This window comes from Hemitrygon akajei, chromosome 12, assembly GCF_048418815.1.
Source record: "Hemitrygon akajei chromosome 12, sHemAka1.3, whole genome shotgun sequence".
Taxonomy (NCBI): domain Eukaryota; kingdom Metazoa; phylum Chordata; class Chondrichthyes; order Myliobatiformes; family Dasyatidae; genus Hemitrygon; species Hemitrygon akajei.
Window position 1 is genome coordinate 43,808,992 of NC_133135.1, and position 57,358 is coordinate 43,866,349.

The following is a 57,358-nucleotide window of genomic DNA, read 5'->3' on the forward strand; positions in this document are numbered from 1 at the left end:
GGGGTGTTTATATCTCCAAATATCGACAAGGCCTTATTCTAATAAAAAAGAGTTCATACAAGCTGCCGCTTTATAAAGGAAGTGACGGATTGGTTGAAGACCTGTCAATCGCCGGATTTAAACAACAATTGAAGTCAATTAAAGTGACCACCCATGATCAGCTTATATTCATTGAGATTCGGAAACTCTGAAAAAAGTTTCTTAAAAAAAATCAGAATTATCTACATTAGGTGCGTATACACGGGTTAGGGTTAGCCCTGTTCTCCATTTTGCAGCTCCATATATATAAAAAAAGCAAAAATCCCACGAAAAATAGCCATAATAAAAGGCACGAACAGAATTGAACTACTATAATGTTGTGTCTAACATTAAATAAAACATAATCAACAACGGCCATCTTAGAATCAGCTAAAGTAGCTTAAACACATATTCAAAAGAAGGAATAAATCCGAGCAAATAATGTTACAAACAATATTCTTTCTCTCGAAAACGAAAAGTAAATTAGTATATGTATATAAGAGACCTAAAACTATAAGTATTGAAACAAATAAAAGAAATAAAAAGATTAATACAAAACAGGTCCTACACGGACCACTAAAATACAATACTATAAAGGTTCCCTACAAAACAGATATATATATATAGTAATTATTAATAAGGTAAAAAAAAATCTAAATCGACCATGTCCCATACCAGAGAATGAAAAGGTATAGCATGTACTTAAAAGCTCCAAAAGCAACTCATACAGCAGATACTTCAAAATTGCCTTTTGAATAATCGGTGTAACTTTAATGTTTTATTCAGTAGGCTTAACTTTAAGGTTTTTAATATACTCCCATCCCTTCTGAGGAGAGTAAATTCTCAATGGTTGAGATTTTTCAGGAAAAATTATCAGCTTTGCTGGAAAGCGAAGGGAGGGATTTAAATCTAATTTATACATTTCACTTATAACTTCTCGATATTTCTTTCTTTCGGCAAAGATTTCGGGAGGATAGTCTTGAACTATACGAATCTGTGTTGAATTAAAAAGTAATTTCCGTTTCTTTCTAGCTTCTCGAAGAATAGCTTCTTTAGTCGTGTAATAATGCAAAGAAAGTATTGAGGACGTAATTCGGCAGAACGCCGAGAGAATGGAATTCTGTGAGCTCTGTCAATTAAGGGGCTAGTTTCGAGGGTCTCATTGAAAAGTGAATACAGCATATCTGAAAAGAATTTTAACAGATCGCCAGCTTTCAGGCAGTCCCAGAATACGCAGATTCCTCCGACGCCCTCTACTATCTAAATCAACCATTCTTTTCTTCGTTTTAGATAGTTCCGAGGTTATTTCATTGATTTTCTTTTCCATCGAAGATATCTTCATTCCTTGATCTTTAATAGTTTGCTTGAATAAATCATGCTCACTCTCGATGCGGGTTGTAGTCTGCTGAAGTGTTTGAAGTTGAGAGTCCAAGTTTTTCAGCGAGTCTTGAATCGTAGAAATAGCTTTTTCGAGCTTCCCGTTTGAACCGGTCAGCTTATCAATTTTAGTATTAAGCGATCCGAATTCCGACTTCATGTCTTGTATTGAAGAAAATATTCCCGCTAGTGTAACAGGTTCCTCCGTTTTCTTGGTTTGTTCCGTTTGGTCTATTTCATTGCAAGTCTTGCCGCTTCTCAATTCAATACCAGAACGACTTTTTTCGGCCATTGTAATTAAGTCGTGAAATCCTTCAGTAGAAATAATAAATCCTTCAGCAGAAGTAGTAAGTCATCAGAACTAAAAGGGATCTGTTAGTGGGATATAAAATATATTAAAAGAGATGGAGCCGCTAAAAATGCGACCTACTCCATATGCTGCAGAGTGGAGAATCCCAAGGATTAGCAGGATGAGAATCTCACCATAAATGCTGGTTTACTACCGGAGGTCCTCCTGGCTAAGGAGCCAATTTTCCTGTCAAAAACCAGAGCGGGCGTAAAAATAATTCAGATAGAGAAATCTGCAATATTTGTGCCTCACAGGGACATTAAGATAAATAATGTCTTCCTGATTTCCTTCAATTCGGGCTTTTTTTTTGCTTAAGTAAGACAGCTCAGTAAAATCCATGACATATGATTGGCTTTATACTCAAACTGGAGGCAGACAGCTTTACTAGTCAAAGCACACAAATGTTACTAAATGTTGTCAAAATGCAAATGAGGCAGTTATCAGAATCTAATGGGAATTGACTACAATTCTGCTGTGATATTAATATTAACCTTTTCTCAATATAGGAACTTAATAACAAGCACAACTACTTGCAAGTCTGCAGTCTTTTGGAACATTTTAATCAATTACCCAGGGTTTTGAGGAATAATTAAATTGTTCATATTTATTCAATTCAATTGGATAAAATGTGTCTTGAAGATCAAATAGTCGTGATTATGAATTAACCAAGGTTCTTCTGGAGAGGTAATTGTCCTTCTTTAGAGCTAATCTGCAAGGAGTGAAGGAAGAAGTACTGTATACACATTTAGACAGAAAATATCTCATCTTTCCTATTTTGCCTCCATTTTCATTTCTGAGCTAATCCATTAATTCATCTGTTCAGCTTCAACTCAATTAACAGATTTTTGTGGGATAAGTGATTTTAAAGTACTTAAACACAGTCTTCATTAAACCAGTGCAGAACAAGATATTATTGATCACTGAGATTGCCCTTAAAAATCCAGACACACCCAGAATCACTAGATTAAGATGTTGGTGCTTTCAAGTGTTCTTCAGGTTGAAAAATATGGGAGTGGTGTGATAGATCTTTCCTTTCTTTTATTCCAAGATTCCAAAATAACACACTCCTGAACATTAGTAATTATTGACTTTGAAGGAAATCATGAGAGGAAGAATGAGCAGAGAACACCTAGAGCAGACAATCTTATGGAATAGCAAGGAGAAAGAAAATTCTTAGTAGTAGGCTGTTTAATGGGATGAATGAACAATTCTGCTGCCTGAAACTCATTAAGATACAGTTGATTAGGTATCTGCACATTAATAAGGATTTACACAATAGAATCTTCCAAGTATTCCAGGCACAACTAAAGCTTCAGTGAAGTGCAAGACCCACATAAGCTGTGGCTGCCGTGGTTACCACAAAAATGAACTTGTATCTATTTGACTCCATTCATGTGGAAGCTGGAGATATTAACAATATCTCATAGTTCACCATCCACTACTGAATAAGAAGGGCCACAAAGGTTCTCGAGCAAATAGTGCTATCAGCATTTTATTCTTCTTTGCGGGCGTAGGATTCCATTTGCCACACTGCACTGACCACACCAACTTTATGAATGTCACTACATAAGCACCACGTCAACTCCATCTTATACAGGAGCCACCACAGACAGCAAATCATGCAGATCGATACAAATTGTCCTGCAAAGAATCTCAATCATTACTCTCCAAGGCCAAATGGGATCGTGGATAGCTTCAGAGATGAAAAGGCTTTATTACTATTTGTAACACTTGCATCCTGCCATATCACATCCTTGCCAGTATATTTCTACTGTCACTCTTCCTTCACTTAGCCCAGGGTAAAACAGCAACAGAACAGAACTGACAAGGGAGGACACACCTGAATCAATAATAATGAAGAACTCCTGACAAGAAGCAACAGCCAGAGGCCCAGCCTATGAGGGAGATCACTATAGATCCTGTGCAGCCAATAATCCTACAAAGGCATAGGAGGACTAATTAGAGGTTGCTGTATTGCATGTGGAGACACTGGAGATGGCCCATTATTCTTTATTGGAGTTATCAGGAAAATGAAATAGTACAATGCCTTTTCTTCAGAACAGAAGTGACTGAGGGGTAAATTCTGAAAATGCTTGACAGGTTATGTGAGGAGGGGGGAAAATACTTCCTTTTCTGGGATAAGCAAAGATAGTTATGCACACACAAGAATAATCACTAGTTACACAATGCCTTCTTAATATGAGAACATTCATTTTGCAGAACACACACCCACAGGGAAAGACAGACAGAATTGGTGGTTCTAAAGAGGCAATGACAGGTATCGAGGTGCTTTTTTGAAATTTATCCAAGAGTAAGTCATTGAATGTATTTAAGGCAGAGATTGATATGTTCTTGATTGGAAAAGGGTTTAAGAGTTACAGAGAGAAGATGGGAGAATGGAGTTGAAATTTTTAAATATGACTGAATGGTAGAGCACTCTATGGGCCAAATGGCCTAATACTGTTCCTATATATCTTATGGTTGAAGGATGCGGTTTCAGGTGATGCCAAGGCTGTAATGAACTAGGGGAACACAGGAAACGGATGTAGATTAACTCCTCCAGTCTATTCTGCTATTCAATTAGATCCTGGCAGACCTGTATCCATAGATTAATCTCAGTATGTTAGTTTGTTTTAACTTTAATGGCTTTCTGGGGAAGGGCTTCCAGACATCCATGGATGAAATAGATTTGTAAAGCTATACAACAGTTTTATGGACATATCTTCTTTTTAGAATCTTCTAACAAGGAAATATTTATTTTTCTCAAATCTGTCTTCTAGTCATCCATATTAAATTTTGCAGATAGAAGGGAATGCAAATATAATTATGTAACCTGAGCTGATAATATTACCCTCTTATTCCTCGTCTTATCCTGCATTTTCTCTAAACTCGGTAAATTCTTCCAAAAATCCATTGCCTAGAATTAAATGAGGTTCTGTAAGTGGGAACCAACTATATATCTGTCAAATAACTTTCATTTCATTGCCTTTCACATTTGAAGATGGTGATTTATAAATAGGAGGATATTGAAATAATTTTGATTGTAAGTATTACTAATAATCAACTACTGTAACTATAATGCGGATTATTTTCTTTGCTAACAATTTTACTATTGTTTAGCCTAGATACTTTATAGCATTCAGTTTGCCTTCTGGTGTTCATTTTATGAACCATGGCTAATTTTATAACTATATCGTAAACATTATTTGAACACGTATGACAGAAATCAATGGTGTTAGAGACAGTACTATAACTTATCAGTCATATTCCACAAAGTGGCTGGACTTTGACCACCAGAAAGTAAAATACTCATTATACATGTAGTGATTTACATGATCCAAATTAGATTCAGTAGATTTACCTCACTTTAGTTTCATATTGGTGATAACATGAGGATAGCAGTGAAATTCAGCAGCACTTAGAGGATCTATTTTTCTTTATTGCCTACATCCTATCATCCCTACTCTTTTCTGCCCTTTTATGAGCCAGTGTTCCACTTGCCATATGGTATCTACACGATTATTAAATGTTAATAACTATGATTTGTTAAGGTATGTATTTTTTAGAAAACCATATTGATTAAGCTGTCACACAGTAAGCCTAAGTCAAGCTCACTGAATCAAGTCTCTAATGTACTAAATTCACAATCCACTCATAAGTATTTATACGACCATTGTGTAAGACAACAAAATATATTTAATATCTTAAGTTTATACACTTGTTTCTACAGTTTTATAAATTTTATTTGCCTAAATTCCCACCATCCAGTATTCCTTGGCTCCTTATATAATTAATGATATTTTTAATTGCAAGTGTAATACCAAACAGGAAAAAAATCCTTTTAGTATTATACATTATGACCTTTCCATTAGTATTAAAAGATTTGAAGTACTGCTTGTTTGTGCCATGAGTTGTTGCACAGAAAAATAATATTCTCCTTATAACAGCAGTAACCGAACCAACTTGCCAGAAAGCTGCCTGCATATTTTTGATGTCAATAGGTTTAACGCAGATGGAATAAATCTCCATTAAACAAAGATTATTTTGTGGCATATAGGAGGGAATTTGAAAATCTGACTGAGTGGTGCCACAACAACTTCTCGTTCACTGTTAGCAAAACCAAAGAGTTGATTATTGACTACAGAAGGATGAAACTGGAGGCCCAAAAGCCAGTCCTCATTCGGGGACTGGAGGTGGAGAGGGTCAGAAATTTTAAATTCCTTGTCAGTATAACAGAGGATCTATCTTGGGACCAGCATGTAAGTGCTATTACAAAGAAGGCACAACAGTGCCTCTACATTCTAAATTTGCACAGATTCAGTATGCTATCTAAAACTTTGACAGACCTCTATAGATATGAGGTTGACAGTATACTGACTGGCTGCATCATGACCTGGTATGTGTTAGAGCAATTTTTGGGTTCAGGACATATAGCAATACAAAATACTGACGTCAGCAACTGAATCCAAATATGCATTGGTGATTGTTTTAAATGCAGATTAGAGCAGCAAAATACAGGCCACATAACTGATTGTCTACATATGCATAAATCAAATCAACATGGATATGACAGTAATTAACGCTTATTTTGGATGTGATGGTAGGAAGGTCCATGCTTTTGAAACTGTTACATATAGTTCAAAGGAAGCATTGCAAATATGGATTAGATTGAATTGTCCTGAATTTTCTTTGATCTTTAGCACATAAAAAGTTGCACAGTGTTGGGTCAATCAGCCCTTGCTTCAAAAGGGTCTCTTTTTTTCTTTTCTCTCTTCCTCTCATGACTCCAAAGGCTGTCAGCTTATTTGTGATATTTTGTCAAATAAAGAGACTGCTTCAAATAAAGACTTTTCAGAAAGGACAGGGAGGGAGGCAAAAGAGGTGAGGGTGTGGCACTGTTGATGAGAGATAGTGTCACAACTGCAGAAAAGGAAGGATTGTCTACTGAGTATCTGTGGGTAGAAGTTAGGAACAAGAAGGGATCAATAATTCTACTGGGTGTTTTTTATAGACCACCCAATAGTAACAGGAACATCGAGGAGCAGATAGTGAGAAAGATTCTGGAAGGTGTAATAATAACAGGGTTGTCGTGATGGGGGATTTTAATCTCCCAACTATCAATTGGCATCTCTCTAGAGCAAAGGGTTTAGATGGGATGGAGATTGTTAGGTGTGTTCAAGAAGGTTTCTTGACACAATATGTAGATAAGCCTACAAGAGGAGAAGCTGTACTTGATCTGGTATTGGGAAATGAACCTGGTCAGGTGTCAGGTCTCTCAGTGGAAGAGCATTTTGGAGATAGTGATCACAATTCTATCCCCTTTACCATAGTATTGGAGAGGGATAGGAACAGACAAGTTAGGAAAGTGTTTAATTGGAGTAAGGGGAAATATGAAGCTATCAAGCAGGAGCTTGAAAATGTACGGAAGAAATGTGGCAGATGTTCAGGGGATATTTGTGTGGAGTTCTGCATAGGTATGTTCCAATGAGATGGAGATGATGGCAGGGCATAGGAACCATTGTTTACAAAGGCTGTTGTAAATCTAGTCAAGAAGAAAAGAAAAGCTTACGAAAGGTTCAAAAAACTAGGTAATAATAGAGATCTAGAAGAATATAAGACTAGCAGAAAGGAGCTTAAGAATGAAATTAGGAGAGCCAGAAGGGGCCATGAGAAGGCCTTGGTGGACAGGATTAAGGAAAACCCCAAGGTATTCTACAAGTATGTGAAGAGCAAGAGGATAAGGCATGAAAGAATAGTACCTATCAAGTGTGACAGTGGGAAAGTGTCTATGGAACCAAAGGAAATAGCAAGGGTACTTAATGAATACTTCAGTATTCACTATGGAAAAGGATCTTGGTGATCGTAGTGATGACTTGCAATGGACTGAAAAGCTTGAGCATGTAGATATTAAGAAAGAGGATGTGCTGGAGCTTTTGGAAAGCATCAAGTTGGATAAGTCGCCAGGACTGGATAAGGTGTACCCTAGGCTACTATGGGAGGTGAGAGAGGAGATTACTGAGCCTCTGGCAATGATCTTTGCATCATCAGTGATTCCGGAGGATTGGAGGGTTGTGGATGTTGTTCCCTTATTTAAGAAAGAGAGTAGAGGTAGCCCAGGAAATTGCAGATCAGTGAGTCTTACTTCAGTGGTTGGTAAGTTGATGGAGAAGATCCTGAGAGGTATGAATTATGAACATTTGGAGAGGTATAATATGATTAGGAATAGTCAGCATGGCTTTGTCAAAGGCAGATCATGCTGTATGAGCTTGATTGAATTTTTGAGGATGTGACTAAACACATTGATGAAGGAAGAGCAATAGATGTAGTGTATATGGATTTCAGCAAGGCATTTGATAAGGTACCCCATGCAGGTCTTATTGAGAAAGTAAGGAGGCATGGGATCCAAGGGGACATTGCTTTGTGGATCCAGAACTGGCTTACCCACAGAAGGCAAAGTGTAGTTGTAGATGGGTCATATTCTGCATGGAGGTCAGTGACCGGTGGAGTGCCTCAGGGATCTGTTCTGGGACCCCTTCTCTTTGTGATTTTTATAAAAGGCCTGGATGGGTAGGTGGAGGGATGGGTTAGTAAATTTGCTGATGACACAAAGTTTGGGGGAGTTGTGGATAGTGTGGAGGGCTGTCAGAGGTTACAGCGGGACATTGAAAGTATGCAAAACTGGCTGAGAAGTGGCAGATGGAGTTCAACCCAGATAAGTGTGAGGTGGTTCATTTTGGTAGGTCAAATATGATGGCAGAATATAGTATTAATGGTAAGACTCTTGGCATTGTGGAGGATTCGAGGGATCTTGGGGTCTGAGTCCATAGGACACTCAAAGCTGCTACGCAGGTTGACTGTGTGGTTAAGAAGGCATATGGTGCATTGGCCTTCATCAACTGTGGGATTGAGTTTAGGAGCCGAGAGGTAATGTTGCAGCTATATAGGACCCTGGTTGGACCTCACTTGGGGTACTGTGCTCAGTTCTGGTGGCCTCACTACAGGAAGGATGTGGAAACTATAGAAAGGGTGCAAAGGAGATTTACAAGGATGTTGCCTGGATTGGGGAGCATGCCTTATGAGAATAGGTTGAGTGAACTCGGCCTTTTTTCCTTGGAGCGACGGAGGATGAGAGATGACCTGATAGATGATGAGAGGCATTGATTGTGTGGATAGTCAGAGGCTTTTTCCCAGGATTGAAATGGCTAGCACGAGAGGGCACAGTTTTAAGGTGCTTGGAAGTAGGTACAGAGGAGATGTCAGGGGTAAGTTTTTTATGCAGAGAATGTGAGTGGGTGGAATGGGCTTCCAGCGAAGGTGGTGGAGGCAGATGCGATCGGGTCTTTTAAGAGACTCCTGGATAGGTACATGGAGCTTAGACAGCTAAGGGCAACCATAGGTAATTTCTAAGGTAAGGACATGTTTGGCACAGCATTGTGGGCCGAAGGCTCTGTATTGTGCTGTACGCTTTCTGTGTTTCTATGTCTACCAATACTTCATTCGTGCAACATCAGTGTGGAAATGCCAATGCACAAGAACAGAAAAACCAACAAAAAGTGATGGATACTGTCCAGTCCATCGCGGGTACAGTCCTCCCCACCACTGAGCACATCTAGAAAAAGTGCTACCAGAAGAAAGCACCATCCTTCATGAAGGACCCCCAGCATCCAGATTGTGGTTTCTGTTCGCTGCTGCCAGTACAGCACCCTTGGGTCCCTCATCACCAGGTTCAGGAATAGTTATTCCCCATCAAACATCAGGCTCCTGAACCAGCATGGATAACTTCACTCATCTCAGTTCTGAACTGATTCCACAATGTATGGACTCACTTTCAAAGACTCTCCAACTAATGTTCTCAGTATTTTTTAATTACTTACTTACTTCTGTGTATTAGCATAGTTGGTCTTCTTTTGCACATTGGTTGTCTGTCCATCTTTGTGTGTAGATTTTCATTAATTCTATTGGATTTCTTTGTTCTACTGTGAATGCCCACAAGAAAATGAATCTCAATACAGTATATGGTGGCATATATGTACTTTGATAATAAATTTACTTTGAGCTATACCCAGTGATTTGTGATTACAATGTGCACTATTCTATTGATGTGGTAAATCTTAAAGATTATTAATTGTATTTCAGTATTGCCACACTCAGTTTTTTAGGAACAGCTTCTTCCCCTCCGCCATCAGGTTTCAGAATGGTTCCTGAATCCTTCATTATTTGTCTTTTATATTATTTATTTTTAACTTACAGAAATTTTTATGCCTACCTTTAGACAACAAATTTCACAACATATATCACTGATAATGATTGACCACACAATGTGAAAATGAATTACAGTTGAAAGAATGCTTAAATAACAGAATTATTTCAAACTACCATCAAGTATTTTCTTTTGAAGATGGCTTTGGTTCCTTCTAGTAGCTTGCTTCATACAAAGCCTTTAAGCAGCACATTTTAGAGAATGCTAATTGTTAATATTTCAAGATATATCTATCAGCTACATCCTGAAATATTAACAATTAGCATTTAAAGCAAAAATTTATCCTCTTCAATCTAGTCAATTTATGCCCTCACAATGTGTAACTGATCAAAGGAGATGAGAACTGATTTCTAATTTGTAAGAACATTACTGAAATGGAAAGGCACGTGACTAAAATCACAAATGCATAAACTTGGTAACGAGATGTATCTCTTTTCCCAGAGCAGAAGTTTACTTTTGATAGGATTTCTGGTGGTTAGGTGGCAAATTCAGTAAATTGATGTGGATCGTGACTTGTTAACCCAGATACTTTAAGTGCCGCTCCTTGAAGTGAAGCTTAGGCAAATTGTTCTCCAGTAAACTGGTCAAAACTCAAACTACGGATAATGAAGGTTAGGCACACAACTAAACAAAGTGCACATAGCAGCCTACTACTTTGATGTGGTAAAATCACCGGCCTATCTCTACCACTGCATGGCAGGAACAGAAAAGACAAACCTCAATGTACATAGCACACCAACATCACAAATGTTTTGTAGATCTATCTCTACAACATGTATGTATTGCTGTACTGCACAACATGACTTGGGTCAAAATTTGTCAGTCTTTTCTTCCTATAGATAATTCTGAAACAACTGAGTTCCTCCAGCAGATAGCTTGTTGCTCTGGATTCCAGCACGTGCATGCTCATGTGTCTCTCTGGTCAATGACGGCATTCCCATGTGGGAAATTGAACAACGTCTGCAATAGGCAACCTTTCCATTTCACTATAGTACATCGCTCAGCAGCATGTCTGGTAATTACTAAAAATTGTTTGGAGGAGCAACACTTCATATTCTGTCTGGGTAGCCTCCAACCTGATGGCATGAACATAGACTTCTCCAACGTTCAGTAATTTCACACCCCACCTCTCCTTTCCCCACTCTGGGCACCGCTCCTTACTTCTTCTCTTCTCCTCATCTGCCTATCACCTCCCTCTGGTGCCCCTCTCATAGCCCTCCCTCCTCTATCAGAATCATTCTTCTCCAGCCCCTGACCTTTTTCCACCCATCCCCTCCTAGCTTCTCACTTCCCCCCTCCCCCCTCTTCCACCCACCTGGCTTCACCTATCACCTTAGAGCTTGTACTCCTTCCCCTACTCCACACGCGCCTTCTTATTCATGCTTCTTCCCCCTTCCTTTCCAGTTCTGAAGAGTCTCGCCCCAAAATGTTGACTGTTTACTGTTTATTCATTTCCATAGATGCTGCCTGGCCTGCTGAGTTCCTCCAGCATTTTGTGTGTGTTACTCTGGCTTTCCAGCATCTGCAAAATCTCTTGTGTTTATGTGAGCATAAAAGCCTTTCATTTCATAAGCAGTGGGATATAGGTCACTGCAAAAATACAGGAAACACTCAACAGAGCAGGCAGCACCTGTGAAAAGAGAAACTGGGATAATACTTCAGGGCAAAGAAGTGCATTAGAATTGAGCAAGAGAGGGGAAAGGGGTTAGTTTTGAAAAGAAGATGGAGGTGAGAAATGGAAGGACAAGGGGGATGCCATGGTTGGTAAAGGAATGGATTATTACTGAGTCATTTAAGGGTGATAAAAGAAATGTGGTGTGTTGCAGATACCAGATCATGGTATGCTAATGAGGAAGGGGAAAAAGAATGACATCACAGTCAAATCACTAAGAGCAGCAAGCAGAACTGGCCAGACTCTCACCTCTGGTCCCAACATCCTGACTTTTCAATCTGGCCCTGCATTTAAATCATCCAGACATCGGTTCAGGTCATTCCTCACTCTAGGACCTGGGCCCTGTCACTTCGATATTCTGTGGGCCTGGTCCCTGCAAGCATGTTTCGGCCTGTGCCCAACCTGTTCCAAATCACCCTGGCACTTAGATCGATCAAACCTCCAGTCTTTCCTCACTCAACACATACAAAGTGCTGGTGGAACGCAGCAGGCCAGGCAGCATTTATAGGAAGAAGTACAGTCGATGTTTCGGGCCCAGACCCTTTGTCAGGACTAACTGAAAGAAAAGTTATTAAAAGATTCTCTTACTATCTTTTCTTTCAGTTAGTCCTGACGAAGGGTCTTGGCCCGAAACATCGACTGTACTTCTTCCTATAGATGTTGCCTGGCCTGCTATGTTCCACCAGCATTTTGTGTGTGTTGCTTGAATTTCCAGCATCTGCAGATTTCCTCGTGTTTGAGTCTTTCCTCGTTCTCAGTTTAGGTGGATGGGACTCTGCTCGCCTGTTGCTGCCTCGACTTTGTCTCGACTCTGCCTCACCCCCCACTCGCTTTGACCCTGCTTCTCCTCTCCATTGTTCGCGGTGTTCATTTAGGCCCAGTTCTCCTCTCCATTCTTTCCTGTATCCCTGCAGCTTATTCACTTTCACACACATCCATCAGCTTCCCTCTGATTCTTAACCACACTGAGGAGTAACTTTTAGTAACAAATTGACATGCTTTTAGCCCCTTTGGAGTTTGGCAACACAACTCCCTTTGAGCTGGTGTTTAAAATAACAATTGATTTATTAGAAGCTGGAGACCAGTCAAAGCCGATTACCTGAGCATGAATTTGGTAGAACTTTTACATTCTGTTGGTGAGATTACCAGCAAAGTTACATTTTGAAAACATAATGGTGGTGACAGGAAGACGTAATTAAGTAACAGACTAGGTCCTGATTACAGAATGAAATGACAGGGAATTCAATTTCCTTTTACAACATTGGGTGCACATTATAACATAATTAGTGATGTTCCTGAAGCTTGGGTGTCTTCACTACTGCATTCCATGTCTCTACATGTGTCTGCAGTCCCCTTTGGTATAATACAGTCCACATCCCTATTTACTAGTTATCAGCCCTTGCTAAATTCAAAAGAGTCACAAATCAAATCAACACAGAACATGCATGGTGAGCTTAGTCACTTTTGTAATGCCAGAAAGTATTATGCAACAGCGATCCCAAAGGAGGTCAACCATACCCAGCTACACTGCTTGTCTAGCTTGTGCCACCATCATTTCAACACCTTCCAACAGCTATGAGCCTTTCCCTCAGAGCATTCAGGCCCCTTATCCTCCTCCCCATTTCAAAGCCACTTTCCTGGCTCGTTTCCTGTGCATGAAGTTCTTTACCAGGAAGAAAGTCAAAGAGCAGTGATTATTTTGTTACTTATAAAGAGCCTGGCTGACCTGACCAGACTCCAGTATATAACATTGGGTCAGCTGTGTTCAAAGCAGAGATCCAAGTTCTAGAAACATAGAAAACCTACAGCACAATACAGGCCCTTTGGCCCACAAAGCTGTTCCGAACATGTCCTCACCTGAGAAACTACCTAGGGTTACACATAACCCTCTATTTTTCTGAGCACCATATACCTGGTCTCTTAAAAGACCCTATCGTATCCGCCTCCACCATCGTTGCCGGCAGCCCATTCCACGCACTCACCACTCTCTGCATAAAAAACTTAACCCTGACATCTCCTCTGTGCCTACTTCTAAGCACCTTAAAACTGTGCCCTCTCGTGTTAGCCATTTCAGCCCTGGGAAAAAGCCTCTGACTATCCACACGATCAATGCCTCTCATCATCTTGTACACCTCTATCAGGTCACTGCTCATCCTCTGTCACTCCATCACATGCAGTGGTGGAGATAGACTGGTGATTTCACCATATCGAAGTCGTAGGCTGCTATGTGCACATTGTTCTTTTGTGTGCCCAACCTTCATTGTCCGTAGTGAGATTTTTGACCAGTTTACTGAGAGAACACAATTCTGTCTAAGGTGTTTGCCTGCCTTGAAGGCTCTGTTATAAGAGTTACTACTGATCTCGTAGGTTTGTTAGGAGAATTCTGAAGTTTTCAAAGAATGTGTGAAAATCATTTTTTTGGGAATTTAAAGAAAACATTTATTAAAGGTATGCAAGTCACATTTGGAGAGGAATTAAAATGGGATCAGTTTCAATAAGGTATACAGAGCAGATGATGCTGGCTGACTTCAGCCAAGAAGCTATCCTGGTAGCCTTCTCGCCTGCTGTTAGTTTCATTAATATATTCAGGGCAGGACAATGACCAAACTTTGCCCTCTCCAGCCAGCCTGCTATGTAACATACCCTTTCCACGGGATCAAAGCACATCTACAAGCTTAAAGTAACCTTCCTGCTTGACAGGAACCACATTAATAAACATCTTGTAGAGGACTGCCCCCTTAGGGAGGTGAGAGATTACTTTTACAGCCTCTGAGCTACGAGGAGGAGGGATGTAGACCTCTTTTGTAAAACACACAGTGCCATCTTCAAGAGCAACAAGAGTTTTGTTTTGACCCATTGCTACATTTGCTCCTGGGTGCCAGCGAATCAGGTGCTGAGTTGCCAGAACGTTACCTGTATGAACAAAATCCCCATCTGCCTTCTTCCATCCATAATGTCAACCTGGGCTGTTGTCCCCCAGATTTTTTGAACTGCCTCCTTCCTTTTTGGATGCATATCTCATGGCAGTAACTGTGGTCTGTGGAAAAGTCAAAAATCCGACTGGAGCGCAAGTCGCCACCCGGCTCCAGGACACGAGGGCCGCCATCATCCTGGCCCGCTCCGCAGTCAGGCACACAGAAAACACAGTTTCAATAGTGCATCCTCTTTAATGATCCTCCAACATGGGCCAGTGGGCTGACGGCACTCCCAGAATGTGTGAAAATCTAATGGAAATTGACATTTTGAAAAATGTAATCATTTAATAAGCAGTCCCTGGGAGAATGGTTGGCACAGTTTATAAAAACACATCACCGGATCTCTGGAAGCATTGTACTTTACATTTCATTTTCAAGTGTGAAGAAAAAAACTAATGTAGAAAATTACATGGAATAGCCTAGTATTGTGTTAAATTAAGCTTTTAAATTGAACTATCACGTGACTCTCAGTTGAGGCTTTTAGATGCAATGCGAAGTAGAATGCACTCGTTCTATTTTCTAATCCTCTTATTACAATTTCCTTTCCTCTTCATATCAGTACGGTAGTCCATGTTTTCACCTGCTGACCCACGAGTCACCACAGCATTTTACAATCACAGCAACACATGAGAAATTGGAGCAGGTTATTGGCCCTATAAGCATGTTTTGCCTTTCATTACAATTAAGGCAGAACTTCAATTGATTCTGGAGGGGGGTACTGATACAAGATAACTGTAGGAAGATGGGAAGTAAACTGAAAAGCAGGATATAAGCAGTAATGGAATTACTCTTAGAATAACTAAGAATTACTTAGGATACTATATATATAGGAGAGTAGAAGTAGGAAGATTTATCCAATATATGTGGCTCAAGAGAGTGTAAGAGGAGGGAATTGAAATTGCTGGGACATTGGGAGCAGTGGTAAAGATGGGACCCAAATAAACTGGAAGGGCTACTTTAGAGAAACATTTCTGTGGGATAGGAGAGAGGGTAAGTGTTTGTAGGGGCAGTCGACTGGAGAGGTTTAAAACAGAATGAAAGGCAACGACAACTTGAGCAGGAAGCAGAGGGGGTGGAAAGAAAAACAGAACAGGAAGAAGCAAAAGTAGAAGGCAGAACAAACAAGAATGAGAATCAAGTGAGGCCAGAGTGCAAAAGGCTAAAAATCTTCAAATGATAAGCCTAAAAATATTGTGACTTAATGCATAAAGCAATCACAATAAGGTAGATGCCTTAAATGCCTCAGTAGAGGAATAGTTATCATATTGTTGTTGCAGAGAAATGGCTGCATTGTGATCAAGAATGGAAACTGAACATCCAGAGATACTAACGTATTTAGTATTTAGGGAAGAGAGGAAAAGGGGGGAAGGAAGGAGGTGAACACAAGAGATTCTGCAGATGTTGGAAATCCAAAGCAACACACACTCGCACAAAATGCTGGAGGAACTCAGCAAATTAGGTAGAATCTATGCAAATGAACACTCAATGTTTCTTCAGGGAGAGGTGTTGTGATTAGTAAAGGAGGTAATCAAAGCAATGGCAAGGATGGATATTAGCTCAGAAAATCATAACTCTTTATGGATGGAGTTAAGAAACATTAAGGTACAGAAAACAATGGTGGGAGGGGTGTAATCTATGAGCCCCCAACTGGTAATGCTGATGTAGGGAACAGAATTAAACAGGAAATTAGAGATACATACAAGAATATATATTCAACTACAATTATAGGTGACTTGCATCTACATATAGGTTGTCGCAACCAAACTGGCAACAATACTGTGGAAGAGGAATTCTTGGAATGTGTACATGATTTTTTTTTAAAAACCAATAGTTCAAGAAAGCAACTAGAGAACAGGCTGATCTCGGGTGGGGTACCAGACAATGATAGAGAAATAATGATCAATTTTGCTGTTGTTGGCAGAATCTCAGACGATGATAAGAAGGCACACAGGAGTGAGATAGATCAGCTGGTTGACTGGTGTCACAACATCAGACTTACACTCAAGGAATTGATTGTGGACTTCAGGAAGGGGAAGTCACTTACCAGTCCTCAAATTATCTTGAAGGGCTGAGCAGTTCCAAGATCCTGAGTATCAACATTTCTGAAGATCTATCCTGTGCCCAAGATATTGAACACAAGACAGCAGCTATATTTCATTCAGAGTTTGAGGAGATTTGGTAGGTCACCAAAGACAAACAAATTTTTATCGATGTACCGTGGAGAGAATTCTATTTGCATCACTGCCTGGTATGGGGTGAGGGGCACCACACAGGATCAGAAAAAGCAACAGAGGGTTGCAAACATAGTCAGCTGCATCATGGGCACGCTTCCCCATCATCACGGACATATTTGCCATGGTAGCACAACAGTTAGAGCGACGCAGTTACGGCTCAGGATGGAGTTTGGAGTTTAATCCCGTTGTCCTCTGTAAGGAGTTTGTATCTCCTCTCTGTGGAATGCATGGGTTTTCTCCAGGTACTCCAGATACTTCCCACAGTCCAAAGATAGACCGGTTAGTAGGTTAATTGGTCATTGTAAATTGTCCCAATTAGGCTAGGTTGTTGGGGATTGCTGGATGACATGGCGCAAAGGACCAGAAGGGCCTATTACGTGCTGTCTCTCAAAATAAAAAAAATATTCAAAAGGCAATGCCTCAAAAAGGCAGCATCCATCATTAACAACCATCACCCAGGACAGGCCTTCTTCTCAGTGCTACCATCAGAGAGGAGGTACAGGAGCTTGAAGGTACATGGAGCTTAGCAAAATAGAGGGCTATGGCTGACCCTAGGTAATTTTTAAAGTAAGTACATGTTTGGCACAGCATTGTGGGCCGAAGGGACTGCATTGTGCTGCAGGTTTTCTATGTTTCTATTTTAGGAACAACTTCTTCCCCTCCACATTAGATTTCTTAACAAACAATGAACCAACTCATGAACACTACTGCACTATTTTTGCTCTTTTATACTACCTATTTAATTTTTAAATTGATAGTAACCCTTATTCTGATTCCAAGATAACTTTGAGCACAAGTTAAAATAAGCAAATTGAGATGGTCACCCCGAAAGCTTTACCGTGTAACAGATTATCTTGTTAGATTTTACCAATCAAGTTTACATAGCTGTCAGAGACATAACCAAAAAAAACAATTATCCATTCAATGATATACATAATGAAGTAGATTTATTAATTATAACACAAGCAAAGACAGTGCAATATAATATCAAGCTTTTACAGGAGTGTTAAAACAAGCAACACATTTTAACAAGGTCAGAAGCATTACAGCATTTCACTAATACTAAATTAACATTGAAGTGAAGAGAAACATCTGTTAATAATAATTTCACATAAGATTCCATTTATTCACTGCTTTCCTGGGCTTCTTACTTTTTAGTGAACCAAAATGTAAAATAATGTTCAGTTAGTAGGCTTGTATCTCATCACCTCACTCAGACTCCCCGATGTTATAATGGACATCAACCAGCAAGTCACTACTCTCACTTAGCACATTTAAATAATCTAATTCCATAGCTTTGACTATTCAATTGTGTTTAACATTATCTTGTAGTGCAAGTTTGATCATTTGACACTGTAATTGCTAGTTTCCTTTGTACTGATACAATTGTACTTTGTCTTTACCCAGAATCCCTTTTTCTCTACAGATGCTGCTCCTCCAGCATTCCCTTTTCGTTCCAGATTCTCTGTGTCTTTATTAAAGTCTAGCTGGCGTTCATGACACCACAAAATGATTACCATTCGAGCCATCAATTAGAATTGTAAATCTGGTGTCCAATATTCCATCAGAACTCATCCCCTCTCTCCCTTTTAGTGACAATCCTTGGCAATGATATAGCCACATCATCCAAGCACACCCAGTACCAGCACTTCATTTTGTAGTTCACTTCTTTAAAAGTTAAAGCAAGATTATTAAAATAATCTTATTATAGGCAGTAAATAAATGTTAAATAAATGTTGGCTTGATGTATGAAAATGTAGTGCATGTTGTCCCTGTCATTTACAGCAGTAGCCCCTTGCCCTTGTTCAGAATCCTCTTTCAAATTCAAATGTGAGTGCATATTTATGCTTTATATATTGGAAACTATCATTAGCAGATCACAAGTTCAATTAACTTGATCATTATTTATTCAAATTGTTTTTGCAAATAGTCCAGCCATTGTAAGTTCATGCTGTAATTACTCTTCCTTTGATCTCATTCTAGCATTAGGCTGACAGTTTCTCACCAGTCTCCACTAATTCACTCACAAGTTTGCACTGGTAAATCTCTTTATCTACTTTAATAATATATTTGCAGCTTCCAGTTTAACTAATCCTAATTGATGTTGTTATTTCCCTCTGACTATTTTGACTCACAAGATCATACCTACACATCTTGTCTTTATATGGAAGTACCATTGTCCAGCTAAATGAAATTTGGAAATTTTGACAGGCACGACTGCAAATGTAATGGTCTAGTTGTTCAAACCAATGACAATAATCCAGTCTCATCTTGACATACAATAAAAACAGAAAATGCTGGGAATACCAGGCAGATCAAGAAAGGAAACAAAGTTAAGCTTCTGCAAAACAGAGAAAGGAAGTTTATTTAAATTGAGGGGGGAGGGAGAACAAATGAATAAACAAAACGTAGAACAGTACAGCATAGGCCAGGGCCTCCCTCCTGCGATGCTGTGCTGACCCTTTAACCTACTCCAAGGTCAATCTAACCCTTCCCTTCCACATGACCCTTTGTTTTTCTTTCATCCATGTGCCTATCTAAGAGTGTTTAAATGTCCCTAATGAATCTCCCTCTATTACCGCCCCCAGCAGCGCATTCCAAGCACCCACCATTCTGAGTGGGAAAACCTATCTCTGACATCCCCCCTATATCTTCCTCCAAACACCTTAAAGTTATGCCCTTCCATATCAGCCATTTCCACCCCAAGGGAAGACGTCTCTGGGTGTCCACTATCTATGTCTCTTATCATTTTGTATACCTGTGAAGTTACCTTTCAATCTCCTTCTCGTCAAAGAGAATAGACCTAGCTCACACAACCTACCCTCATAAGACAAGCTCTCTAATCCAGACAGCGTACTGGTGAATCTCCTTTGCACCCACTCTAAAGCTTCCACATCTTTGCTATAACGAGGCGATCAGAACTCTACATGACATTCCAAGAATGGTCTAACCAGATACAAACAAGAGAAAAATCAGCAGATGCTGGAAATCCAAGAAACACACACAAAATGCTGGAGGAACTCAGCAGGCCAGGCAGCATTGATGCAAAACAGTCAATGTTTCGGGCCGAGACCCTTCATCAAGACCGTAGAAAAAAAGATGAGGTCAGACTATGAAGGTGGGTGGGAGAGACATATTTAAGGCAGTTAGGAGTGGACAATTAGATGCTGGCTCAGCCTACAAACCCTATGACCCTTGAATGAATAAAATAACTAATGAAGTGCAAGCATGCTCTCAATGGTACATATAAATAAAGATACAGAAAACAGTTCCACTGCCAGGTCCACATTCTGAATTGATAGCACAATCACCCACAGGGGAGGCCTAAACCTATTTCTCATGTAACGCAGATTACTTTTGAATTAATGGATTATCTACCAAGTTTGTCATAGAGTGATCAACAACTTAATTCTCCAAGTTAGAGTGTATCTGTATGATAAGAATAGTTTTTACTTCCATAGGAAAGCCATGCATCATGACTACAGCCTTGTATATGTATCTTATGATGGTCCAGGTTTTTAAAAAAGGTTAAAAATTCCTTGTGCATAAACAATAAAGATAAGTAGATATGATGGTTATAGTTTTGACCCAAAATTCCAAGTTTATCAGTTATCAACTAAAAGTCTTCAGGTCAATCTGAATCCCTGGCAACTTTACAGGAAATGGAAGAAAAATTGCAAAAAATGAAATCATCATTTTCTTAACCTCTTTCATACTTTCTTGAATCATTCTTATCGCCCAGGTCATGATTTATGTCTTTCCTCACTCCCCAATCTTTCTTTCTCATCTAAAGTTCACCAAATTGAAGACCAACAAAATTTGCTTCACTTTCAAAAATGTTTAACAAAATTCCTGCAACCATTTCAAAGGCAATATTGTAAAACGTGGCAATTGCACAAACACAACTTGTACAACAATTTATAATGATTGATTCCAAACTAGAAACAGCAGGAACTTCATGGGGATCCCTGTTTGTTAATTGTTGTAGCTGTGGCCATGAAACATCTCTGGAAAAATCGATCGGATTCAGGCTTGGAATCTGACTGGCTGCAATCTAATCTTCGACTCTGAAGTTGCTTCCTAATTGTGCTTGGCCCGCTGGATGGATTTGGAGTTTCTAAAATCTGTTCGCTGCCTGTGGAAAAATATAAACAGTGTTTTTAAATAATAATTAGCAATTTATTAGTTGCTCCTGAAGACTGACAGAAACATTTTTTGGGAAATTATGCAGGTCGATGAGTGGTTAGTTTAGAGGTTTGAGACTGAGGCAGTGTCTGGGATCTGAAGGGTGCTGAGGGACGAGGTGTTAAATGGAATATTCTGTAGTCCATGACCGAAGTCAATGCGAGTCCATCGATGGAGCAGGTGGTCAAAGGCACAAAACCTAAACATTAGGACATTAGTGGGTTCCATGTTTCAAAGTGCACACACATTGTACAAGATGCACTAAATATTGACCAGCTGATAGCCAGCAATTCTCCACGGAACCATCAGGTGCAATTAAACCAGATTTAGCCCAAAATGTTTGTGTCAGGGTTCGGTCCGGAATCCGCGTTCCGGGTCTTGATCCGATCTGAGGGCTCCGGACTCCGGGTCCTGCAGTTGTCCCTCCCGTCACCCGTGATCTAGTTAGGACCCTCCTGGCTCAAGGAGGCACACCTGTAACTCATTGAGCTGCAGGTGTTTATAAGGGGCCTTGGGACTGGGACCAGGCGGGTGGTCGTTTTGTTCTGTTTCCTGCTTCTCTGCTGGCTCCGAACTCTTCTCTGCATTCTGTTATCCTGCCCGGGCTCAGATATACTCCTCATCATGTTTCTCTGCCCCGTACCAGTACTGCCAGGTTGGTCCTCTCCCCCACCTTTCTTCCCATGCGCTGGTCCCACTTCTCCGCTCGTTTGTTTTGTTCACGCGGTCGCGCTGTATGCTGGCCATTCCCAATTTCCCGTTATCATGACTGTTGTGTTGGTCACCCTGGACCTATGCCCATTCCTACCCCTTGTCTCCGTCGGGCAGGTCCGACCGACCTGCTGCTGCCCGGTGGGGGTTCTGCCCATTCCTACCCCTTGTCTCCGTCGGGCGGGCCCAGCCGACCTGCTGCTGCCCGGCGGGGGTTCTGCCCATTCCTACCCCTTGTCTCCGTCGGGCGGGCCCAGCCGACCTGCCGCAGGCCGGCAGTGGTTCTGCCTGTTCCCATCCCTTGCCTCCGTCGGGCAAGCCCAGCCAGTCTGCCGCTGCCCGGTGGGGTTCTGCCCCGTCCTCCTCTTCCGCCTGAACCCTGGGATTGTGCCCCGCACCCACCTAGGGGTTCGCGTCGTGCCCAGGCCTCCGGTGTTTCTGCCTGGGAGGCGGCCCTTCCCGGGATATATGCGGCCCGCCCAGGGAGGGCTCTCCGCCAGCCTGTCTAGCCACCTAGACCTGCCTGCCTGAACCTGGGGACCTGCCTGCCTGAACCCCAGGGACCTGTCTACCTGCCTGCCTGAACCCTGAACCCTGAGGACCTGCCTGCCTGCCTGCCTGAACCCTGGGGACCTGTCTACCTGCCTGCCTGAACCCCAGGGACCTGTCTACCTGCCTGCCTGAACCCTGAACCCTGAGGACCTGCCTGCCTGAACCCCAGGGACCTGTCTACCTGCCTGCCTGAACCCTGAACCCTGAGGACCTGCCTGCCTGAACCCCAGGGACCTGTCTACCTGCCTGCCTGAACCCTGAACCCTGAGGACCTGCCTGCCTGAACCCCGGGGACCTGCCTGCCTGAACCCCGGGGACCTGCCTGCCTGAACCCTGGGGACCTGCCTGCCTGCCTGAACCCTGAACCCCGGGGACCTGTCTACCTGAACTCGAACTCAGTGAGCCCGCTCCGCTCTGCCTGCCTGAACTTCGGGAGCCCGCTCCGCTCTGCCTGCCTGAACTCCGGGAGCCCGCTCCGCTCTGCCTGCCTGACACTCTATCTACCTGAACCCCAGCTCTACCCTTAAACGCCATGGCATCCCCATCCTGCCCTCCCCCTAGTACTTCAGTGTCGGCGTCCTGCGTTTGGGTCCATGCAGCCACGTTCCTGACAGTTTGTGAGGAGAATAAATCTACAGACAATATCTGAGATTCGAGAGAACACAGACTGATAATTAAAAGCCATTTAAGTAATTAAATTTGAATGAAGAAAAAGAAACAGCAGAAAATGGGAGGGACTCTGGCTGTGTGATTTTTTTTCCAGTCTAGACTCAATTGTTCAGAATTCAGGACAAATAAATTATGTTAAGGAGCAGATGATATTTAAAATGTGTGGTCAGGGTGAAATAGCATCAAAGTTGCAACAATCTGGTTCACCTTTATTTACTTGGAGGAGAGACTTACATGATTAAACATCTCGTAAAGTCAGACAAAATGTTATGGATTATTATTTTGCCATAGCTGATTTTTGATTCAATAAATCTGTCCAGAACAGTGTAAACATCCAACATGATGCGAGCAAATTAGGGGACAGGAATGGAAGATTAAATTGAGTTAAAGCTTCACGTCAAAGAATATTCACCAGAACTGAGGAAAGAGGTTAGATTTATATTAGCAGAGGGTTCTGGAAGGATAGATTGGAGTAATGGAATATTTCTGATGGGCTGAAGCCATAGTGGATGTGATGATATGTTGTTTAAGAGCTCTAGCTGAAATGTTAATAAAGGCTGATAGAGGGAGAGAATTCAAGCACAAGCAAATGTAGAAAATGCTCATTCAGTTCAGTCTGTGCTAGTAGAGATGGAAAATCTGATACTGTATTATGGTTAACCTACATCATACCTGGCCAATTCTGAGAGAGAGAAAGTGAATTGTGTAAAGTTTTGAAATCAATATTCAGTCCAGAAGACTAGAACATGCCCAGACAGAAGACAAGGTGTTGTTCAGCGAATTTTATTGGTCCTAGTAATAGGGGTGCAGAAGACCACAGATAGGTCAGAATGGGAATAGGATGAAGTGGCAGGCAACGGGAGACTCAGGAAAACCACCTCATCATCCAAGGACTCATCACCCAGTCTGCACTTGGTTTCTCCAGTGTAGAGGAGACCGTATCATGAGCACCAAATACATTAGATTGAAAGAAGTTCACTTCTCTTTCTCAGAACTCTCAGACATATTTTTTCAAATCTCAGCTTCACTTGGAGACATATAGATGGTGAGAAAGGAAGAGTTAACAGGACCAGTGTTGCAACTCCTTTGGTTTCAAAGGGATGTACTATGAGGAGTGGAGCGACTGGATGAGATGAAAAGGCAAATCAGGAAGAGAACAGTTCCTGGAGAACAGAATGGTGGGTGGTGCACAGGGAGGAGATGTAATCATTAGTAAAATCTCATTGAAGGTGGAGAACACAAGGGATGATTTTTCAAAAGTGGAAACCAGTGAGTTTGAAAGTGAAGATCAAAGAATCTCTGACTTTCCTCTGTTAAAAGGAAAGTGAGCAAGAACAGAGGTGCAGGAAAGAGATGAAATACAGCTGAGGCTCATCAGATATACCAGAGGGGAAGTCATGGTTCAGGAAAACCTCCCAGAAATGGATGTCAAGAAAATCTCAGTGTTAGAGCAATTAAGATGGAAATGGAGCCACAGGGAAGATGGAATAAAGCCTTACAGGAGACAGGGTAAGAGGAAGTATAATTGTCACAGTAGGAAGCTGTGGGCTTGTAATGGATGCCCAATATTACCCTATCCCTGCGATGAAGACAAGAGATCCAGAAAGGGGAGGAAATAGTAAGAGATGGGTCACTTCAAAGTGAGCAATACGCAAACCTCATGAGCCCCATGTATTTTGTTTGCTGCTCCGATTCCAGCCCCTGCAGCCTCGTGTCTCAATTTCAAAGTGAGAAGAGGGTGGGAAATAAGCAGCAAAGATAATGCAAGCTTTCAGTTAAATTTGACTCAGGATGCAGCATCAAACAGATACCAATGTACTGAATTCAATAACTTCACGTTACACACTTTCTCTGTTATATCAGAATTGAACAGTTACATTATGGATCTGTCTTAAGTGCTGTACTGAGACGAAATGTTATAAACCAGGGCTCAGTGCTTTGATAGGTGGATGTGAAATAACCTGTGGAACCTCTTTATAGAAGAGCAGAAGCATAAAGTCCCCTGGCCGATGCATAATTCCGTGACCAAAGTTATTTCAATATCTTGTCATTATTTACAGAACTGGTTGTGAAAAACTTAGCAGCTGCTTTTCTTACATTGAAATGGTGACAACTCTTTAAAAGGCCTTGAAGTGGCTTGGTTGTACCAGGGTCATACAGGCTCTTTAGGTTCTACATAATTGCAAGTATTTCTTTCTCTCTTATTTAACAGCAGCCTGTTTCTAAGCATTTGCAAACTGTTTATAAAACTGTTATGCAACATCATAACAGCATAAATTTAAATATGTTAATACACTTCTTCAAATAAAGTTAAACTTACCCAGTATTTGCAGATCTAATCCGGTGTCCAGTCTAGATTGAGGTTTAATGCAGATGAAAAGGTAGCATAAAACACAAACTGTGATGAGGAAAACCAGTAGAACCACTGCCGCTATAGAAAGCCCCACCAGAGCCCAGATACTGAAACAGAATGTGCAAGCAAAACGTTTTAAAAGGTGCATTTAGACTGGATGTGGAACATAATTATCACTAAAAAAAAAAATTCACTTCAAGAGTTTAGCAATACACACTAACAAAGAGTTTTGCATTTAAACACATCTCCCCTGGTTTAGGAACATCAGAAAACTGCAAATGCAAATAACTATTGGACCTCTTAAGTTCAAATCTCCACAGAACATGTTTAAGCTGCTTCCTCTTTGTACTTCAGATAAATGGAACTGATTTGGCAATGTGACATCCACAGCTGAGGCTGCTCCATCACTTGCAGAACATTTATTCTCTCAATTCCAACCTTATCTTTCCTTGCCGGTTCAGATTTTCTGAACCTGACAACAAAGATATGTCTGGCCACAGTGACAAATCCAGGTGTTTTAGTAGTAATGCGTTGCAATCAGACTTACTGCAGTGAACAATCATACAGAAAACAGGTCCTGCTTTCCCATTGTTACCAAAGCCAGTGCTCAGAATAAGTAGGATGAATTTGGCTAAGGAGGGTAAGCATTTCTGTTTTCCTTCTCAAAGGAAGGAAAACTCCACTACTGTAACATTTGACTATTCAGAAGTTATCCACTTTGCCTAGTATAACTACAGAATATGTCAAGTGTCTGCCTTAATCCACACATATACACATTAGTTCCCCTATCTCCTTACTACAGGCATAATCTTTAGTCCTTCACATATCACTTCCCTGCCTCTGACACTATCTCCAACCTGTCATCCCTCACCTGCCACCATTTGCCTATGAACCCTTCCTCACCTGGTTCTACCTATAGTTTGCTAGTTCCTAGCTCAGTTTTCTCTCTTACTTATTATGCTGGTCATATCCGTCTTACTCTCTTACAGGGTCTCGGTCCAAAATTTTGATGATCCCTTTGCCTTCACAGATGCTGCCTGGCCCACTGACTTCTTCTAGCAACTTGCTTTATTTTTGGACGTTTTTGGACTTAATTCGAGAGAGATTGGCAAATTAATCTAAATCCCATCGTGCCTGGATGTCTCTTGTAATAGACCTGTCTGGCATAGGGAAAAGAAAATACTGTAAAAGATTAAATGAATTGATGTGAAAAGCTAGGAGGAGATAGGCAGAAGAGAAAAAAGGCTGAGGGAGAAGGAATCTAATAGGATAGGACAGTGGATCATGGAATAAAGGGAAGCAGATGGGGAACCAGAAGGAGGTAATGGACAGGTCATGAGGACTAGGGAAGGGGAAGGACGAGGAACAGAAGTAGTGAAAGGGCACTAGAAAGAGAGAAAACAAAGGTGGGAAGGGAATGTACATCAGAAGTTAGAGAAATCAATGTTGATGCTGTCAGGTTGGAAATTACCTATCACCTTTTAGATTCTCACATCATTTCCTTCACCAGGTTTCACATTTCACCTGCCAGCTTGTATTCATCCCCCTCCAGGCCTCCCCTCCCCCCCCCACCTTCACCATCTTAATCTGGGAGTTTCCCCTTTCTTACTGTGGTAAACCATGTATACCTGTCTGGACACGCCCCCTGCTGACTGCTCCTGTGGCTCCTCCCACAGACCCCGGTATAAAGGCAATTGGGGCACTGCTCCTCCCACAGTCTTCAACATGGTCGTGCCCGTTTTCGCTGTTAATAAAAGCCTATCATTTTGTACTCTACTTCCAGTCTCCTAGAGTTATTGATAGCGCATCACTTACCAATACTGATAAAGGGTCTAAACTTGAAACATTGACTGTTTACTGTTTTCCAAAGATGCTGCCCAGCCTGCTGAGTTCCTCCAGCATTTTATGTGTGTTGCTCAAGATTTCCAGCATCTGCATACTCTGTTGAGTCTCTGCTACAGTGCTGTACTATTTAAAAAGCCCTGAACCATGTAGCATTCATTTCCCCCTGTGCAGAGCAACATGCAACTTTTGCAAAGAATTTCAAAAAATTCTTTCAAAGAATAAAATATATAATAACCCAATGTTACATTGAAGAATCCAAGCATGATTAAAGTGTCCATTGAAGAATCCAAGCATGAAGAAACCTGCATGATTAAAGTGTGGGCTGAGCTCCTTGCTGGGATTATTATGTTGGAGCACATTCATAAATGTATAAATCAGGGAATAGACCTGTTCAAAGTAACAGAGCATTCAAATTAACAGCTTCTGAGTTTCTTAAAAAGTCATTTTCAGATATTTGACATCTAGGTTATCCTCGTACTTTGAAGGCTTCCACCATCTATTGGTGTGATTAATTCCTCCCTACTTCCCTGGATGAGTGCTGTTCCAACAACACTCAAGAATCTTGACCCCGTCTGCATCAAAGCAACCCAACTGATAGGCCCCAATCTATCCCCCAAGCAAATATTCCCACCTCCATTTCTCAGCTTCACAACAAATTAATAAAGCTAACAATCCAACTTACAAACATGAATAAAAATGCCTCTCCTGTGCAAACTGTGCTCAGAAATCACAGCATCTCACTTAAACCCCAAAACATCCAATTGGCAACATTATGTAATGTATTTTTTTTCCCATTAATAAATTTTTTGCTGTTTTCAGTAAAGTGATCTGATGGAGCTGAGAATGGGCTCATTACCAAACATGATCACTTTTAATCAGCCAAGTTCACCACATGGGATAATCACTGTTATACTAAGATCAAGAGTGCGTATATTGCTATTCCACACCCACACTTTTGGAAAGTCTGATCACCTGGCTGTACTTCTACTCCCTGAGTGTAGGCAGAAGCTGAAGACTCCAACACCAGTAGTGAGGACCAAGAAGGTATGGACAAGGGAAGCACACAAGCACTTACAGGACTGATTTAAATCGGTGGACTGGACTGTATTCAGGGATTCACCTTCAAATCTGGATGAGCATGCTGCAGTTGTTATTGACTTCATTAAAACCTGTGTAGCTGAGTGTGTGCTTATGAAAACTTGATGTATATTCCCAAATCAAAGGCATGCATGAACCAGGAGGTTCATCGTCTGCTGAGGGCTAGATCAGTGGCATTTAAGTCTGGTGACCCAGTTCTGTACAACAACTCTGCATTGTACTTCAATGATAATAATAACATTGGAATGACTTGCGGAAGGCTACTTTAAGAGCAAAGAAACATTCTGAGTGAGGTTGGAGGCAACATCGGATGCACGACAACTCTGGCAGTGTTTGTAGGACCTTACTTCCTATAAAACGAAACCAAATAGCAAGAATGGCAGCGATGCTTCACTACCAGATGAGCTCAACACCTTCTCTGCTCACTTTGAAAGGGAGAATATAACTACAGCCGTGAAGATCCCTGCTGCATCCAGTGACCCTGTGATCTCTGTCTCGGAGGGTGATGTTAGGCTGTCTTTAAGGAGGGTGAGCCCTCGCAAGGTGGCAGGCCCTGACGGAGTACCTGGTAAGGCTCTGGTAACTTGTGCCAACCAACTGGCGGAACTATCCAACGGCATTTTCAAACTCTCACTGCTACAGTTGGAAGTTCCCACATGCTTCAAAAAGGCATAAGTATACCAATGCCCAATAAGAGTAGTGTGAGCTGCTTTAATGACTATCACCCAGTAGCACTTGCATCTATGGTGATGAAATGCTTTGAGAGGTTGGCCATGTCTAGAATCAGCTCCTGCCTCAGCAAGGACCTGGACCCACTGAATTTGCTTATCACCACAATAGGTCTACGGTAGACACAGTCTCAATGCTTCTTTACAAGGCCTTAGATCACCCGGACAATACAACACCCATGTCAGGATGCTGTTCATTGACTATAGCTCAGCATTTAACACCATCATTCTCACAGTCCTGATTGATAAGTTACAGAACCTGGGCCTCTCTACCTCCCTCTGCAATTAAATCCTCAACTTTCTAATCGGAAGGCTACAGTCTGTATGGATTGGTGGTAATAATAATAATATCACCTCCTCACTAATGATCAACACTGACAGATTTCAGGAATGTGAACTCAGTCCATTGCTCTACTCTCTATACTGTATACCCATGATTGTATGGCTAGGTATAGCTCAAATACCATCTATAAATTTGTTGTTGATACAACCATTGTTGGCAGAATCTCAGATAGAGATGAGAATGCTTATAGGAGTGAGATATCATCTAGTGGAGTGGTGTCGCAGCAACAACCTTCCATTCATCGTCAGTAAGATGAAAGAGATGATTGTGGACTTCAGGAAGGGAAAGATGAGAGAACATGAACCAATCCTCACAGAGGGATCAGAAGTGGAGGGAGTGAGCAACTTCAAGTTCCTGGGTGTCAAGATCTCTGAGAATCTAACCTGGTCCCAACATATCGATGCAGCTATAAAGAGGGCATGAGAGTGGCTATATTTCATTAGGAATTTGTCACCCAAAATACTCAAACTTCTACAGATGTACCATAGAGAGCATTCTGACAGACTGCATCACTGCCTGGTATGGGATCCTACTGCACAGGAGCGAAAGAAGCTACAGAAAGTTGTAAAATTAGTCAGCTCCAACCTGGGTACTATCCTCCATAGTATGCAAAGCAACTTCAAGGAGCTCTGCCTCTGAAAGGCAGCATCAATTATTAAGTACCCCATCACCCAAGACATGCCTACTTCTCGTTGTTACCATCAGGAAGGAGGTACAGAAGTCTGAAGTCACACCTTAGCGATTCGAGAATAGTTTCTTTCCTTCTGCCATCGGACTCCTAAATGAACATTGAACCCATGATCACTGCCTCACATTTTCTTTTATATTATTTCTGTTTTTGCACTTTTTAAATTTGTCATGGTCCCATCTGGCTGTCCCCCTTCTCACTCCTACCTCCTTGATTGTGCCTTAATTCCCATCGTCTGATTCCCATTTGCTGCTAGTTCAATCAATTACAGTACACCTGGTTCCCATTGGAGAATATAGGATAAGAACTCTGGTGACACAGCCACGGGTGGACAGTTCGTTAGTCGATTCTAGTGTGTGTAAACCTTGTTTCCTGATCCCTTAGGACTGTTAGTTCTAAGCTCCACTCCATTCCCTGGATATTCTACGTAAACCTTGTCTCCAAGTCAAGATTCCCATGGTTATCTGTTCCACGTTTGCAACTATGCTAGTGCCTCTTGACCCTGCCTCTGTGCCTGTGTCCTGCATTTGAGTTCGTCCCCAGTCACTCCCTTGCAACAAAACTTAACTAATTTATATATAATATATATATAGTGTTGCCCTTAAGGCATTTATTTCGCTTTATTACATTTTCACTTCAGTAATTCATTTGTACTTATTTTCTAGTTAAAGTTAAGACTGATAACTACATTGCAGTTGTTGAAGGTAAATTCATTATCTGTGATGTATTGCGGCATGTGATGACGTCACACCCTGTTTCACCGCGTCTTGTGGGTAAATACCGGTTTGGAGAAACGGAAAGGCGGGGGCTTGTGTGTGCAGGATCAATGCGAGAAAAGTTCCATTTCTATGCACTAAGAAACATCATAGAAGCAACACCGTAAGTTAATTTGACAGTTGATATGTTTGAAGTAAAAATGTTAACGCTGATTCTGTTAAAAGAAATGACAGTCAATGAGGTTTATTTTCTTGTGCTATTGAAAGTGTTGCTGGAAAGTTTGTGTTGAAGTGTATTTAAAGTTGTTGATGGCGTAGGTAGATTCTGACCATATGTTGTACTTTAATGAGACTGTAATGTAATATAGTTTGTTGTAGTTTTACTTTTACAAGTATTTATGATGCAAATGTGATGCCAAGAAGGAAACAAATACTGTATATGTTTTGTATTATTTTATCAACAGTTTTCACCATTCGTTAATGTGGAAGAGTGAACAGTAAATGGTTAATCTTACTGCGATCCTGTCCTCATTGGCTACGGTTTAACTTGATGTTTAGTTCAGAGTTTCTACACCCTACACGAGAACACTACATAGATATAGACTTACTGCAATCAATTTACTTATTATTTTCTATATTATCATGTATTGTATTGTACTGCTGCATCTAAGTTAACAAATTTCACGACATATGCCAGTGATATTAAACCTAATTCTGATTCAATTTTAAATAAATGAAAATCACTTTATAAACTATTGACAACTATATAATGATTCCATTCCAAACAAATTTAAAATGTTTAGAAATATATTCATTGGTATCCTTGCGTTTAGTAACCTGGTTTAACTTTAATGATAATATTTCAAGGTTCACAAACAACACAATTAGCAGTAAGACCTAATGTGATTCATTTGATCTGAATACATCCAAGCATTCAACATACTGCCTATAAATCACACACTTGAAACTCTAATTCACTAAAAACAATAATTCGCAGATTTCAGTTGTTCTAAAGAAAAGTCACTGACCTGCACTTTAACTCTATTCTTTATTCTTGTTGTCACATGAGCTCTTTAGTAGTTTCAAGATTTTCTATCTATATTTCCAGCTTCCAACGTTCACATTATTTTCCTTTGACACAACCATTTCTATTCTTATCAAGAGAATTAGCAAAAAGTCACATTTGCTACTATTTCTTTCCCATAGAGAGAATGCGAGTTAGACTCCTTAAGTTAATAAAATTATATTCTCTTATTACAGCTTCTTTGTTACTTTGTACAGTTTATTTATATAGCTATAAATTTTCACTACCATAAGCCAATTAAGGAGCTCAGACCCCACTATTAATATCATATAGTTTGTATGCTGGTAAAACTATTATATGAAGACATGAGAGACTGCAGATGGTGGAATCTGAAGCAATTGACAATCTGCTGGAATCCAACAAGTTGAGCATCAGTGGGAGGATGGAAACTGATGACATTTTGGGCCGAAATTCTGCATTAGGGCTGAGAGTAAAGAGGCAAGATGGCCAGCACAGAGAGGATAAGGGGAGTAGCAAGAAAGGATTCTGAGATTATTGCTGGACTGAGAAGGGGTGTGAAGATGACGAATTGGTAATGCCAGCTATCAGAAAATGTAGAGGAGGCCTGACCCAAAAGCAGAGTAGCAGAGGTGATTTAGTGGTGAGTGATCACCTGAAAAATCAAGACATGAGGGGCCACAAAACAAGAGAGAACAGATATCAAACTCACAGGTAACAAGGGATCTGAAGGCTGGATGCAACTGGTTGAGGCCGGCTGGTCCAGTGTGTGAACAAGCATTGTGGATGAGAGCTGGGTTTAAATAGGTTGCAGGTGAGTTAGTTGGAAGTGGGTGGTAGGTGAGTACTGTTATTGGGTGGAGACTGGGAGGAGTCTGACACCAGGTAGGGAAGATGAGCAGGGGTGAAGTTGGAAGACTGTGGCAGGTGAATGTTAGATGGTGGCAAAGAAAGAGAGGAAAAATTAATAGATGGGGGCATAGGAGTGTGAAGACTGGAGAGAGCTGCTGGAGGGCAATAAATAGGAACACCAGTGCAGGATTCTGATGAGCAAAGGAGGTGAGAATTGGAACCATTAGAGGTGAAGAGAGAGGTGAACAGCAGATGGAACTAGATAGGAGTTGAGGGGTGGGAGGGTAATTTGGTGGATGGAGGAGGAAGGGGGAACAAAGATGGGTGAGGGTGGGACAGGGAGGAAGAGGAACAAAAATAGGAGGACTGAGGATCAGAAAGGGGGAAACAGGGAAAAAGTTGGGGTTCAGGGTTGCACAAAAATGGAAAGAGATTCGTTAAAGCTGGATATCCAGAGCAATGCACATAACATGCTGGAGCAAGTCCGCAGGTCAGGCAGCATTTATGGAAAGGAATAAACAGTCACTGTTTCAGGCCAAGACCCTTAATCAGGGCTCAATAATCATGCCATTTGGTTGGAGACCACCATGCTGTCAAGAACGGGGCCGGATGGACCCAAACACAGGACGCAGACACTGAAGTACTAGGGGGAGGACAGGATGGGGATGCCATGGCATTTTTAAGGGTAGAGCTGGGGTTCAGGTAGATAGAGTGTCGGGCAGGCAGAACGGAGCAGGCTCCCAAAGTTCAGGGTTCAGGCAGGCAGGTAGACAGGTCCCCGGGGTTCAAGCAGGCAGACAGGTCCCCGGGGTTCAGGCAGGCAGACAGGTCCCTGGGGTTCAGGCAGGCAGGTAGACAGGTCCCTGGGGTTCAGGCAGGCAGGTAGACAGGTCCCCGGGGTTCAGGCAGGCAGGCAGGCAGACAGGTCCCCGGGGTTCAGGCAGGCTGGCAGACAGGTCCCCGGGGTTCAGGCAGGCAGGTCTAGGTGGCTAGATAGGCCGGCGGAGAGCCCTCCCTGGGTGGGCCGCATATATCCCGGGTAGGGTCGCCTCCCAGGCAGAAACACCGGAGGCCTGGGCACAACGCGAACCCCTAGGCGGGTGCGGGGCACAATCCCAGAGTTCGGGTGGAAGAGGAGGACGGGGCAGAAGAGAGCCCTCCCTGGGCAGGCCGCATATGTCCCGGGTAGGGCCGCCTCCCAGGCAGAAACACCAGAGGCCTGGGCACGACGCGGACCCCTAGGCAGGTGTGGGGCATAATCCCACGGTTCGGGCGTAAGAGGAGGACGGGGCAGAACCACCGCTGGGCAGCGGCAGGTCGGCCGGACCTGCCCGACGGAGGAAAGGGATAGGAGTGGGCAGAACCACCGCCAGGCCGCGGATCCACCCGACAGAGGCAAGGGGTAGGAACGGGCATAGGTCCAGGTTGACCAACACAACAGCCACGATAGCGGGAAAATCGGGAACGGCCAGCAGACAGCGTGACCGCGCGAACAAAACAAACGAGTGGAGAAGCGGGACCAGCACATGGGAAGAAAGGTGGGGGAGAGGACCAACCTGGCAGTACTGGTACGGGGCAGAGAAGCATTATGAGGAGTAGATCTGAGCCCGGGCAGGATAACAGAATGCAGAGAAGAGTTCGGAGCCGGCGGAGAAACAGGAAACAGAACAAAACGACCACCCGCCTGGTCCCAGTCCCAAGGCCCCTTATAAACACCTGCAGCTCAATGAGTCACAGGTGTGCCTCCTTGAGCCAGGAGGGTCCTAACTAGATCATGGGTGACGGGAGGGACAACTGCAGGACCCGGAGTCCGGAGCCCTCGGACCAGATTGAGACCCGGAACACGGATTCCGGACCAGACCAGACCCTGACACATGCAGAATATAAAGTGTTGCTTTTTCAGCTTGCATTGGGCTTCAGCCAGGTAGTAGAGAAAGCCAAGGATGGACAGGCCAGTGTGGGAATGGGGAGGGCAGTTGAAATGGTCTGCAACTGGGAGAACAAGATGTCTGTTGCAGACTGATCATAGGGGTTCTACAGAACAATTGCCAACTCTGCATTTGGTCTCAGCAATGTAGAGGCAACCATATCAGAAGTAGACAAGCTTGGGGAAGATGCTTATGAAGCTTTGCCTTGCCTGGAAAGATTGTTTAGGTCTGTGGATGGTGTTGAGGGAGAAGGTGCAGGGGTAAGTGTTACATTGACTGAGAGGGCAGTAGAAAGCACCAGGAGTAAGGAAAGGATGGGTGTGGAGGGATGAGCAGACCAGGGAGCCGCAGTGGGTGGTCCCTGTGGAAGGCAGTAAGGGATGGGGAGGAGGAAGTGTGGCTGTCAGTCGGATCACATTGCAGCTGATGGAAATGACGAAGGATAGTTTGTTCAGTGCAGAGGCTCATGAAGTGAAGGGTAAGGGCCAGAAGAGTTTCATCACTGCTCTGTCTGGGAGGAGGGAGGGTCCAAAGAGAAGAATGGAGAGATACAAGGTAGGGCTCCACCAACCACAGCAGAAGGGAAGCCACACTTCCTGAAAAGGGAGGATATTTCAGACATCCTGGAACAGAACGCTTCTTCTTAAGAGCAGATGTGGCAGTGACAGCAAAAATGGGAGAAAGGAATGGCATCCTTGCAAGGGACAGAATAGGAAAAGGTGTAGTCTAGGTAGCTGTGGGAGTTAGTGGGTTGATAGTAAATATCAGTAGATAGTTGTCTCCTGAGATGAGACAGTAAAATCTAGAGAAGGGAGAGAAGTGGTCTGTCCCTCCCCACCCTCCATCTCTGACAACCAGTCACCTCAAAGTCTTTTCTTCTCCCAATGTTGGCCATCTCCCCTCTCTACTCTCAGTCATGGATTATTTTATATTTTGATCTTTCAGAGCTTTTAGTTGAACAAATCCTATTTTACTCTTTTCAACCTTTCTTGAAAGTATTTTCACTTCATTTTAGTTTAGTCCATGGGAATAGGTCACCTCATGGAGAAGGCCAATATTCCTACCCATGTCTTCACAGTGTTACGAGTCTTTTCACCACATGCATCAGTGCAGGAATATAAACCTGACTATAAACAGCATGCTTTCTGAATAGTTCCCCGCTGAGGAACTAAGCTTTTCCTTCTAAATTTATGAAGAGGTTTGAACAACTTAGTCACTCCCAGCACTTTCACAGACATGACTAACATCCACTAACAGCTTATCATCCAAGAATGCAGCCAGGGGCTTGGTTTAACACTTCATTTAAAAAAAACACATCTGAACAGTGTAGCAGAGATTAGAAAATCTCTCGGCCCAAATCATTGGCTGTTTACTCTTTTCCATCGCGTGGCCAGGCCTGCTGAGTTCCACCAGCACTCTGTGTTTGGACAGTGGGGCACTGCCACAGTCCTGCGCTGGACTCAGAGGTGAGAATGTCACACATTGAGTTACATCTGACAACTCACACAAAATGCTGGAGGAACTCAGCGGGTCAGGCAGCGTCCGTGCAGGGAAATTAACAGTTGACCATTTTGGACCAAGATCCTTCATCAGCACTGGAAAGAAAGGGTCAGAAACCAGAAGGAAAAGCTGAGGGGAGAGGGGGAGCAAGAAGCTGGCATTTGACAAGGTGAGTCCAGCTGAGGGTGGTAGGGATGAAAGGGACTGACGTGAGAAACTGGGAGGTGACAGGTTTGAATCTGATATGGGAGGATAGAGGACCATGGAATAAAGGGAAGGAGGTGGGGAACCAGAGGGAGGTTATGGGCTGGGTGGGGGGTGGGGAAGAAGGGATGAGAGGCACATCAGAACATAGGGGAGGGGGAGGGTGTTAAGCAGAGGGGAATGTTTACCACAAGTTAGAAAAGTTAATGTTCATGCTATCAGGTCAGAGACCACCAAGAACAGATATGAAGTGTTGCTCCTCCAACTTGCGTTTGGCCTCAGCACAGCAATAGGAGGCTGTGGACAAATGTAACCAGTGTGGGAATGGGAAGTGGAAATGAAGTAGATGGCCGCTGTGAGATCCTGGCTGTTCCAGTGAACGGAGCAAAGGTGCTCAATGAAACCTCTGTTGGGTCCACACACGTAGAGGAGGCTGCACAGGAGTACCAGCTGCAATAAATGACCACGACAGCTGGGAGGCAAATCACCATCTCATCTTGTAGGACCATTTTGGCCCCTGAATAGTGATGGAGAAGGCGTAGGAGCAGGAAAAGGACTTTGCGCGGTTTCAACAATAAGTGCCAGGAGGGAGATCTGGGAGGAAGGATATGTAGATAAGGCAGCCAAAGAGAGTGATCCCCATGGAAACAGAGGCCGGAATGTGTGTTTGGAGTGGGTGGGGCTCAGGGGGGCACGAGGAGAAGTGCCTAGTTGTGGGATTCTGTTGGAGTTGGCAAAAGTTGCGGAGAATTGTGTTGGATGTGGAAGCTCGGAGGGTGGTAGGTGAGGACAAGGGGAACCCTGGCCCTGTTATATTGGGGAGGGGGTGATGGGGTGAGGGTGGACAAGTGAGAGTTCAAGGAAATTCAGATGAGGCAGCATCATTCTGATGGAAGGAAAACCCGTTTTCAGAAAAAAAAGAGGACATCTCATATATACTGGATTTGATATCCTCACCCTGAGAATTGTTGCTGCAGAGATAGAGGAACTGAGAGAACAGAATAGCATTTTTGCAAAGAGATATAGTCAAGATACTGTAGCTGCTGGAGTCAGTGGGTTTGTAAAAGATGTCAGTACAATCTGTCTCCAGAAATGGTGACAGAGAGATCAAGAAAGGGAAGAGAGGTGTTAGAGATGGACCAAGGGAATGAGGGTATCATGCCAAGTTAATGAAATTGACAAACTCATCATGAGTACAGGAAACAACACCAATTATAGTCATCAGTGTAGTGGAGAAAGAGATGGGGGTATTACAGATGCAGGCTTTGAACATACACCGTTCCACATAACTGACAAAAGAGCAGGCACAGCTGGGGCCCACGTGAGTGCCCAGAGCTACATGTTTTGTTTCAAGAAAATGGGAGCAGCTAAACAAGAAATGTTTGAGTGTAAGAACCATTTCTGCCAGATGGAGGAAGCTGGCAGTGGAGGGGAACTGGTTAGGTCTGTTGTCAAGAAAGAAGCAGAGAGCCTTAAGGCCTTCCTGATGGAGGATGGAAGTGTACAGTGTCCCTGCTGAAAATAAGACAGTGGGGACCAAGGAGCTTAAGTGATGGAAACGGTATGATTTGTCATGAACTTAGGAGGGAAGGGACTGAACCAAAGGGAACAAAATGGAGTCGAGATATATGGACTTGGGTTCAGTGGGGCAAGAGATGTTGCCAAAAGTTAGAGAAATTAATCTTCATGCCATCAGGTTGGAGTTGTTTAAAAAAAGGATGCTGGTAGAAAAGATGTCAATAGACATTTATCCTTGCAACCATGCAAAGTGCTACAGCTGCTCCTGCACCTCCTCCCTCACCACCATTCAGGACCCTAAACAGGTGAGGTGGTTGTTCACCTGCGAGTCTTTAGGGATCAGTTATGTCATCTGGCGCGGCCTCCTCTACATCAGTGAGACCAGCTGCAGATTCGGGACCACTTTGTCTAGCACCTTTGATCTTCTACCCGCAATAGCGAGGGTCTCCCAGTGACTACCCATTTCATTTCCAACTCCCAACCCCACACTATCATGTCTGTCCACAGCCAACTCTACTGCCACAATGAGGCCAGACACAGGTTGGAGGAGCAACACTTTATATTCTTAGTCTCTAACCCAATGGCATGAACATTGATTTCTGGTAACTATTCCCCTCTGTTTCCCCCTCCACTTTGCTCTCCCTCATTCTTGTGGCCCCCTTACTCCTCCTCTTCTACCTTCATGATCTGCCCATCTCTCCCTTCTAGTTCTCCACCTCCTTCCCTTTATTCCATGGTCCACTGTCCTCCCTAGTCAGACTCCCCCTTCTTCAGGCTTTTACTTCTTCCACCTATCACCTTCTGTCTGCTCAAAACCCCTTTCACCACCCTGTTCCCTACCCACCTAACTTCTCCCTCACCTGGACTCACCCATCACCTGCCATATTGTGCTCCTCCACCTGCCCCCAGCTTTCCATTCCCAGTGAAGGGTCTCAGCCCGAAATGTTGACTTTTCATTTCCCTCCATAGATGCTGCCTGCCCTGCGGAGTTCCTCCAGCATTTTGTGTGTTGCTCAAGATTTCCAGCATCTGCAGAATCTCTTGGGTCTTATTAACTTAAATATATCCATTACTGTATATTTATACTCAAACCATCACCAATGCAACAAAGGAATAATTTTCATGACTTTCTGTGAGTACATCTATTAATTCATTAATGTCTACTTAATTGTACTTTATTACAAAAAGAATTATCTACTTGATTGGTGCAAATTGTACCTAATCAAGGGCATAAATAACATTGCTGGTAACTGATGCAGTATATTAAAACATAATCAATATGCATTGATGCTTAATAAATAATTCATATTATAATACCTGTAGTAATTTCTAGTGTTTAACAGTAGCTTGTAATTTAATATTAACATTAATATTATAATGATATCAGAAAAAAGGGGGGAAAAAAGATGCAAAAATAAATAAATAATCTGCTTCTGGAAACGGAATAGTTTATATAATATATACAAAATGCAGGAGGAACTCAGCAGGTCAGGCAGCATTTATGGAAAGGAGTAAGGAGTTGACGTTTTGGGCCGAGACCTTTCATCAGGACAATGAAGAGTCTTGGCCTGAAACATTGACTCTTTACTCTTTTCCATAGATACTGCCTGGCCTGCTGGGTTCCTCCAGAGCATCTTGTGTGTGTTACTTTGATTTCCAGCATCTGCAAATTTTCTCTAGTTTATACAGTCTATAAAGAAAAATATACAGGATTAATCGTAACTCATTGGGGTTTCAGATAATATACAGTACATGCTTATCTTTAGTGATTTATTCTAAACCCATCATCTCATTACCAAATGTCCAAATTTTCAACAAACAGCCATCAATTTTATTGCACTGAAGTATCAGCTGTTGATGCTCATTCATTATCCTTTAAGTGATTTTATTACAGTTGGTATGGCTTCTTCAGGGATGTTATCAAAAGCAATGCCACAGAAGTTTTATTTGCAAAATAATATACAAAAGATAACCAAAATTAGCCTCAATTTTTTATCCACCCCCCCCCTCAAAAAAAACACAGGTCTGCTTTAGCAAGTATAAAAGTCTTTATTCCAATAAAAATACAAGTCAGCTCAGACATTTGTTTAACAAAAAACAGAATTTCTCACTTTGCTATTGAATCCATTTTGTGCATGTTCTTTTCCAGAATTTTCTGTATAACATAGTCCTTTTGGGAAAAGTCTGTTGCATTTGTCATTTTCAGTCTTCTACTACTGAGTCGGGGAAGGATTAAAAGGTTATATCAAATTATTCTGAAATCTTTAACACTCCCCCCCCCCCCCACCCCACCAACATGCTGTTCCTCAACAATTTCTGTTGCATCATTTCCAGAGTATACCAGAAACTGTGGATGATTGAGAGACCCACTCCCTGAGTCTGTAGCATTCAATCAGGTGATCCTGACCTGTATAAGAAATCAAGGTACAATCTTCCTAAAGCTATCAGAAGTGCCATGAGGCAACTCCAGCCAAACACCAGCTCCAAACCAACCATCAGTTGTGACACGGCTTGCATGGTATAACAGGCTACAAAACCATGTGGGGCGGCCTCATTGACAACATTGCATCCCTCCCCAAATGGGCCTAACACATTCTAAGCACATTTTGAACAAAAGGACAATGGACTATCATCAGCCACCCCAACAGGCACCAACATAGCTGTACCCACAGTCACTGTTCCTGACATCAGATCTGGACCCTGTGATCTCTGTCTCAGAGGCCAACATCATTCCATCTTTCAAGAGTTCCTGGGCATCAACATCTCCAAGGATCTATCCTCATCCCAATACATTGATGCAATCATGAAGAAGGCCAACCACTGGCTCTACTTCATTAGAAGTTTGAGCAGATTTAGGATGTCACTGAAGGCTCTTGTGTGCAGAGGGGAGCATTCTGACCACAGCAGGTGGTCCCAACTTGGGGGTCAATGGACCCCTTGGTTAATAGTAGGGGTCCATGGCCCAAAAAAAGGTCAGGAAACCTTGGTATAGAGGATCCAATGCACAGCGTTGCAAGAGGCTGTAGAATCTTGTAGACTCAGCCAGTTCTATAACAGTGTGACCTCTCAGCCATCAGGGACATCTTCAAGATGTGGTGCCTCAAGAATCTGGCATCCATCATTAAAGATCCTCACCATCTGGGATATGTCCTCTAATGGGCAGGAGGTACAGGAGCTTGAAGACCCACACTTATTCTGCATTCTGTTATTGCTTTTCCCTTGTAACCACCTCAATGTACTGATGTTGTAAAATGATCTGCATGGACTGCATGCTAAACAAAGCTTTTCACTTATTTTGATAAATGTGACAATAATGAACCAATTACTAAGTGACTTTTAAGCAAATTAAATTTATATTTTTAGACAGTTTTGTAATGAAATAATAATACACATCCATAAGATTGAAATTTAAGGATCACATGTACTTTGCAAAGCAGTGAATATGATTCACTTGGACATCATTTAAGTATGAGATTTTCAAATATTTTATAGCAGATTTACTTTGCAAATCTCTAAAATTCTTATCACTTGTTGGAAAAGCAGAAACAGCCCAATGTGTGAAGGTCTGAATCTGAGTAGGATTTCTAGTTTAAATTATTCATGTTCAGAAATCACATAGTTACTGTCAATTTCATGAAATGACTAAAAGATATACCGGTAATTTTACTGTCACTACTATGACAAATCAGGACCAATGATTAATGCATTGCATCATCCATGCCTTTTTTCATATCAACTCTCATATTTTGTCTAGAACATGAGTAATCAACTCTCACTCCCAGCGGAATACCCTGGAAGCTGAAGTGATTGAAGAGCTAGTGGAAGTGCTCAAAAAACAATTTCCAATCCATACTCATCCCCGGGTACCAACCAAAATCAAGAAGGGACTGTACAATGAGAAAAAATTGAGTTATTATGACAGTGTGTCCTTGGACATTCTCCACCAAGCATTTACTTTAGGTGCTGCTAAATCCTTTCATATCCTTGCCTACCAAGATAAGACCATAGGTATCATTTCCTTTGCAGTAGAGATGATGCGCTATCAATAACTCTAGGAGACTGGAAGTAGAGTACAAAATGATAGGCTTTCATTAACAGCGAAAACGGGCACGACCATGTTGAAGACTGTGGGAGGAGCAGTACCCCAATCACCTTTATACAGGGGTCTGTGGAAGGAGCCGCAAGAGCAGTCAGCACAGGGCATGTCCAGACAGGTATACATGGTTTACTACAAGGGACAGTCAGGTAAAAACATGGATTTGTGCAAGTACATTAACAAAAAGGGAGAATAAAGACAAAGAGTAACAATTTAAAAAATAATCTATTATAACATTAAGTCAATTTCAACAAAATATGGAATTTCTTTAATTCCTTAATATTAAATCAGAGCAAATCACTGACATATATACTTTGAACTGTTGTACAAAATGTATCAAATGGATTAAGACTGGGAAAATTAACCACATCTCTCAAAATATGGTAACAATCTGCTAGTATTTTAATAGTTTTTTAGTTTAAAAAGTACTAACGACATTGTTATGGATGGCAGCTTGTATTCCTGAGAACTATTCACTTCCATTGATGCAGTGGTGAAAATTCACTAACTGTTAGGTGTAACAAAATTCACTGCATTTAATCTGTGCTTAAAATTATCACAAGTCTCTTTTTTTTGCAACATGGAGAAGTATTCACTATCATCAATTTAATGACACAGATCATGACTAGATTGCTTCTCCTATCCTTCCACAACACTGAATCATCAAACATAGCTCTACTGAACTTAAACTAATGATGCATTTAAGCTTGCGGTTTCCAGTGCCGGTCATTGCTGGAAGGTAATCTTCAAGTATTTTAATAACAAGTGTTTTAATCTTCAAGGATTCCCAAAAAAACAATAATTGCCAATAAACATGCAGTCAAGCCTTCATTTTCCACCTTGATCAGTAACAGTGAGCAATTGAAAAGCAAAACATTGCAAATGTTTGGAAATTTCCAAATATAAAAAAGTAAACCTGAAAATTCACAGGTCTGCTAGTATCCCTGTATGGACACAAACACAAAGTACACTTCAGATGCTGTGGTTAAAGCAACACGTACAACATGCTGGAGGAACTCAGCAGGTCGGGCAGCATCAGTGGAAACGATCCCTGTATGGAGTTTGCACCCTCTGTGTCCTGGTTTCCTCAAAGAGAAGCTCATTGGCTGCTGTATATTGCCTTTAGCATTGGTGATTAGCAGAATCTGGATTTAGGGGAATGGGGGAGAATTGGTTACAGAGCAAATAAGTAGGAGTTGGGATTGTTCTATGTCAAATGGCACTCCAAATTGAGGAGTGAGCAACAGCATTTCAAGTCAATGACCTTTAGTCAGAACTACTAAGAAATGTTAATGTTGTTTATCTCTGTCCACCCAAGTTCACTGACCTATGAGGTATTCCAGCATTTTCAGATTTATATTAAGAGGAGACTGCATTCACCACTCACTATAAACCCCATCCTTAAAAAAAAACACCACACCACTATCAACCCCTTCTCCCTCTGCTCACCACATAATCCAGCCTATCCCGATCTCTCTCTCTCTCTCTCTCTCTCTCACACACACACACACACACACACACACACACACACACACACACACACACACACACACACACACACACACACACACACACACACACACACACACACACACACACACACACACACACACACACACACACACACACACACACACACACACACTGTGCTGCGAACTTTAGGTTTATCTGGTTCTCCGAATCGTTCCTGGTTATTATTGTATGATGGAAAACATGTCATAATACTATCAGGTAAATCCACGTTATTCCAACACGCATCGCAGAGGTCAGAACCACCTCAGAGTTTTAAGTATGACTTGTGTAAATTATATATTTCTTGGTGAAAATATTCGTCATACTTCTTTTAACCTGCTACTGCAGGTGATTGTATGTTAAAATGTTGACGCGCGCGCGCGTGTGTAAACGGTGCTCGTATATTTATTTGCACCGGACTGTAAATACTAGGGTGTGCATTAATAAAGAGGTTTTGCATTGCACAGGATCCTGTTTTTGACACTAATTTGGTTGTAAATAAACTCGTGCAGTCTACCGCGCTTCTGCTCGGCAGCCACATGCATTGTGAAGAGGCTTTGGAAGGTGTACTTGCCGCAGCTGGAATTTCCCGCCATCAGCGAGAAGGAATGAGCTGCATTCTCGTCCCGTTCTGGGGGCTTTACATTAAATGCCCAACATCTGTGTTATATAACATAAGCCTTGCCAATAATGCCAATCCCCATAATAGAGCGGACCCAGCACTCTGTTAATAGTGTTTTTGCGTGAACGCTCATTGTCACTGCGTTTCTTTATGTGCCTCAATCGTCCACTCTCCGAGATTTCTGGAAGGCACGTTTCATTAGACATTGCTGCTGAACCAATTAACGGACGGCTTTTCCTAGAAAACAGAAGCAAGTTTCCCTCTGCGAACATAGATGTAGAAACGGGTTTTTTTTTACCTTAACCACCACATGTAGCTGTAGGCGTAAGGGAAGAAGCTGTTGGGATCATCACAGCAGTATTTGATGTCATTAAAGCCACAGCAGTAACTGGCAGCTAGGTCGCCGTCGGGCTTGGGGCACGTGAAGTTAGCAACGAAGATGTTTTCGACATTGTAATATCCGCTGCAATCCGCGCTCATGGTGAACGCGAGGGGAAGGTTAGCGAGCTGGAGGCAGGAATCCGGAGTGCGAGCGAAGTTACGAACCTCAAAGGCACCTGGCACCTGTGCCCCTACACCTCAGGTAAAACTGCTTCTCCCCACCGTCCCCGTTTGGCTCAGACTCCCAAAACGATCGAGCCAGGAACCAGTTAAATATCTGGCTGTGGGCTGTGAAACCGACTCATTCTTTCACTGCTGGCTCTCCGTGCTCTGGCTAAAGATCTCGTCCAAGCAGCTCCAAGAGTTGACTGTTGCCCGCAGCTCAGTGTTTTAACGGCAGATCGGGCAGATTAACTTCTATCGTCGGAACCTGGAGTTCCTTGTTTTACTGCACGAAGACTCTGAGTAAAAACGAATTCAATTCCTTTCATTTTATTTGTGGAATAAGTACATTATGTAGAGGAAACGCGTGGAGCCTATTTCCGTCTCAGGCTTTGTCCATGATTGCCGCTTTCTTGTGCCATTAGCTCCCCTGCTTCAATTAGACAGGTGTTGAAGTATAATATTTTTCACGCCTGATAAAGGACATTGCTTCCACACTTGACAATGACTGCAGAGTCTCGTTAAGCTCTCCAAACTTCACAGTGGTGCTTCAGTGTAAATAAGACATTCTGTACTGTTGGGCAAGTATAGTGTAAGCAATCTATTAGCGCCAATGATTTCTAGACGTGAGCCCGTTTTATAAATCTTTCCATCGTTGGCTAGGATCAGTGATTAGTGACTAAAACTGCAAAATCACATATTCAGCCCATTGCCAATAGCGCTAACACAGCAAGAGAGGGAGACCAGGTGGCAATTAGGTAGAGGAATGGGAGCAGGAAAACTTCATCATGTATTTCAGTCCAGAACTGTTTATCACTTTTGGAAAATGGTGACATGAATGTACCTCTGGAGGTCAGCCAGAGCCAAGATCACTGTGCAGCCTTGTGTAAGTAGGAAGGAGCAAGAGTCCAAAAAGCCAGATTGCCAGAAGACTTTTCAAGCGAGTAGACAGACACCTATAAGACCATAAAATACAGGAGCAGAATTAGGCCATTCGGCCCATCACATATGCTCCACCATTTCATTATTGCTGATCTAATTTTCCTCTCAGCCCCAAACTCCTGTCGTCTTCCCATATCCCTTCATTCCCTGACCAATCAAGAATCTATCAACCTCTGCCTTAAATATACACAAAGACTTGGCCTCCACAGCTGCCTGTAGTAAATAATTCCACAGATTCACTACTCCCTGGCTAAGGAAATTCCTCCTGATCTCAGTTCTAAAAGGACGCCCCTCTATTTTGAGGCTGTGTCCTCTGGTCTTAGACTCTCCCACCCACTCTGTAAAGACTTTCACCATTCAATGGGTTTCAATGAGGTCACCCCTCATTCTTCTGAATTCTAGTGAATACAGGCCCAGAGCCATCAAATGCTCTTCATTTGACAAGCCCTGGAATCATTTTCGTGAACCTTCTTTGAACCCTCTCCAGTTTCAGCACATCCTTTCCAAGATAAGGGGACCAAACCTGCTCTCAAAACTCCAAGTGAGGCCTCACCAGTGCTTCATAAAGTTTCAACATTACACCCTTGCTTTTTTGTTGTAGTCCTCTTGAAATGAATGCAAACATTATATTTGCCTTCCTCACCACAGACTCAACCTGCAAAATAACATAAAAGGAATCCTGCACAAGGACTGCCAAGTCCCTTTGCACATCAGTTTTTTTTTTGTATTTTCTCTCCGTTTAGAAATAGTCAATCCTTTCATTTCTTCTACCAAAGAACAAGGCCATACACTTCCCAACACTACAGTATATTCCATCTGTCATTTCTTTGCCCATTCTCCTAATTGGTCCAAGTCCATCTGTAGCTTCTCTACTTCCTCAAAACTACCTGCTCCTCCGCCTGTCTTCATACCATCTGCAGTCTTTGTAACAAAGCCATCAATTCCATCATCCAAATCATTGACATTTAATGTAAAAAGAATCAGTCCCAAAACACACTCCTGTGGAACACCACTAGTCACCAGCAGCCAACCAGAAAAGGCTCCCTTCATTCCCATTCTTTGCCTCCTGCCAATCAGCTTCTGCTTTATCCATGCTAGAATCTTTACTGTAATTCGTTAAGCAGACTCATGTGTGGCACATTGTCAAAGGCCTTCTGAAAATCCAAGTACACAACATCAAGTGATTCTCTTTTGTCTACCCTGCTTGTTATTTCTTCAAAGAATTCCAACAGATTTGTCAGGCAAGATTTTCCCTTGAGGAAACTTTGCTAATTATGCCCTATTTTATCAGGTGCCTCCAAGTATCCTGAAATCTCATCCTTAATAATCGACTCCAACATCTTCCCAACCACTGAGGTCAGACTAACTGGCCTATAGTTTCCTTTTTTCTGCTCCTCTCCCTTCATGAAGAATGGAGCGATATTTGCAAATTTTAGTCTTCCAGAACCATTCCAGAATCTAGTGATCTTGAAAGCTCATTACTAATGGTTCCACAATCACTTCAGTCACTACTTTCAGAACCGTGGGGTGTACACCATCTAGTCCAGCTGACTTAACTAGTTTCAGACCTTTCAGTTTCTCAAGTAACCTCTGTCTAGTTATGGTAATTTCATACACTTCAAGCCCCCTGACACCTGGAAATTTCATTATACATCTAGTGCTTTCCACAGTAAAGAATGATGCAAGATATTTATTCAGTTCGACCACCAATTCATTGTCCCCCATCACTACCTCTTCAGCATTGTTTTCCAGTGGTCTGATATCCACTCTCACCTCTCTTTTACATTTTATGTAGCTGAAGAAACTTTTGATATCCTCTTTAATATTATTGACTATCTTACTTTTGTATTCCATCTTTACATTCTTAGTGACTTTTTAGTTGTTTTCTGGTGGTTATGAAAAGCTTCCTGATCCACTAACTTCCCACTAATTTTTGCTCTATTATATGCCCTCTCTTTGGCTTGTGTGCTGGCTTTGACTTCTCTTGTTAGCCACAGTTGTCTCATCTTTCCTTTAGAATACTTCTTCCACAATGGGATGTATATACCCTGTGCCTTCCAAATTGCTTCCAGAAATTCCAGCCATTGCTACTCTGCTGTCATCCCTGCCAGTGGTTTTTTCCCCCAATCAATTCTGGTCTATTCCTCTCTCATGCCTCTGTAATACTGATACATCTGACTTTTGCTTCTCTTTCTCAAATTTCAGGATGAATACTGTCATGTTATGATCATTTGCCCCTTAGGGTTCTTTTACCTTATGGTCTCTAATCAATTCTGGTTCATTGCACAACATCCAATCCAGAACAGCTGATCCCCTAGTGGGCTCAAGCACGAGCTGCTCGAAAAAGCCATCTCATAGGCACTCTAGAAATTCCCCTTCCTGTTATCCAGCACCAACATGATTTTCCAATCTACCTGCATTTTGAAGAACCCCCTGACAATTGTAACATTGTCCTTTTGGAATGCATTTTCTAACTCCCATTGTTATTTGTAGGCCACATCCTTACTACTGTTTGTATACAACTCCCATCAAGGTATTTTTACCTTGCAGTTCCTTAGGTCTATCCACAATGATTCAACACCTCCAACCCTATGTCGCCTCTTTTTAATAATTTGATTTCAGTTTTTACCAACAGCCACCCCCTCTGCTTGCCTGCCTATCCTTTCAATACAATGTGTATCGTTGGACATTAAGTTCCCAGCTATAATCTTTCAGCCATGATTCAGTGATGTCTACAACATCATTCCTGCCAATCTGCAATCTGAAAGTTAATCTGCCTTATTCCATATACTGCTCAAATTCAGATACAACACCTTCAGTCTTATATTCACCCATTTCAATTTTGATGCACCATGCTCAACCTTTTGATTCCTAGCTTTGTCTGAGTTCTTACCAATCTCTGCCCCCACAACCTCTCCACTAACTATTTCTGCACCCTGATTCCCAATCCCCTGTAACTCTAGTTTAAACCCCACCATGAAGCATTAACAAACCTTCCCACCAGGATATTAGTCTCCCTCCAGTTCAGGTTCAAACCGTTCCTTCTGTACAGGTTCCATCTTCCTTGGAAGAGAGCCCAATGATCCAAAAATCTTATGTCCTCCCTCCTACACCAACTCCTCAGCCACATATTAAACTGTATAATCTTCCTGGTTCTAGCCTCACCAGCACGTGGTACTGGTGGCAATCCTGAGATCACAACCCTGGATGTCCTGCCCTTTAACTTGGGATCTAACTCCCTGAACTCCCTATGCAGAACCTCATTGCTCATCTTACCCTTGTCATGGACCAAGACTTCTGACTGTTCACCATCCCACTTTAGAATGCTGAGGGCTCGATCCGTGGTATCCCAGAACCTGGCAACCAGGAGGCAACCTATCATCTGGGAATCTCATTGTCACCCACAGAACCTCCTGTCCGTTCCTCTAACTAATGAATCCCCTATCACCATAATGTGCCTTTTCTTCCTCCTTCCCTTCTGAGCCAAAGAGACAGACTTAGTGCTAGAGACCCAAACCACTGTGACTTTCCTCTGTTAGGTCATATCCCCCCCCCCCCACCACCTCCCCCCCCCCCAACAGTATCTGGGGATATGCCTGTTGTTGAGGGGTTGGTGGCCACAGGGGTACTCTTCACCGGTTCCTTAACTCCATTCTGACTGGCACTCATTTTCCTGTGTCCTGCAGCTTGGGTGTAACTACCCTCTATATTTCTTATCTATCACCCCTTCAGCCTCCCGAATGATCCGAGTTCATCCAGTTCCAGCTCCAACTCCTTAACACAGTTTGTTAGAAGCTGCAGCTGGATGCACTTCTCACAGTTGTGGTCAGGGATACTGGAGGTCTCCCTGCCTTCCCACATCCTGCAAGAGGAGCATTCAACTATCCTTCCTGGCATTATGTGGCTGTTGATATGAATCAGGATGGTCTATTGTTTGGACAGCATCCGTGGAAACGAGCAGTCAACACTTCGGGCTGAGACCAGAAACATTGACTGCTCGTTTCCACGGATACTGTCCGACCTGCTGAGTTTCCTCCAGCTTATTGTATGTGTTGCTTTGACCACAGCATCTGCAGTGTACTTTGTGGTCTATTATTTTCCTGGTACCAGGATCAAAGATATAATAGAACAGTCACAAGGTGTTCTAAACAGTCAGAGATTTTGGTTTATGTTGGTACCAAAACTACAGAAAGGATGAAGTCCTGCAATATGTAGGGAGACAGTGTGGCAGATTAAAGAACAGAATATCCAAGGCTGTGATTTCTGAAACATGCTGGTGAATATAGGAACTAAAAGATAGATCAGTGAATACATTGTCAAAGACACTGGGACTGCTTCAAGTCAAGACAAGTTTATTCCCAGACATCTTAATACTTGTCTTGTAACATGCTTGTGTGTATAACACTGCCATTTAGCCATATACAGTCTAAGGTCTTCACTATTTCTGAGATTTAGAAGCCTTGTCATTTCCACTGAGTTGAAATTCAAAGTAAACTGAGCTCCAATATTATGTCATTTTATCTTAAGGTGTTCATAACTGGCTGCCATCTAGGTGAAGGGATTGATTAAATATAGGTTGTTTATTGCCACCTACAGTTTTATACCAGCATCTCTATCTGGAAATTACAATAATATTTAATGTGCATTGCCTTGGGTATTATTGTCAAAATCACTTGGAAATAAATCTCTCTGTAAATTGTCTGTGGAATTGCATTGACAGCTCTGTTATTACTTTTGTCATGTAGTGTAAAATAGAGTAGTAAAAATAGTTAACCTGTCAGTCAAGAAATTAAGAGAGAACCATGATTGAGAGAGGGCCATGATATCTGGAAGGACGTTAAATACTTCTCAGCAATGTGCAAGAATTAATAATGAACTACAAATCAACAGCTGTTATTATCACAGCGGTGTGCTTTACGCCACAGGCACATACTGATCTGGCTCTCAAGGAATGGTACGAGGCCATCTGTACGCTGGAGACTGCACACCCCGAAGCTGCTTTCATACAGCATCACTGACTAAAGTCATTCTGAAGTTTTGTCAACATATCAAGGTGAGCACATGGGGAGACAGCTTACTTGACCACTGCTGCTCTCCATTCCACAAATCTTACAAAGTGCTCCTCCGCACACCGCTTGGAAAGTCGGATCACTCCTCCATCTTGCTGCTGCCGAGATACAGGCAGAAGCTGAAACAAGAACCATCCACTGTTGGTCCAACCAATTGGTCTCCATGCTATAGGACTGCTTTGATAACATCAACCGGAATGACTTCCATGATGTGGATGTCTCCGAGTTCACGGAAGGGGTCACAAGTTTCATCCAGAAGTACATTGAGGATATTATCTCCCAGAAATCAGTCAGGGTCTTCCTGAACCAGAAACTCTGGATCAACAGTTCTGTGCAAGCAGCACTTACACTCAACACAGAGCTGACGTTGCCAGTAATCAGCAGGAGCTCAAGAAATGCAGCTACGATCTGAGCAAAGTCACCAAAGCAGCAAAACGACAGTACAGGGACAAGATTCAGACTCAACTCTCCACCAACAACACACGCAGCTTATGGTAATGACTGCACACCACCACAGACTTCAAAGCTAAACACAGTGGAGTTTCCAATATCACTGCCTCTCTCACAGATGAACTAAATCTTTTTTACGCTGGATTCGATGTTGTCAACACTGAGCCCCTGAAGAGAGCTGCTGAAGAGACCTGCAGCTTGGTTGTCTCTGAGGCTGAAGTACGCAGGTGTCTCCAACGAGTGGACAGTTGCAAGGCTGCGGGACCGGACGGTGTCCCAGGGCAAGTACTCAGGATGTGCATGGCACAACTGGCAGGTGGGTTTACAGACATTTTTAATCTCTCCCTCTCCCAATGTAGAGTGCTCTCCTGCTTCAAATCATCTACTATTGTCCCTGTACAAAAAAAGACTGAGGTAATGTGTCTGAACGACTGGTGTCCTGTTGCGTTCACCTCAATAATAAGCAAATGCTTTAAGAGGCTGGTCAAGAACTACATCTGCAACATGCTACCAACCACACTAGATACCCTACAATTCGCCTACTGACACAACCGATCGACAGATGATGCAATAGCCACAGCTCTACATACAGTCCTTACACACCTGGAGGAGAAGAATGCTTATGTGAGAATACTGCTCTTGGATTACAGTTCAGCATTCAACACTATAATTCCATCCAGGCTTGACAGGAAGCTCAGAGACCTTGGCCTTGACCTCGCCTTGTGCAGCTGGATCCTGGACGTCCTGTCAGATTGCCAATGGGTTGTAAGAGTGGGCTCCCTCAACTCCGCCCCCTGACTCTCAACACAGGAGCCCCACAGGGCTGTGTACTAAGTCCCCTCCTTTACTCCCTGTATACCCATGACTGTGTCACCACCCACAGCTCCAATCTGCCAATTAAATTTGCTTACAATACTACACTGAATGGCCTAATCTCAAACAATAATGAGGCAGCCTACAGAGAAGAAGTCATCACCCTGACACAGTGGTATCAAGAAAACAACCTCTCCCTCAATGTCACAAAAACAGAGGAGCTGGTTGTGGACCACAGGAGGAATAGAGACAGGCTGAACCCTATTGACATCAATGGATTTGAGATGGAGAGGGTGAACAGCTTTAAGTTCCTCAGCATAAACATCAGCAAGGATCTCACATGGTCTGTACATACCTGCTGTGTAGTGAAAAAAGCACAACAGCATCTCTTTCACCTCAGATGGTTGAAGAAGTTTGGTATGGGCCCCCAAATCCTAAGGACTTTCTACAGGGGCACAATTGAGAGCATCCTGACTGGCTGCATCACTACCTGGTATGGGGACTGTACTTCCCTCAACAGGCTCCGGGACAGCTTCTTCCACCAAGCCATCAGACTGATACAATTGTATTCCTATGTTATATTGACAGTCCTGTTGTACTTACTATTTATTATAAATTACTATAAATTGCACATTGCACATTGAGCCAGAGATGTAACATAAAGATTTTTTCTCCTCATGTATATGAAGGATGTAAGTAATAAAGTCAATTCAATTCTATTCAAATGCACATGATTTTTGGTCGCTGTATTGTAAGGATAATCTTTTTGCACTTCACTGAAGATAAAGAACTGAATAGTTTAAGCTTTATTAAGATAACTGAATGTCTCTATACTCTGCCATTGAGTTTTTCTGAGCTCTTTATACATAATTCTGCACGTAGAATCGTACGATACAGAAACAGGCCCTTCGGCCCTACTGGCCCATGATAGCAATATTCTCACCTACTGTCCATATCCTCTAAAGCTTTCTTATCAGTAAGGTATACATGAATATTCTACTTTTCACATGGAGACAGCTCTTCATTGTTCTATTAAATTCATGAGTAACACAATAGAATTTCATGACATAAGAGTAAAGAGATTTATATCAAACATCTTATTTATTCTTACTCAAAACTGTTTACATGGATTTAAAACTTTATACTTAGGTAATTAAGACACAGAGTGACATAATGCAAAGCACTTTGTAAAACTGTTAAAACCCAACCTGACACCAAGAATAAAGTGATATAAATACAAAATTTAAAAATAGTGGCAAAAACTACATAAACACAAGAAATTCTGCAGATGCCAGAAATCCAAAGCAACACACACAAAGTGCTGGAGGAACTCAGCACGTCAGGCAGCATCTATAGAAATGAACCAGCAGTCAACGTTTTGGGCTGAGAACCTTCTTCAAGTTACTTAAGATTACCAAAGGTATGACATTATATACAACAAACCCTACTCTGATAGGACTTGTGTATTTTGTGCAACACCTAGATTTAACACTTCCTGACATCTCTTCTGGTGGCCATGTTTCTTTCTGGTTCCTTAGCAAGCAAGCATTTAACAAAGAATATATTACTTATTCTTTAACAAGATGGTAGCTAAATCATCATTAAGAATATTCTTTCCTGTGCATGAAATTCTTCATCCTTAGAATCTTCCTGCCCCTACTTTCCTCCCACCCTCTTCTGGGTTCCATCCTTTCAATCCCTACACATCCTTTCCTACTCTTACAACCTGATACTCGCCACTTCTTCCCAACACCAATTGTCCTCCCGCAGTTTTCTCCTCTGGTCCTCTGTCTCCATCCGTTGCACCTTCCCTCCCCACCACCTGACATCAATCCTAACTCTCCACATGTACTGACAGATCTCCACATGTCCTCCCCCACCACCCATCAACCTCTTCCACCCCTCCATGCCATTTCTGAGTGTTGATCTTTAGCAGTGGGTTGGGGAATGCTGATGGCATCAGCCACACCACAGTATTCCAGCCAGCACAGTGGAGCCTGTTTCCAGATATGCTCCTCTTCCCACTTCCTGAGACTGGATCTGCTATTTTCACTGATAAAAATCTCAGCATGTGGAATAGGGGCAGAAATCTGTCTGGGCTTCAACTTCTAAACTGCTGACAGACTTAAACTTTTCTCTACCAAGCGTGCTTGTTGAACTTCAGATGTTCCTGCATCGGACAAACAGGATGGCCATGGTACAATTTAAAAGAAAGGTCGTGTCACATCTGCGGACTCTGCCACAGAGTCTGGCCGCCCTTGCAGGCGGGCAGCTGAAAGGGGTCGGCATCACACTCGTGAGAATGCACATCCCAGCCAGTTTGGGTTTCCTTGTGGTTATATTTAACTCCCTTCTGTTCGTTTCAGTCTTGTATCTTGACTGAAGCACAACAGCGGCAGCATTCCCTGCTAACCTTAGTCCACGTTCTGCGAAAGAAGACTAACATTCAGATTGATCCTGTAAAGGAGAGGTATTAATTTAGAATTAAGTTACTGCTTCAAAACCGTAGTGTCAACGTTAGATTTTTAGTTTGAGTGTTTTAATTTATGACCCTGTTGGCCTAGTACCGGTAATTATTATTTTAATTTTGCTCTGTATAGTTCTAATGAAAATTCAGTGAACTGTTCATTCCACTTGGTGTCTCTCCCTCTGTACTTGGGCCATCACCAAACATCACGTCAGCAAGACTCGGGCATCAAAATGCACCCAGCAGACGGAGAAGGGCTGACCGTGACCCTGAAGTACATTGGTCAGCTAGGAGGGAGTTTAAAGACAGTGGAGTCTGGGTTGGCGGAGATGTCTCATAGCATGACAATTGCTTTCAGAGCAGGAAGAAACGTTGTCAGCACTTGCAGTGATGGTTCAGCAGCTCACCACAGACGAGCAGAATCGGCCGGCAGCCATTCCTGGCCTTGCTGCCTCTAATCAGCAGCTTTCTGCCAGGACAATCCCACTCCCAGCATCAGCATCGCACACATCCTTCTCTATAACAGTCTCATCAACCTCAGCCACTAACGCCCCGGCTCCCTTGCCAGCTTCCAGACCTGAACCGAGCATTCTTTCTCCGGTCTGATATTCTGGTGACCCCGATAGCTGCAAGAACTTATTACCCAGTGTGAGTTGACTTTCCAAGTCCAGCTAGACCAGTTCATGTAAACTGGCCTACGTGGTTAATCTCTAGATGGACCATCACTTAGCCTGTTCAAAGCTCTACAAGAACAAGGCTCCCCAGTCTTTCCAGCAATTTGTAGTCAATAAAAGTCAATTTGATCTTGCAGTACGGGGTCAGGAGGCTGCCCGCCGACTTGTGGCCCTGTGAACAGTGAGGAACTATGCATTTATGTTCTGTACTCTTGCAGTTAGACGGGCTAGAACGAGAGATCCCTCACCACTATTTTCCATCATGAGCTGAGTGCAGGGTTCCAACATGTGATCATAGTGTGTGAAGAACAGGCAAAATCTGCTAAGAACAAATTTGGTCGAGGAAAATCTATGATTGCTCTCTTCGTAAAGCACAGCACATAATGAACCAATGATGTCAAGGTTCTGGATGGGTTGACCTCTGGGCACCAGCACAATCCACCTTTCCACATTGCCCCTCCAATTTGTGCTAGAGGGCAACCATAGGGAACAGTTCTCCTTCTACTCACCTGAACTGTCAGTGATGCTTGTCCTTCCCTGACTATCTAGACACAGCCACAGATCTACTGGTTCCTAAAGGCACTCCTGTCTGCCTGACTGGGTCCAGCTCAAGCTCCTGTCAGCATATCCCCTCCTGTGTCAGCTGCTGGTTAGGACCCTTCTGGTGTTCTAGCTGAATATGCTGACCTTCTTGAGGTCTTCAATAAGAAGAAGGCCATCTACCTACCTCTACACTGACTATACGACTGTGCCATTGACCTCTTATCTGGTTCTAGTCTTCCCCTGGGTTGGCTCGTTTCCCTCTCTCATCCTGAAATGGCCAAGGAAAGATGCTTCTAGGAGGCATTGGCCTTAGGATTTATCCTCCTGTCTACCTCACCAGCAGGGGCGGGCTTCCTTTTTGTGAGCTAGGAGGATGGCAAACTCTGTCCCTGCATTGATTATCAGCTCCTCAACAATACCCCAGTGAAGAACCTCGAGCCCCCTGATGCCCTATCCCGGGGAGCGTGTGCCAGCGCACAGCTCAACCAGCTATACGCCCTCCATGCACATCTTTGCCACCTGGGGGTCACCTGATTCTTCCATTTCGTGAAAGCCCTGGAACCTGCCGTACTCCCTTGAGGACATCAGGACGATGACCAGGGACTGCCAAGTCTGCGCTGAGTGCAAACCGCACTTCTACCGTCCTGAAAAGGCGCAACTTATCAAGGCCACCCACCCCTTTGAGCGACTGAGTGTTGATTTTAAGGGCCCCCTTCCCTCCACCGACCGTAATGTCTACTTTCTCAACATTATCGACGAGTACTCGCGGTTCCCCTTTGCCATCCCCTGCCCCGACACCACTGCCACGTCCGTCATAAAAGCCCTGCGCCAGCTCTTCACTCTGTTCGGATATCCCTGCTATATCCACAGTGATAGAGGGTCCTCCTTTATGAGTGACGAGCTGCGCCAGTACCTGCTGGCTAGGGGCATTGCTACTAGTAGGACCACGAGCTATAATCCCAGGAGAAATGGACAGGTGGAGAGGGAGAATGCCACAGTGTGGAAGGCCACACTTTTAGCCCTTAAGTCAAAAGGATTGCCAGTCTCTCGATGGCAGGAGGTCCTCCCCGAGGCACTCGACTCTATCCGCTCCCTGTTATGTACGTCCACCAATGCTACCCCTCACGAGCGCCTATTCTCTTTTCCCAGGAAGTCTGCCACTGGGACCACCCTACCAGCTTGGCTGACATCCCCAGGGCCAGTGCTGCTCCGGAAACATGTGAGGAGCAATAAATACTCCCCGCTGGTCGAGAGGGTTCACCTTCTACATGCGAACCCCCAGTATGCCTACATGGTCTTACCTGATGGGCGGGAGGACACAGTCTCCGTCCGCGACCTGGCCCCCGCAGGAGCAGCAGACCACTACCCCAAACACTCCACGGTAACTATGAACCCTGTACCCGAGGTGACACCGTGCACACCGAACCCTACACAGACTCCTCACGACACTCCTATACCGGGCGTCTCGCACGCGCATATACCAGGCACCTCGCACACGCATGAGGGATCACTGACGCCTAGTGGGCTGACACCTCCAGTTAGGCCAGAACCAGCACAACCACCGGCACCTGTGGAATCACAGCCGGTGCTACGTAAATCGCAGCGACAGATTTGACCACCTGATAGACTTAACCTGTAAATATAGTTGTAAGAAACTTCGCCCCATGGGGACTCTCTTTTAAAACAAAGGGGGGGGGTGAATGTGGTGAACTACATATACCTGTCTGGATACGCCCCCCCCCCCCCCCCCGCTGACTGCTCCTGTGGCTCCTCCCACGGACCCCGGTATAAAGGCGATTGGAGCCTGAGC

General features: G+C 42.8%; 1 protein-coding gene across 1 annotated transcript; it reads right to left on the reverse strand.

Moving 5' to 3' along the window:
* Positions 1–17,855: 17,855 nt before the first annotated feature.
* On the reverse strand, positions 17,856–44,746 carry LOC140736573 (protein shisa-like-2A). Its single transcript, XM_073062395.1, has 3 exons — positions 44,346–44,746; positions 25,323–25,462; positions 17,856–21,020 (listed from the first exon to the last, which is right to left on the reverse strand). Exons 1-3 carry the CDS (start codon positions 44,525–44,527, stop codon positions 20,842–20,844), a joined length of 501 nt encoding a protein of 166 aa, XP_072918496.1. The 5' UTR covers positions 44,528–44,746; the 3' UTR covers positions 17,856–20,841.
* Positions 44,747–57,358: the final 12,612 nt, after the last annotated feature.

Bases quoted from the DNA above. Each gene is read 5' to 3' on its own strand.
- LOC140736573 (XM_073062395.1), bottom strand. From the start codon at position 44,527: ATGAGCGCGGATTGCAGCGGATATTACAATGTCGAAAACATCTTCGTT. The intron at 25,463-44,345 runs GTAAAAAAAAAC...ATTCTGTTTCAG, and splicing joins AGCTACATGTGGTGGTTAAG to TATCTGGGCTCTGGTGGGGC. The intron at 21,021-25,322 runs GTAAGTTTAACT...ATTTTTCCACAG, and splicing joins ATTAGATCTGCAAATACTGG to GCAGCGAACAGATTTTAGAA.